Here is a 72089-nt window from a genome sequence, read left to right on the forward strand (position 1 = left end):
GAGACCGAGACGTCTGACTTCTCTCAGATGGAGCGCCTCTCCGCTCCTGGAAAGTCTCCCTGTTTCCTTGTCTTTCCCCCGCACGCCCTTGATCCTGATCTCGAACAGGTTGAGCATTTCTGTGTGGGGGTGAAGGATATCTTATGGGTGACGGAGGGAACTGTATAGGTGACGGTGGCTGCCACCCTTGTCGCGGCCTAGAGGGTCCAGAATTTGCCCGAGATGGGTCAGTTGCATTCGGTGCGCTCCCAGGTACTTGAGTCCGAGCCTCTGTAGGGGTTCAGTTATTCTCAGCTCCTGTAGGCACTTCCACAGGCGGGTTAGGCGGGACCCGAGCTCGAGTATTCCTCTGGGGCCTAGGAGGAGCGGATGGCTCTGCTGGTGCCGGAGGTTGAGTCGGCCTCCTTGTGGTAGCATCCTTTTGTGGACGCTCGCGGGGCCTCCGGGGAGGAACATGTACGTCCCTTGGAGGAGGGACTTGGCTTTCACGCGGAGGCGGGGGCTGAGCCACCTGCGTCTCTACGGCTATCCTTGTCAACTCCTCATTCCGTTTGTTGGCTTCTGCCAACAGCTGCTTCAGTTGTCGGTTTTCAAGTTCTACAATAGGAACGTACCGCTCAGGATTGTAGTACATATCCTCATCTCTTGGTGGAGGAGGTGGTCCCCGGGAATCAGAGGACCCACTTCTCTCTTCAACATCCGGGCTCTCCATTGGTTGTTTTCCAGGATGTCTTGGGTAATTTTCCTCAGGGGTGTTCTGATTGTTTGTGGCCATGATTTTCTCAGGGATGAATGCTTAAGGCTCTCAATGAAAGCACCAAACTGTTGATGCCGTTTTTCATCAAACAGTGAAAGAAGAGCACATAAACAATAACTGATAATGGCCAATTGAAATAAGACAATATAAACACACGATTTTTACGTGGTTCAGCAGTTAAATCTGCCTAGTCCACGAGTCTCTGTTATTAAACTCAAGATTATCTCTGAAAATTCTTTAAGCATGAATTCTTTAGAGTTTTCCCTCAAGGTTCAGAATTTCGGTCCTTTACAATGGTGCATGGCCTCTCTATTTATAGAGAAGATCGAAGAATACTATACCACATATTTTGGGTAGTTACTCTTTTTGTGTAAATCAAATAAATGGCTTTAAATTCCTATAATCAGATATAAAAGGAAACGTCCCCTGAAGACCAGGGGGCGTGTAACTGACCAAATAATATCCCACGATTCTAGGGGATTTACAATAATAAATGAGGATTACATTTCGTATAGACATCACTTATATATATTCAAGGTGGTTATCACGTATCTCTAAGGCTTTAGCTTCCCAGGTTTCCCGTCATCTATCGAGCTAGAAACATCTCCCGAGACCACATGGCTTTCGAGATCGTATGTGCGTCGAGCTCGGGACCCCTGATCCGATGTCACCCCTGAAGATGAGAGCGTCCCCGGAGCTATCTTTTGAGATCATGAATACTTCGAGGTCACCATACTCGAGGTCGTCTATGTCCTGCAGGCTCGATATTTAATCCTGGAGCATATTTCCAACCTTAAGAGTCCACTTGTTTGCGAATCCAAATTTAGAGGTCATATTTAACATAGCTCGAAATCTGGGTGTAACATGACTAACAACTTAATTTTAAATCTTTTAATATATTAAAATATTAGAATTAAGATATAAGATATTTAAGATATTTTCTTTTAAATTCTTGATATTTTTATTAAATCTTTATTTAAAAATATAAATATCTTTTTATTCTTTAGTTTTTAATATTTAAATTATTTGAAATTTGAATATTGTTAGTTAGATATTTTTTTTATGGATATTTGAATTTGTTTAACTATTTTGAGATATTTTAGGATTGTTATAACTATTAATATTTTATTTTTTTAATGGTTAAAATCTTAGATAATAGTTGTAACAACACAAGATATTTTTGGAAAATAGTTAAGATATTGATTTTAAAATTTAAAATTGGTTAAATTTTGAAAAATATCATTTTTTTTTCAGTCAATTAATAAAATATATTTTTTAATAAATGTGATTTAAATTATCTCTGGTTAATTGTTGATAAATCCTATTTAAATTAAATTAATATATTTTTTTCAAATTAACCTAAAACCAAGTTGATTGTTGATAAATGAAATTTAAATTAACTAATGTTAATTGTTGATAAGTTTCATTTAAATTGACTTATTTTTGTAAAAAATTAATTAATTTGAATTTTGATAAATTCTAGATAATTAATTGTGCTATTTTTGCAAATGAAATAAATTGTGGTATTTTTGCATAAATTCATAGAATTGCTCATATAGTAACATGATTAGGCCTATCCAATTATAACATGTCTGTTTGCACTATATGTGGTATTTTTGCAATTGGGCTAAGATGCATATAGTGACCCATGTGTTTGTTAGATATATGGTATTTTGTCAAATAAAATATTCATAAAATAATAGGTTTTATTTGGGCCCATTAGAAAATGTAAAGTTTAAATTCATCTCTTGTGGATGATTCCACTTGTGAAGGCCCATTTGCTTTGCATGACTATAGTGGACCTAATTAATTAATAACAATTAATAAAACGAATGTTTAAATTATTGTCTTTTGGACCATGTATGGAAGATAGGGGGCTTTGTAGTGGGAACGACATAATGGACCCAACCCTACTCCATACAAGCCCAATTGTTAAGGCCCATTTACCTGAGTTGGACTTAATTGTATATGTTCATTATATTAGTTAAACCTAAATATTCATTAGCAACAAATTAATTCTAAATTAATTGAATTTGTTTCAATGTGAAATTTTAGAATTAATAGGAAATTATAGGACTTTGGTTTTAAAAATTTAATCTTTCAATTTTTTGGAGAACTATAGTCATTAATTTTCTAAAAATAAATAATAAAAATACTATTTTAATTTTATAATGAGCTTATTTTAAGATTTTTATTCGATCTCCACCGTTGGTTTAACATAGTCAATAGCTTAATGGGGCCTTGAGGCGCTTTGATTCGTCCCCCTACGGAAGGTGTTCATTAGTTATTTTGACAATGTTAGATTTCGAAAGATAGATAATTATAGGTCAAATTCTACTAGACTCACCCCTACGGTGACTACTAGAAGTAAATCTATGATTATTGAAACCGTGGGTCTAACTCATAAAATAATAGATTTTGTTTTCTTATTTTGATCGAATAGTAGGTTGTTAATAGTGGTGTCCATTATTAAATGAGTTTACAACTCTATTTAACTAGTGGTATTTTTGACTCTCGCCAACCGGGACATGGATATCATAGATTAGTTAAAAACCTAAAGAAATAGAGATATAATTGTTTTTGGTATTTTTTCTCATATCTTACATATTTTTGGTATATGTTGTGCTATTTCTTGAAATATGTGTGAATAGAAGTTTTATTGAGCAAATGTGATTGATTTCCTATTTTATTGATAATTTGTAGTTTTAAGTTAAGTAGTGTCTGTGTCTACTCCCATCCTTTCTCAACTTTCGATGGAGAAACTCACTCGAGAAAACTTCCTTAATTGGAAGCAGAATATCAACATAGAGTTGATTGGTGACAACTCCGAGTTCCTCATAATTGAGGAATCCCCAGAAGAAGCACTGTGTCCACATGTTTGTGATGGCACCGTAAATGCTTGGATAGCACCGTCTCTGCACATACGTGAAGATACCGTAAATGCTCAAATGGCATCGTGTCTGCACGTTCGTGATTAAATCAACTATGGTCTGACACAGCTCATGAATGAGCTTCAGACTTTCGAGTCTATCATGGGTGGACCTAGTAAAGGAGAAGAAAATAAAACTGCTGTTGTTGCTCCTGATCCAGCTAAGGCTGAAGCTAACCAAGCTTCGTCTTCGAAAGCTGGAAACAAGATGAAAGGTGGACAAATAAACAACCCCAAGCTTGCAAAGGCTGCAAAGACGAGTGCACAACCATATGAGCAGACGCCTAAGGGGAAGAACAAGAAAGGTAAAGATAAGTGTTTTCACTGCAAAGAGGGCATTGGAAACAGGATTGCCCCAAGTTTCTAGCAGCAAAAAATAAAGGTAATGATTATAGTTCATTTATCTTAGAAACATGTGTTTTAGAGAACGATACATCCATTTGGATTATTGATTCTGGATCTACCAACCATGTTTGCAACTCTTTACAGCTTCTTGAATCATGGGAGGAAGTGGATGAAGGCGGCTTAAAGCTTAGAGTTGGGAACGGAGCGTTCGTTGCGATCCAAGCTAGAGGAAGAGCTCGTCTAAAGTTCGGAAATAAATTTTTAATTTTAAATGATGTATTTTTTATTCCAGATTTTAGTAGAAATTTAATTTCAGTTTCCATGTTGCAATCAGAACAATTTGTTATGACTTTCACAAGTTTGAATATTTCTATTTATTTCAATGGATCACAATTGTGTATTGCATGTTTGGAAAACAGGCTTTATATTCTGCAACCTAACAAACCCCACGCTCTTAACAATGATTTATTCAAAGTAGCTAAATCTAGGACCAATAAACGTCAAAAGACCGATAAGGACAATATGACGTATTTATGGCACTTGAGACTAGGTCACATTGGATATGGTAGGATTCAAAGACCTACAAAGGACGGACCTTTGAGGGAACTCACCTTAGGTGAATTACCTGTCTGTGAATCTTGTCTAGAAGGCAAACTGACCAAGCATCCATTCTCTGCAAAGGGTGATAGGGCCAAAGAACCACTTGGTCTTGTGTCAGATGTTTGTGGACCTTTGAATGTACAAGCCAGGGGTGGTTTTGAGTATTTCATCACTTTCATTGACGATTACTCTAGATACTCATGTCTTTACCTAATGCATAGGAAATTAGAAACATTTTCAAAGTTTCAGGAATTCCTAGCAATGGCTTAGAACCAATTAGTTAAAACGTTAAAGATCTTGTGATCTGATAGGCGTGGAGAATATTTGGATATGCAGTTCCAAGATCATTTAACTAAAATTGGGATTTTATCACAACTTACTGCCCCAGGTACTTTGCAACAAAATGGTGTAGCAGAAGGCCAGAACAGAACTTTATTAGAAATGGTTAGCTGCATGCTTAGTTACTCAACTATACCAACTTCGTTCTGGGGACATGCAATTGAAACCACAAATGACATTCTCAATGTCGTGCAATCTAAATCAATCCCCAAAACACCTTTAGAATGCTGGAATGGTCATGAACCTAGTTTACGCCATTATAGAATCTAGGGGTATCCTGCTCACGTCCTGAGGAAAAAGGAGGAAAAGCTAGAACCGCGAACTGAAGTTTGCATGTTTATTGGCTATCCTAAAGGTACTCAGGGTGGACTTTTCTACAGTCATTCAGAAAAGAAAGTGTTTACTTCTACAAATGCTACTTTTCTAGGAAATGACTATGTTCAGAACTTTAAACCTCGCAGCAAAGTAGTTTTAGAGGAGATGGTTAAAGAATTGATTCCAACCAATGTTCCATCGTCATCAACGCGAGTTGATGATGAAATTCCCACTCTTCATGTCCAACCGACGCAAGTCGAAATAAATGAAGAAAGTACCACTGTTCCTGAACAAATAGTCACCGAGCCTCGTTGTAGTGGGAGGGTTTCTAGGAACCCATTTCGCTATGGTTTGGATGGTGAAACCAATATGGTTGTTGGTGACACTAGTGATGATGATCTGTTGTCTTTCAAATAGGCAATGGCTAGCCCTGAAAAGGAACTATGGCTCGAACCCATGAAACAGGAAATGGAGTCCATTTACTCAAATTTCGCCTGGGATCTTGTGGAAGCACCTAGTGACTTTAGGGCCATTAGGTGCAAGTGAATCTACAAGAAGAAACGAGGTGTTGATGGAAATATCAAGACTTATAAAGCTCAATTAGTGGCAAAGGGTTATACCCAAAGAGAAGGCGTGGACTATGAGGAAACTTTCAGTCTGGTAGCCATGCTCAAATCCATTCGCATCCTCTTATACATAGCAGCCGCTCTCGACTATGAGATTTGACAAATGGATGTCAAGACAACTTTTCTTAATGGAAAGCTTAATGAAGTCATTTATATGGATCAACCAGAAGGATTTAAAGTAGCTGGACAAGAAGGAAAAGTTTGCAAGTTGAATAGGTCCATTCATGGACTTAAGTAAGCTTCTCGTTCCTGGAATCTTAGGTTTGATGAAATAATCAAAACCTATGGCTTTGAAAAAAATATTGATGAGCCCTGTGTTTACCAACTGAAGGCAAATCAAATAGTGGTATTCCTGGTTCTTTATGTAGATTATATCTTATTCATTGGAAACAATGTTAAGAAATTATCAGATGTGAAGAATTGGCTGAGCACTCAGTTCCAGATGAAGGATTTGGGTGAAGCAAGTTATGTTCTAGGTATCCAGATCATCTGGGATAGAAAGAACAGACTCTTAGCTCTATCTCAAGCAGCTTACATAGATAAAGTGCTTGAACATTTCTCAATGACAAATTCCAAGAAAGGGCGTCTACCGTCCTGCCATGGAATTCATCTCTCAAAGAAGCAGTCTCCCCAGACTCCTGAAGAGGAAGATGCAATGAGAAAAGTTCCTTACGCATCTACAGTTTGAAGTCTGATGTATGCCATGTTTTGTACTAGACCAGATATGTGCTATGCAGTGGGAGTAGTGAGCAGGTATCAGTCAAACCCAGGACCGGAACATTGGATAGCAGTTAAGCATATCCTGAAGTATTTAAGGCAGACTAGGGATTATATGTTAGTCTACAAGGGTGGTGTTATGAACCCTATAGGCTACACCGATTCTGATTTTCAGATTGATGTCGATGACAGGAAGTCTTCTGGAATGGTGTTTACTCTTGGGGAACGAGCTATGATTTGGGGAAGTGTAAAGCAATCTGCAATCTCAGATTCCACCATACATGCTGAGTACATAGCCGCGTTAGAAGTAGCTAAGGAAATAATCTGGCTAAAGAAGTTCTATTCGGATCTTGGTGTTATTCCAGAAATGGATAAACTGCTTGTGTTTTTTTGTGACAATATAGGAGTGATAGCCAACTCAAAATAACCTCAAAGTCACAAGAGAAGTAAGCATATAGAAAGGAAGTATCACATTATTCAAGAATATGTGGCGAGGGGAGATGTGAAGTTTATGAAGATTGCAACGGAAGACAATCTTGCGGATCCATTTACAAAGACACTACCAGAAGTTACATTTGATAAGCATATCAAGGAAATAAGATTAGTAGAATTAAGGCATTAGTTTCAATTAGTGCAAGTGGGAGTTTGTTGGGGTTTTATGCCCTAATTAAAACCCAAATTCTTTGTAATCTCATTTTATTATCAATAAAAGAATAGAATTCATTTTTTTGACTTGGTCAATCACTTTGCTCACATGTTTTATTTTCATGATTATTTGTTTAATATAAACTTCTATTAAATCCCGAGCATATAGCTAATCTTATTTATAGTGACGTAATCACAGTGGAATATAAATATGATTATATGTTCAAAATAAGTTAGTTCTAAGATTAGTCAGTGCACAAGATTTACATTGACTTGCCAATCTACGATATGATCTACTTACACATTACAGTGTTATGTTTTTTTCCAGAACATTAGCAAAGTAGATAAAGATCGAATGTATTTGTTACATCAGAGTGGACCGATATTGACAGTTGATAAGATAAGTAAACATACTGTTATTATCTATTCTAGTCATATCATATAGTTGACCATAGGTCAATTCAATCTCAATTCTAAGTGGTTAGTATTTTAACTGATTGTATTATTTGAGTTCTTTGACTTGTTCGTTACCAGCTTACCCTACGGACTAGCCCATACGTACATCTTGGGAACTCGGTAGTATAATTGAGTGGGAGTGTTAATCATAGATATGAACATCTATAGCTTCTCATGAAGAAGTGAAATGATGGTTTCCTTTTAGTTTGGTTCAATGTGTTAAATGATAGAGATCTCATTTCAATAAATAAATTAGTTTACTGAAATATCATTTACAAGGAACTAAGTGTTTTAAGGATAAAATACAATGAGGGGTAAAACATTATTTTAGTCATATCTCATTGTAGACCATCTATAGAGGATTGAGGGACAATAATGGTTGTAACATTGGATAATTAATAGTGTATCTATATTTGTTATAGAACGTTCTATGAATTCAAGAGTGCAATTCCGAGTCTATAGTGGAGTCACGAGGAATTAATAAGTTAGTAAATTTATTTGTTAGATTTATGATAACTTATTGGAGCTTGATTTCATAGGCTCATGGTCCCCATTGTACCTTGGATAAAATCATCTAGATAGTCTCAATTAATTGATTTAATCATCAATTAGAATTATCAAAGTTGACCAGGTCAATTTTGGATAGTTTCACAGAGTTATGTAATTTTGAGAAGAAAAGAGAAATTATGGCAGATTTATTAATAAAGATAAATTGGTATCTAAAATAATAAATAAGCTTAAATCAAGGTTCAAATTATAAATAATTAATTTGATAAAGGATTTTAATAATTATTTGATTAATTGAATCAATAGAAAGTAATACATGCCTTGATTTTAAGTCCAATGGGCTTATAATCAAATGAGAAATTTCACGGGCCTAAAGCCCATGATAATTTTGATCTAGGTCTTTAAAATGGCTATTATATTATTGATTTTTTAATTAATTTAAATGGCCTAATTGAGTCTAGAAAGGGAGTGCTTAGAGAGAAGTCAAAACACAAGTCACAAGTCACATGTCAGATTTTCTGATAGTTTTAGATTCTCTCTAAACGCAATTCTTTTTTCTAAGCCTCTTGATTAATTTCTCTTCTTCTCTCTGTATCTATCTCATGTGTTGAGAATTTCTCACACTAGTCAATGTGATTCTAGGTTACATTGGAAGAATGTGAAGAAATTAGAAGAACGGTTCAGTTTCTTGATAATACTTTGCGACAGAAAGGATTCAAGAGTTATAGAAACTGAAGGAATGACTCTTTAATTCCGCTGCGTATACTGTAAGTATTCTATTAATTATTTATCTTTGAATTTAATTTTAGAAACATGTTTTAGGATATCTCGTATTAATTTGTTTAATATTAGATATACATGAAAATAAATAAAGATCATGTATAAGTTTTCCCAACACAAACCCTAATAACGGAAAAATCTCGGATTAGGTAAAATGAGGAATACCATGGCATGAAAATATTTGGCAACTGGGACTGTATAGTTGAGCCAATAAATTTAAGAAAAAATGATTGACAATTTTTTTTCCAATCGACCGGGCTTAAGAATGAAAGTTTATTGCTCGAGCCTCTAAGGACATTTTGGTCAATTTGATAAAATTACCAAAATTATGTGATATGTGACAATTTTTTTCGGTTACATTTAACTTAATTAATTAATCTTGGAGATATTTAAAAACTATAGGGTAAAAATTTAGGAAATTTTAGAGAGTGAAATTACCAAAAAGGCCCTTAAGTACCTTAAAGTGAGGTAAAAATAGGCAAGGGCATAAAAGTCTTTTCCAAGGAAGGAGAGAGGGTGTGATGGGCGACTAGGCTATGCCCTATTGTACTCAAGTGTCTAGGAACCTACCCTAGGGAAGATCAAGAGACTACCCAAATGATTAGTGCTCTTCCCCATTATTTTCCTTAATCTTTTTTTTTTCACAACAGAAAAACTATTCACTTTCTCTCAACCCATTTCCTCTCAAACAAGCTTCTCTCTTCCCCTCAACCCTCCCAAAACCAAGAGCTTTCCCAAGTCTCCATGGCTGCATTTCATTCCTCTCCTCAAGCTTGGACACTCACTCTCCATTGAAGGAAAGTGAAGCTCAAGGAAGACTAGTGTACAAGTAAGTCTAAAACCTTGTCACCTTGTTTCCCTTCTTCTTCAAATATGAAACCCTAAGGGGTGGATATGCATGCATGAGATCTAATGGCCATACATGGCATGTCTCTTGTATTATAGGGTTCAAGAGAGGTGGTTCTAGGAAAATCTCAAAGTTTGAAGCTTTTTGGTGATCTAGTGAAAACAAAGGTAAGGATTCTAGAGTTTTTATGTTTTTCCACTCATCTAAAATCTTCTACCCTAAACCTCTCTTAAAATTCTTCATGTGAAACTATTGGGGCTCGGTTTTAGTGTATAGAACTCAAGGAGGAAGTTTGAAAAGCTAAGGGAACCTCAACTCCAAGCTAGAACCATCGATGGTAGAATTTTTGGTTGGTTTTTGAGTATTTTTGGTTTATATTAGTAGATCTAGTTGTATAGACTAATTTATTGGTATTTTGAGTTTATTTTATGCTAGAGGGTTGGATTGGTTGATTTGATAATTTTCATGCATGCATGTGGCTAGGGTTATGCTAGATGTGCTTATTGACGTTAGGTTGTGTAAAAATGCATGCTGCCAAAATTTTGTGGTCAGGCTTCAATTGTCTCATCGTAATCTACTGCCTCTGTTTGTGAAAAAATTTTGCTTAGTTACATAGTTCTTTGTGGTTACTTTATGATAGGATTTGGAAAATCATAAAAAGGTATTTTTAAACCCAAGTTATGATCGTTTTGGCATTTCGATATAAATCTTGAAAATTTCTGAGCAGCATGCACTTCCCAGATTGTTTCAAATTTTGAACCAGTTTTACTGATAAAAAAGCTATGAAATTGGGCAGGGTTTTAGTTTAAACATTTATAAGGGCCACTGTAAAATTTTAGTGGAAAATATGTTAAGGTGTAAGAAATGTGATTTTTCAAAGTTTTCCCTAGAATATGGAAACAAAACTTCTTGGCAGCAAGCACTGCTCAGATTGCTTTAAACATTTTTATGAGTTTTTTTATTCCAAATTTTTTGAAGGAAGCTAATCTAGACATGTATAAAGATATCTGTAATATTTTAGGAAGAACTAGGCTACGGTGTAAGAGAAATGAATTTTTAAAGTTACCTTAAAATCTGGGAAAAACTTATGGGCAGCAGACACTGCCCAGATTGCTTTACAAGATTGAATGAGTTTTGCTATCCCAAAAATTATGAAATTTTGAGGGGAATTATTTCAGATGTGTATAAGGACTTTTGTAAATTTTTAGAGAAAAATGTATCATGGTTTATGAGAAATAATTTTTCTAAGTTTTCCCTAAAAATGCAAGGTAGTAATTTCGAACCTTAACAAAAAATGATTTTTGGGAGGTTAGTTCTCTTAACCTAAAACAAGTTTTGACACTAGGCTTTCACCTAGTTCCCGTCCTTATGACACAGAACACGTAATCGATAGTTTAAGGGTTTTTTTTTCTTTTCAAAACTCAACTTAGGGCAAAAGTTTAAAAAGGAGATTTTATCCCTTAAATTAAATAGTGGAAGTAAAATTTTGAAAATGAGAAGAAATAATCCTTTGTAAAGATAACTAAGGATTTGGAGACTTAACCAATTCCAAATCAGCTTGAGTTAATTAAAAAGTTGATTTTTACCATTTTTAAGTTTAGGGTCCAATTGCTCTTCTTTTAAAAAATAACATAAAAAGAGATCCTAGGTTATGGATAAAAATGGTAAGAATGGGAGTTGGTTTTCTGTAGAATCTTTAAGAGAATGGGATAACATTGCCATATATTATTTGTAAAGGGTCAAAAGGTGGTATTTTGGTAAATGATAGAAAATGGTAAACTTTCGTAAGAGAACAAGTTGGTATTTTTCTAAGATAGGAGTTGAGTAGAACTCCTTTTTCCAAAAACTAAATACGAGTTATCCGATAAGAGAGTTCTCTAGTTAATGAATATTAAGATGCAGGACACGGAGAGCGTGTTGCAGTGAGGCTGATTTTCTCATGTTATTGTAAAGAGAGAAACAAAATCCGGCCTTATACACTGTAAGGTGTATAAGAGGCTATAGAATAGAGTCTCTAAGAGAACTTTATTGCATGTAGCTATCATAGAATATTAGTTATAAGAGTATTCCATAGTTTAATCCGAGTACACTGTAGTAATTACAGTAACTTCGAAAGGGAAAACGAATAGTGGTGTTAAAGATCCAGCTGGGAGCTAGGGTCTCCAAGTAAGTTAGTCTTTCTCTTTCTTGGCTACAACATGAATATACTAGTGTGTGCTTGTAGTAGTAGATTACACTTGTTTTTTTTTGGGTCATTAAGACCAAGGTATGCTTAATACCTACTCTTGTAATTCTTTGGCATTCTACGACTAAATGGTAAGAAGGTTCGGGTTGAAGCCAGAACCTTAGCATAATATAGTCTGGGTTGGAGCCTGGACAATTGTAATATAGTCCGTGTTGGAGCCAGGAAAATGGTAATATAGTTCGGGTTGGAGCCAGGACAATAGTAATATAGTCATGGTAAAAGTATATAGTCTGGGTTGTTTCCAGGACAATGGTAATATAGTCCGGGTTGGAGCCATGACATAAATGCTAGAACTGGGTTGTGGCCCGAATCGTTTACTGATAATTGAATTGCTTAGTCATGATGTGTGTTAAATATATTTGAATATTATGAGAATCTTCTGAGTGCAAGATATTATGATATAAGTGATATATTGTATGTTCTAGGAATTTTCTCAGTGTAGGTTATCGTGCTATGTGTAAACTTAGTTGTTAGAAACAACCAGAGTATTTATTTCAGATATGGTTATATATCTTGAATGTTTTGGATTTTCTGAATGCATGTGGTTTTTATATGTATGAGCATTGGTTTTTCGGCACAACCAATGTGCTTAATTTTCCTGATAGGACTATTATTGAGAATTGTAATATAGAGTTGGCATTTATCCAATACCCTAATGATTGGTAGCGGTAACTACCTTAGACCAAGGCTATTATTACTAAGTGTTTTTTCTTACCTAGTTGTTTCATGTTGTAGGTAAGTGCAAAAGCAAAGTGGAGTAGTGAGCACCGGAGTCTGCTTGTGGATATGTACATGTGGCCTGACCTGGGGAGGTTTTTTGATGGATCACCATTTTGAAAAGAAAAAGCTGGAAGCCGTTATTTCTTTTGGGATAATTCTTTTGTTATAACTCTGTGGAAGAGTGGTTGTATTTCTGTTTACTAAACTAAAAGTGTGCACACACGATCTTTTAATATGTTTTTTTTATATGGATTTTGGGTACAATGAGTTAAAAGTAGAAAGTTTTAAATTTCCGCATGATTTGGTCTTGTATGTTTGGAGGGTCGTTACAAGTTGTATCAGAGCCTCAAGTTGAGCCAATTCTGTAGACAAACCCACATGTACATTCTGCAAGAGAGATCGACACTCACTGTAAGTTCTATCTTTTCATATTTGTTTTCTTTGCTTTCTTTTATTTACCTCAATTCTATAAATTTTAGTTTATGGATTATATTTCTGAGATAGGTGACCCTATGATAGAGAACCTACCCATGATCCTTGCACCTAGGATAGATTACTATAGACTCTTGAACAACGAGAATCCTCGACACTTCGAGTACGATCAATGGCATCGGCGTGTCATTTGGCAATGGGCGCATTATGTGACAGAAGTCTTTGATATGGCCAACACACCTAAGCAACAAATAGTGTAATATGCCAGCACTTGTCTGAGAGGCTCGACACAAATATGGTTTCGTCATAGGCTCTGGCAGCTAGTTCGCAATGCGTGGGATGACTTCCATATGCAGATCGAGCTAGCGTTTGGGCCATGGATTGGCCTATCTCCATGATTGATAGCATACCTCGAGGCAAGGTGGTAGAGCCAGAGGATACCGAGCAGCCAGAAAAAGATTCTGACATAGAGCTGGATATTCTGATGGATATGATAGATTAGGTTTTCCTGTGAAAGTCCTCTTGATACTTTTGTAAAGACTTTGAAAACCTACTAAGTTGTTGAACTTTTGAATAGTTGTAGCAGGCGTATGTAGAAAGCCCACACATAGTTAGGGTTCTCTTTTGTATATATAGTTATGCTAACTAAAACTTTATGGCATGATTTGTCGTGTTCATTTTGTATTGCTAGGTTATATCCCTAAATTTTATGATTACCAAACGTTCATCTAAATTGTTATGGTTCTTCTTTCTTGTGTATGAGAAAAACTTGTATGCTCATTTAATGCTAGGTTAGTATATTTCCCTACTATACATTGTTGTATATAAATTCGAGATGGTGCCTAGCACCGAAGCTAGGGGAGGTCAAGCTATTAACCCACCAGACCTAGCCGAGAGAGCAGCCATTAACCATGAGGCAGGTCGTGGCCGAAGGAGAGGCCAAGGACAAGGGGTACAATTGGAGCCCAATATAGAAACTTAGATAGAGGATTTGAGAAGGACTGTGCATGAACAAAATGCGGCAAACACTCAGATGTTCGAGGCATTGCTGCAGAGATTCTCGGAAGTGCCACACAACCCCACACCCCTAGCACCCTGGGAAGATGTTCCCAAACAACAGGAATTTCCGGCGCAAGAAGACCCACCGGTGGGAGCAAATCCGCCCGTGGTTGCACCTAAAACTGAACTGCCGATACCGATCTCGGAACGGTTTAGCAGTAATAACCCACCTGTGTTAAAAGGGACTTCAGACCCCCTGATCGTAGAATAATTGGTCAGTGTGCTGGAGAGAATCTTTGACTTTGTGGCGGCTACTGAAGGAGAAAAATTAATATGTGCGGTGTATATGTTTAGGAAGGATGCCCGCATCTGGTGGGATATTGCTAGGAAGGGGCGTGATGTTGCATAGATTGAATGGGCGAAATTCCTGACCCTGTTCAATGCTAAGTATAACAACCAGACAGTGATAGATTGGAAGGTGGTTGAGTTTGCCAACCTAGTCCAATGGTCATGTAGCGTACAAGAGTACGTGCGCAAATTTGACCAACTCTCAAGATTTGCTTCGAATTTAGTACACACTGAAGCCAACCGAGTACAAAAACTCATGAAGGGGTTGAAAAGAGAGATAACTCAGTTCGTGGATACCGGGAAGACCAGCCCGGATACTTATGATGAAGCTATGGAGTGAGCAATTCTCCAAGAGTCATGGTTGGTACAAGAGAAGAAAGAGCCCTACAGGGCTGAAGAATAGCACATGTCTCCATTGACCGGGGAAGGTACTCTAGTAACCAGAGCGACCCTTCTGGAAGGTTTGCATACAGAGTCAATAGAAGTGCGGGGAAGACCAATACTCTAGGAAACTCTCAGTTTTCCAATGGTGGAAATAATAAATGAAGAATGGAGCCACCAAGCCAAAGTTTGAACTTCGACAAGCAGCCAAGGAGAGAAACACAACTATTGGCCATAATGCAACAAATGAAATCGGCGCCACCCAAGCGAGTGCAACAATAACAACTGCTTCACCTTTGGAAAGTCAGGTCATTTCTCCAGGAATTGCCTAACTCATAGTTAGAAGGGAGGAAACGACCAACCAAAGACAGTAGGAACTTCACCTTAAGTCTATGAACTCACCCAGGGTGATAAAGGAGCTGAGACTTTTGACATGGTGTCCGGTCAGCTTCCTGTGGCTAATAACTCAGCATATGCATTGATGGACACTGGTGCATACCATTATTCTATTGCTGCATCTTATGTTGATAAGATAGATAGGAAGTCTAAGCCTATGGAAAATGTATGTGGTGTATCCTTACCTTCGAGGGAGGATATGATGGTACGGTCTTGGGTTAGAGCCATACTAGTCTGGGTAGAAGGTCAGAAGTTGACCGTGGATTTGCTAGTTTTGGATTTACACGAGTACTATGTTATTTTAAGTATTGTTTGGCTAACCAAATACAGGGCAGTGTGAATTGCAAACGAAGAAAGGTGACTTTTAACCCACCCGGGAAAGAACCATTCGTGTTCAAAGGCACAGCCCGCGAGAAGAATTTTGCTATCATCTCCACCTTGAAGGCTACGAAATTACTGGATGATAGATGTATCAACTACCTGGCAAACATAATAGACAAGGATAGGGAGTCTAAGCTACAACCAACTGAGGTAGCAGTGGTGTGCAAATTTTTGGAAGTGTTTCCTAAGGATCTTCCAAGGATACCCCTAGACCGAGAAGTCGAGTTCAAGATTGAGTTGATTCCAGACACTGCACCTATTTCAAAGGAACCATACCGGATGGCACCGGTAGAGCTTAAAGAACTACAAGCACAATTACAAGACTACCTAGATAAAGGATTTATACGACCAAGTAATTCTCCTTGGGGAGTCCCGGTACTATTCGTGAAAAAGAAAGACGATGAGAATTTGAATAGACTACCACGAACTCAATAAAGTGATGATCAAGAACCAATACCCGTTGCCCAAAATTGATGATCTATTTGATCAACTGCAGGGAGCATCGGTATTCTCGAAGATTGACTTGAGATTCGGATACCACCAGTTGAAGGTCAAGGAATCGGATATTCCCAAGACCGCATTCCGAACTCGGTATGGCCACTATGAGTTTGTGGTGATGTCTTTTTGACTCACCAATGCACCCGCAGTATTCATGGATCTTATGCATAGGGTACTGGGTGAGTATATAGACAAATTCATGATTGTGTTTATAGACGATATACTCGTATAATCACGAAACCAGGGGGAACACGCCAAGCACCTGGAGTTGATCTTACAACGATTACGCAAGAAAAATTTGTACGCCAAATTCTCCAAGTGAAAATTTTGGTTGACTCAAGTGAGTTTCCTAGGGCACGTGGTGTTAAGAGACAGAATTCCAGTCGATCCAACCAAGATCGAAACAGTGAAACAATGGAAGGCCCCGAAGAACGCACAAGAAGTTCACAGTTTCTTAGGCCTGACAGGGTATTATAGGCGCTTTGTGGAGGGTTTCTCTATGCCTATGACCGCACTGACCCAGAAGAACATCAAGTTTTAGTGGACAGACAAGTGCGAACAGAGTTTTCAAGAGTTAAAAAACATATTAACAACTGCTCCATTGCTCTCTATCCCAAAAGGCATAGAGGGTTATGCCATTTACAGTGATGCATTAGGTCAGGGGCTCGGAGCTGTATTAATGCAACACGGGAAAGTGATCACATATGCCTCTCGACAATTGAAAAATTACGAGAAAAACTATCCAACTCACAACTTGGAGTTAGCAGTGGTAGTGTTTGCATTAAAGATCTGGAGACATTATCTTTATGGGATCCAATACGACATATACACGAATCACAAGAGTCTAAAATATTTCTTCAATAGAAAGAGTTAAACATGAGACAACGGAGGTGGTTATAATTATTCAACAATTACGATTGTGATATATTGTACCACCCAGGCAAGGTTAATAAAGTAGTTGATGCGTTGAGTCGATAGCCAATGGATTATGTAATTTCGGTGAATGAAATACCCCAAGAACTACAAACCGATATATCCAAATTGAATTTGGAGATAGTAATGGGAAGATTGGAAAAGTTATCTGTGCAACCCACGATCATGGAAGTGATCCAAGGGGGACAGCTCGTAGATCCGTGGATCCAACGACTAGTGCATGAGACTATGAAAGAGATGCAACCAGGGTTTCACATCTCAGAGGATGTTATGCGTGCCTGATGATGATGAGGAGATCATGAAACAAATCTTTTATAAGGTTCATAAGACTCCTTATGCTATGCACCCGGGAACCACAAAGATGTATCAGGATCTCAAAAGATATTTTTGGTGGGTAGGAATGAAGAGAGATGTAGCAGAGTACGTGGCACACTGTTTGGCATGTCAACAAATCGAGGCTGAGCATCAGCGACCCACAGTGGAAATGGGAAATAGTCACCATGGACTTTGTGTTATATTATTTCATATAATATAATATTAGATTAAATAATGTGACAAAATGTGATTTGTCACACCTTGTAACATATTATTGAGAGTCACAAAATTGGACACATGTGTGTGCCCAAATGTGACATATTTTGGAGTTACAAAATCAGTTACAAATTTGTAACTCCCAAATATTACCCAATAATGTGTATATTATATGTTATACATTTGAGATTGGATTTCATAAAGCCATAATGAAATATGGCTATTGGAGACATGTTTTTAACTCCCAATATGTGTTTGGAGGTTACAAAATCATGTGGGAAAGGATTTGGGACGTTTTGGAACGATTTGGAAAAATGATATTTTTTGGCTGAAAAAAGGCTGTGGCCGCGGCCACTGTCTTTCCCTGGCCGCGGCCTGGGGGATAGAGAGCAGTGGCCACGACCATTGATGTCCCTGGCCGCGGCCACAGGTGCATTTCAGGCAAATTTTTCAGTTTTTTCCAAATGTGTTGAACGGTTCTAAAAACCCAAATAACTCCAAAATCTCAATTTTAATTCCATATTAATCCAATTAAACATTGGTAACAACCATGGGGGTTGATGGAATTTGAAATCCAAAGGGTATCTCAAACTCTATAAATAGGAGCCTAATGCTCACTTGTATGACACACCATTTTTCATCCACAAAGCACTTGGCTGAAAAATACACCAAAAGGCTTGATTATTCCAGAGAGCTATTTCCTTGAGAGATCCCTTAGTGCTTAGAGAATAAGGGGAAATAAGCTTTTGGACAAAGGTTTTGAACCTTGTTCAAGTTGGTGATCCCCACTACTCTACACTTTGGTTGAGTGCGAGTTTGTGTTTTCCATTGATCTTTTCATTCAGTTGTTCTTCTTGTATTATTATTGCATTGACTTTGTAATCCTTTTCTTCTATTTCTATTTACATATTTATTGGGATCTTTTGTTTTAGAGTTTTAGTTCTAATAATTCTCTTCTTTCTCTCTTTTCTACATTTACTTGTATTGTTGGTCATTGAGTTGTAAATCTATTTATCTATCATCTTGTCCATTGTATTTTAGCATAGAGTTGTAATATTATCTTACCATTTCCATTGAAATAAAATATATTCTCTAACACTTTGTTAGCGGGTTACCACACACTTCGAAGGGCCACGATGCAATCTGGGTTATCATGGATAGATTAACAAAATTCGCTCATTTCTTACCCATTAAGACAACAGATGGTGCAGATAAGTTGGTAGACTTGTACATTGATGTGATAGTGCGATTACATGGGGTTCCCATCTCTATAGTGTCCAATCGTGATGGACGATTTGCCTCAGCATTCTGGAAGAGAATGAAAAAGGGATTTGGAATCAAACTCAAGTTTAGTACTACTTTCCACCCACAGACGGATGGTCAGAGCGAACGAACAATTCATACATTGGAAGATATGTTGAGAGCTTTCATGCTAGATTTTCAAGGTTTGTTGTAACGCCCTAGTTAACCAAGATCGTTACACTGTGTATTTCAAATATTTCTCAACTCGCTAAACGAGTCATTAGGTCATAAACGTGCATCTAAGTGTGATTACTGGTCCACGGTTAAAATTTTTGGTTAAAAGGAATGGATGTTTCATTAAAACATTAAACTGTGCATAGGATCCCATAATAACATTTACAAAGTTGTTTACAATTCAAAAATGGTCATTAAAATTCAAAAGTTACAACCCGCCGACCTAAGCGACAAAAATAGGGTTTAACCCTAGTTCCTCTAAGAAACCTTGGTCGTGGTGGTCAAGCATATGCATATGTACACGTTGCCACCTAAGCTCTCCAACTCATAGCTGGTCAAACTTTTCTTTCCCTTTACCTGCACCACATAGCACCCCTGAGCCAAGGCCCAACAAGGAAACTTAAACAAGCTCATAAGCAGTAAATAACACATTTCCATATCATAATAAACATGTCAGCAATAATAACACTACCCATGCATGCATGCCATTCATATAAATGTCTACAACATCATATGAGACCAAATGCCCTAATTAATTGATTAAAAGAATCATATCGAGGCCCGTTGCCCAAGTACATGACTAATAAATCATATTGGGGCTCAGTGCCCTAGGATCTGGACTAATAAGTCACCTGGGGCCCATTGCCCTATCCTCTGAATAACCAGCCTTGGAGCTGGCCCAATGTACCTGGCACTTTAGTTTTCTACGACCATTGGGTCAGACAAGCGTATAATGCGCTCCTAATTAGGTCTAATCATATCGACCAGTGCTCAGCACACTATTGCCGCCCTTGACTCATAAGTTAATGCTTTACGACCAGCGCTCAGTGCTATTGCCATCCTTGACTAATAAGTCAATGCTTTTCTCAAATATATAATGCTAACAGACATTCATCATATAACAAACATCCATATATAGAGTACTCAACATGCTTCATCAATAATCACTGACATAATCATAATCATGCACAATGCCCAATCAAGACTATATTATGCAATTGGGCCAAGCCCTAATCATATACATCACATAATGGGTGCAGTTTTCTTACTGTAGGTCAAAGTGTAATTTAAAATAAAAACGACCCTCGAGCACGATCCTGGTTCCGAGCCCTTAGCGATAACCTAGTCATAACCAAGTATAGAATTCCATCAATAATGAGTAAATAAAGGCTTTCGGATTGAGTCCTAGCATTCGAGATGTCGAATTCTACTAAATTGGGTAGTAGGATCGATCCTGAGCCCTTAGGTTTAAGTTCCCATCACTAAAAGCCCATTTTGGCCATTTTTCCCATTTTGAGTTGTGGCCCCAAGCACTTGAGCTGCGGCCCGCTCAAGTCAAGGGCTAAATCCCTTCTCTGCCTGCACCTTGCGCCACGGTGCGCCTACCAGGCGCTGCGGCCTTAATTGCTCAACAACATAGTTCATCTTCTTCGTCAAGCTTGGTCCGCGACGTCCAATAACAGGGCCATGGCCCAACCTGAAACCTAGCAATTAAACTCTGTTTTTCTCATTTCAAAACCTTCCATAAACCTATCCAAACATATCTAAATCCCATAAACAAAGTTCCTAATCATCTCAATGACCCAAAACCATCAAAACTCAAGCTTCAAACCATTTAAAAACTCATCAAAACATAGGATCCAAATTCAAAACTTAAGAAACTTTAGGAAATGGAAACTCAGAAATTCAAAGCTTAAATTACCTCTGATTATGTCGTTTCTCGCTAAATCATCCAGCTAACAAGCTTCTAATGTTCCCTAGAATCGATACAACTCTAACCTTGCTTGAATCCAAGTCCTTAAACTCGAGTTTTCTTCGAAAATGAAACGAACAGTAAAAAGGGATAACGAGAGTAAAAAGAGAAAAAGTATTTGAATGTATATCTGTTTCTGTCAGGTTACTTAGAGTTTAAGTAACCTTAAGTAAGACCCAGGCTTAGGTCCCAAAAACATCCCCGAGGGTAAAATAGTCAAAATTTCTAGAATTTCCTCCTGATCTAACTAACTCCCAATATATCCTCAAATATTCATTCCCATTACCCAATATCCTGGTAATGTACTAAATACCAATAATACCCCTTGACTCACCCTGAGTCAAGTATTAATCCTGTTGTGACTTTCCCACTAGCTTGCTCCCTAGGATCGCCTCGTGCCGAGTAACCCAAATATATCCACATAATAATGTGGTCCCACACATATATCACATATATGCCAAATATACCCATAGTAGGCCAAATTACAAAAATTTCCCTTCTAATAAAAGATAGGCCTACATGCTTATTTAATACAGCTAAACATGCATATCAAGTCATATTATAATATAACTCACATAATCACATAATTACACACATATATAACACATAAACATGTAATTCCCATAATTTTCCATCCTGCCCCCCTAATCAAGGCCTTAAGCCTTATTAGGTAATTTGGGACATTACATTCGTGGAGTGTAAAACTTCCATTAATTGAGTTCGCCTACAACAATAGCTATTGTGACTCAATAAAATTGCTCCGTATGAGGCACTATACGGAAGAAAGTGTCGATCTCCAATCCACTGGCATGAGACTGGTGAGAGGAGATTCTTGGGATCAGAAAGGTGGACCAGACTACGTAGGACATTAGGTCGATTCGTCACAGGTTACAGACCTCTAAATATCGCTAATGCAAGTATGCCGATCATCAACGGAGACCTTTAGAATTTGAAGTTGGGGACAAGGTACTATTAAAGATAGCTCCACTAAGAGGAGTTATGAGGTTCGAGAAAAATGGCAAGTTGAGCTCTAGGTACATAAGGTCGTTCGAGGTTTTGGAACGCATTGGGAATGTGGCTTACTAACTAGCCCTTCCACCCACGTTCTCTAGAGTTCACGATGTATTCCATGTGTCAACCTTAAGGAAGTATGTGAACGACCCCACTCATGTGCTAAGTTACGATGAACTTAGCATAGATCCTCAGGTGAGTTATGAGGAAAAACCAGTCGCAATTTTTGGATCGGAAAGACAAGGTGTTAAGGAACAAAATAATAGCTTTGGTAGAGGTGCAGTGGTGTAACCATGACATTGAAGAGGTGACCTGAGAGACAGAAGCCGAGAAGCGGGAGCAGTATCCCCATCTGTTTTGAGTTTCGGGGATGAAATTTTATAAATTGTAGGTATTGTAACATCCTGTGTTTTGAACACCCGTTAGTAGCCGGTTGGAGCAGGTGAATAATTATATGAAATATTATTTCGATAAATAATATTATGTGAAATTATATTATTTCGTGAATTTGATAGCCATTGTGCTGGTTTGGTAAATGTTTTAGGACTAAGCAAAGAAAACTGGTCTTGGACCGAGAGGCAAACCCTTATAACGGAAAAAATCTCGGATTAGGTAAAATGAGGAATACTATGGCATAAAAATATTTGGAAATTGAGACTGTATAGTTGAGTTAATAAATTTAAGAAAATTTGATTGAAGATTTAATTCTAATCGACCGGGCTTAAGAATGAAAATTTCTTGCTCGAGACTCTAAGGACATTTTGGTCAATTTGATAAAATTACCAAAATTATGTGATATCTGACAAATTTTAATTTTTTTTGGTCACATTTAACTTAATTAATTAAGCTTGGAGATATTTAAAAATTATAGGGTAAAATTTTAGGGAATTTTAGAGAGTGAAATTACCAAAATGGACCTTAAGTACCTTAAAGTGAGGTAAATATAGGCAAGGGCATAAAAGTCTTTTCTAATGGAGGAGAGAGGGTGTGATGGGAGGCTAGGATATGCCCTAGTGTACTCAAGTGTCTAGGAACCTACCTTATGGAAGATCAAGGGACTACCCTAATGATTAGTGCTCTTCCACATTATTTTCCTTAATTTTTTTTCACAAAAGAAAAACTATTCACTTTCTCTCAACGCATTTCCTCTCAAACAAGCTTCTCTCTTCCCCTTAACCCTCCCAAAACTGAGAGATTCCCCAAGCCTCCACGGCTGCATTTCCTTCCTCTCCTCAAGCTTAGACACTCAGCCTCCATTGATGGAAAGAGAAGCTCAAGGAAGACTAGTGTACAAGTAAGTCTGAAACCTGGGAATTGTCACTTTGTTTCCCTTCTTCTTCAAATATGAAACCCTAAGGGGTGGATATGCATGCATGAGATCTAATGTCCATGCATGGAATAGATCTTGTATTCTAGGGTTCAAGAGAGGTGGTTCTAGGAGAATGTCAAAGTTTGAAGCTTTTTGGTGTTCTAGTGAAAACAAAGGTAAGGGTTCTAGAGTTTTTATGTTTTTCCACTAATATAAAATCTTCTACCCTAAAACTCTCTTAAAAATATGCATGTGGAACTATGAGGGCTTCGTTTGAGTGTATAGAGCACAAGGAGGAAGTTTGAAAAGCTAAGGGAACTTCATCTCCAAGCTAGAACCATCAAAGGTAGAATTTTTGTTGGTTCTTGAGTATTTTTTGTTTACATTAGTAGATCTGATTGAATAGTCAATTTTATTGGTGTTTTGAGTTTATTTTATGCTTGAGGGTTAGATTGGTTGATTTGATGATTTGCATGCATGCATGTGGCTAGGGTTATGCTAGAAGTGCTTATTGATGTTAGGTTGTGTAAAAATGCATGCTGCCAAAATTTCGTGGTCAGGCTTCCAACGGATCAGATCGTACTCTACTTCCACTTTATGTGAAAAATATTTTTATAGTTGCATATTTCTTTGTGAGTACTTGATGATAGGCTTTGGAAAATCGTAAAAAGGTATTTTTAAACCCAAGTTATGGATGTTTTGGCATTTTGATATAAATTTGGAAAATTTCTGGGCAGCATGCACTGCCGAGATTGTTTTGACTTTTGAACCTGTTTTACTAATAAAAAAGTTATGAAATTGGGTAGTCTGTTATTTTAAACATTTATAAGGGTCATTATAAAAATTTAGAGGAAAATGTGTTAAGGTGTAAGAGATGTGATATTTCAAAATTTGCCCTAGAATCTGGAAACAAAACTTCTTGGCAGCAAGCACTGCCCATATTGCTTTAAACATTTTTATGAGTTTTATTATTCCAAAATTTTTTAAATTTTGAATGAACATAATATAGACATGTATAAAGATCTCTGTAAACTTTTAGAAAGAACTAGGCTATGGTGTAAGAGAAATAAATTTTCAATTTTACCTTAAAATCTGGAAAAAACTTCTGGGCAGCAGGCACTGCCCAGATTGCTTTACAAAATTGAATGGTTTTTTCCATCCCAAAATTATGAAATATTGATGGGAATTATTTAAGATGTGTATAAGGACTTCTATAATTTTTTATAGAAAAATGTGTCACGATTTAAGAGAAATAATTTTTCTAAATTTGCCCTAAAAACTAAAAGGTAGTAATTTCGAACCTTAACGAAAAATAATTTTTAGGAGGTTACTTCTCTTAACCTAAAACAAGTTTTGACGCCAGGCTTTCACCTAGTTCCCATCCTTATGACATAGAACACGTAAACGATAGTTTAAGGTTTTTTTTTTTTCCTAAAACTCAACTTAAGGAAAAAGTTTAAAATGGAGATTTTACCCCTTAAATTAAATAGTGGAAGTTAGGTTTTGGAAATGAGAAGAAATAATCCTTTGTAAAGATAACTAAGGATTTGGAGACTTAACCAATTCCAAATCAGCTTGAGTTAATTTAAAAGTTTATTTTTACAAATTTTAAGTTAAGGGTCCAATTGCTCTTCTATTAAAATATAACGTAGAAAGAGATCCTAGGTTATGGATAAAAATGGTAAGAATGAGAGTTGGGTTTTTGTATAATCTTTACGAGAACAGGATAACATTGTCATATATTATTTGTAAAGGGTCAAATAGCAATATTTTGGTAAATGATAGAAAACGGTAAACTTTCATGAGAGGACGAAAAGTTTGTATTTTTCTAAGATAAGAGTTGAGTAGAACTCCTTTTTCCAAAAACCAAAATACGAGTTATCCAATAAGAGAGTTCTCTAGTTAATGAATATTAAGATGCACAACACGGAGAGCGTATTGCAGTGAGGCCAATTTTCACATGTTACTGTAAAGACTGAAATGAAATCCGACCTTATACACTTTAAGGTGTATAAGAGGCTATAGTATAGAGTCTCTAAGAGAACTTTATTGCATGTAGCTATCATAGAATATTAGCTATAAGAGTATGCCATAGTTTAATCTGAGTACATTATATTAATTACAGTAATTGCAAAAGGGAAAAAGAATAGCAGTGTTAAAGATCCAGCTGGGAGCTAGGGACTCCAAGTAAGTTAGTCTTTCTCTTTCTTGGCTACAACATGAATATACTAGTGTGTGCTTGTAGTAGTAGATTACACTAGTTTTGTTTGGGTCATTAAGACCAGGGTATGCTTAATGCCTACTCTTGCAATGCTATGGCATTATGCGGCTAAATGGTAAGTAGGTTCGGGTTGAAGCCAAAACCTTAGCATAATATAGTTCTGGTTAGAGCCATGACAATTGTAATATAATATGGGTTGGAGCCAGGACAATGGTAATATAGTCAGGATTGGAGCCAGGACAATAGTAATATAGTCTGGGTTGGAGCCAGGACATGGTAAAAGTATATAGTCCAGGTTGGAGCTAGGACAATGGTAATATAGTCTAGGTTGGAGCCAGGACAATGGTAATATAGTCCAAGTTAGAGTCAGGACATAAATGCTGGAACTGGGGTGTGGCCCGGATCCTTTGCATATAATTTAATTTCTTAGTCATGATGTATGTTAAATATATTTGAATATTCTGAGAATCTTCTGAGTGTAGGATATTTCAATATAAGTGATATATTGTATGTTCTGAGAATTTTTTGAGTGCAGGTTATCGTGCTATGTGTGAACTTAGTTGTTAGAAACAACCAGAGTATTAATTTTGGATATGGTTATATATCTTGAATGTCTGGGATTTTCTGAATGCATGTGGTTTTGATATGTATGAACATTGGTTGTTGGGAACAACCAATGTGCTTAGTTTTTCGGTTAGGACTATTATTGAGAATTGTATGATAGGGTTGGAATTTATCCAATACCCTAATGATCAGTAGCAGTAACTACCTTAGGGAAACTCGTTACTGTGTTTAGTATATTTGTGTGCAAGGCTATTCTTACTAAGCGTTTTCACTTACCTAGTTGTTTCATGTTGTAGGTAAGTGCAAAAGCAAAGTGGAGCAGTGAGCGCTGGAGTTTGCTTGTGGATATGTACATGTGACCTGGCCTTGGGAGCCTTTTTGATGGATCACCTTTTTGAAATGAAAAAGCTGGAAGTTGTTATTTCTTTTGGGATTATTGTTTTGTTACAACTCTGTGGAAGAGTGGTTGTATTTCTGTTTACTAAACTAAAAGTGTACACACACAATCTTTCAAAAGTTGTTTTATATGGATTTTCGGTACAATGAGTTAAAAGTAAAAATTTTTAAATTTCCGCATGATTTGGTCTTGTATGTTTGGAGGGTCATTACATAAACTCATGGCAAAATATATCGTAACCAAATCATATTCATACTCATATATCAGAATCATAAGAATTTATATTCACTGTCATAATCATAATCATAATCATACATTATGCGATCATGGCACCCATATTGTCCATGTCACAACATGAGGTAACCAGCAAAAAGCATAAACTGGTAAGACCTCTTCTATGAGGTAAACAGGATCTCAGGTCCTCAATTAACCTCGGTGTGTCCGCCCTATGGGCTACGTCATATCCTTAGTAACCCTTTTGTTATGTCGCGTTCAACATGCTAACAACCTACTGCTTTTCATACAGCATACAAGTAGACATACACAACTCATATCATAACATAATAATTCGTACTTTTCATGACACTTTAGCTCACCATAGCTCATGCTTTAGATAACACCATAATCTTGCAATCATATCACTGCATACTTTTCATAACACACAATTCATATAAATTCTAACTAACTTCCTTACCTCAAGTCCAAATAAAAGTAAAGTGCAGGGTACTTCAAAATGAGCCTAAAATCATAATCAAACATTCCTCTTAATATCAAGTAAGATTACACATGCCCAACATACATCTCATGCACACGTGGCACAAGTTGCACCACAACTCTATTCATAAAACAACGTCACATAAAATCATTAAAGAATAATGCCAATTCTATTAAATAATTATGTATAGTTACAAAATAGAATTCATATATTTGATTAATAGGCATACACTTGAACTTAAAAATAAAGTTGTATGTAACCTGCATTCGTGGGAATGTTCTTAAAATTAGCGTTGAAGTTGATAAATATTTCTACTTGCTCATTTTATTGCCACCTTCTTAAAAATTTAGCAAGAATTAGTTTACCAATTTGTTAACATTTTCATATTACCTCCTTAGGTTATAGGGTTTTATTTTAGATTTTATTTCACAAATTATTTATTTAATTAGCACCTAAGTCACATTTGTTTAAAATAATAAAATCCTAATCATTATAAAGACAAAATATGACAAATTTTCTATTTCTCACCAAATAATTAATTAATTCAAAGAAAATATGCTCACTCTCTTTATCACAATTACTAAAGTGATGAAATAAATAAATAATTTAACCTTTAACAATTTAAGTTCTCAAAGTCACCACATTTTACATCCAAATCATAAAATTTTAAAATAAGTTGGAACACCCAAACCATCAACCCATTTACTTAAATTAATTCTTAGTCCCATTTTAATATAGTTTTACTGAATTAATTATTTACAAATAATAATAATAAATGGAAAATCTGCATTAAAAAGAATGAGGAATTACATTTTTAAAAGTATGGAAAAATGTATTTTTCATATATAAAGTCTAATGCCTAAATTAATCAAACATATATTTTATATCTTTTATTTTAAAAGAGGCTTTTCCCATGAACCTAAAAAATTTCAGCAAACATTATGTTACATTAATTCTAAGGGGCATTAGTTTTCAAAATATATTCTTACCATCTTTTTATTTAAAAGCAATTGATTATAATACTAAATAAAATTCAGCAAGCAATAATATTCATAACTCACATTTTTTCTTTTATTAAGCTATTTTAACATATTAATCTAGTATGCTTGACCAAAGACTCACATCATGTACATGTTTTTTAAATAAAATTTCAGCACATGTTATATTTAACTTCTTTATCCTTTAAAACATGCATTCTCACATAAAATCATAGGGTTTCTCAAACAAGTGCAAGAAAACATGTACAAAATTTATTCATTTTCTTATTTTAACATATAGCATGACTCATGACATAATTTAATCTCCTTTAAACCATTTTTTACAATTTAACATTCTAAAACAATAAAAATTCAGCAAGCCTAAAAATCATTTAATATTCCAAAAATGTTCTTAATTAAATAAAACTAAGGAACCCTAAAATTAACATGCCATAGCCAAACCCTATATGCTCACACAACAACTCAAACTTCTTTTTAACATAAAATAGACCAAAACTTAAGCCCTAGCATGCTCCTATTAACATCTTTGCTTACTTCTTACATAAATCATTAAATTCAAAATGATCATAGCAACATAAACATAAAATCCCCACATAAATCTCTTCAAACTCATAATCTCCCCAATATTCACATGGATCTTATTAACAAAACAATATACTCTTCATGTGAAACAAAATAATCACCACCATTCAAATATGCCTTTCAAGACATCCAAAAATTCAACCCAGAACAAAAACATAACAACATCATCAAAATAACCAAACATTAAGATCTCCATAGAGATTACAATCACCAAGACAATAAGAGATTGGGGAAAAATTCTATTACCTTCCTTGATTGTATTCAAGAACATAAGAGCACAAGAATCTTGGGCACCCTAGGGGTTTTCGAAACAACATAGAAAAGAAGAAAAGAGAAAACTCTTAGAATTAAGAAGAAGAGAAGTTATCACTAAGGATTCAAAACACCAATACATGAATGCATACCTAGGGGTTTCGAAGCCCTATTATTCTTCTCCTTCTCCTTCTTTCTTTCTCTCTCTTTCTCGTGCCCTCTCCCTTGTTTTCTCTCTTTAAACTCGACAGCCACCTTCAAGAATGAGCCTCCAAAGCTCATTGTTTCCCTACTTAACCTAACCCAATGAAAAACCTAGAATCAATTACAGACCACTCCCTTGTTATTCCCTAATTTCTCTCTCCCAAATCAAGGCAATAAAAACCTTCAACCCATCAAGGAAAATAAATAAAATAATTAGGAAAATAAATTTCATTTCCCCCTTTGTAGCTGCCGCCCACTCTCTCTCACTTTCCTTCTCATTTTCTCACATTTTAATTTACTCACAAAATCAAAGACAACCAAGCAAAATAACCTCATAATTACATAGTGATTTTCCTTACCCAAAATAGCTTAAAGACATCTAATTTAATTGATTTAAATTTCAAAACTAAATGGGAAAATATATCTCACCCTTTTCCTCTCTTCTACACGCCTATTCACACTATGTCATCTTCCAATTTATTCCCCAATTATTTCTTTTCTTTTTCTAAATTAACTAAATAAAAATAAACAATTAATCAATAGAAAATATACCCCATGCATGGAAACTAATGCATGCTCACCATGCACATGCACACACACAAGTGCTCTAGTCTATCACTACTAAGCACGCACCTCCTTGCACACAATCAAATCTTAAGAGCTTCACATTTAACAATTAATTAAATAAATAAATTAATAAATAAAATCACACATTTCATAACAAAAAATTGCAAATAAAATTTACACTTAACAAATATAAATTCAAATAAAGCACATAATTTAAAAATAAATTTTTTTTGGTGCGCTACAGAAATGGAGAAGACGATTGACACAACTAGGTTAAGGGTTAGGGGAGAAAGATATATATATGTATATATAAATATATATTTATATATTTATACTAGGGTTATTGATAGTTAAGGTTTGATTATTGGGCTATAGGTGTTTACTTTGGGTTTGACCCAAAAATGTGCAGTCATTACCTGAACCCGGTGATCTAGGGTTATTTATATATATTGAACTATAAATTTACACCCAAAATTTATAGCCTACATAAACAAATTTTTTATTGATATATATTTAAACTAATTAAAATTAAATAACCTAGGTAGACAAAATTTGGAAGATATTGTTATCATCATATAATATTGATAATTAGGTTATTTTAGATAACAAATTGGATATATATATTAATAATAATATTAATATCATAAAAATTATAATATCATAATATATAAATTGTATCTCTTATATATAAAAAGTGCGTAGATAACGAATTTTTTTTGGTTTTAACGGTTTGTTTTGTTAACTTTAACGGAATATTCTAAATATTTAACGGAATATACATTTAAAACTAATAAAAATAGATATTTATTAATATAAATTCAAATACTATAAATATCATTATTATTATAATATTTAATATAAGACTACATATATAATAATTATATTAATATAAATTCAAATTTAAATTCAAATGTTATAAAATATCCTTATTATAATAATATATAATACAAGACTAGATATTTAATAATTATATTAATATAAATTTAAATATTGTAAAATATTATTATGATAATAATATATAATTCTAATTTTTTTACTAATTATATTAATTCAAATATTATAAAATATTATTATTATTATATTTAATATTAGACTAGATATTTAATACTTATATTAATATAAATTTAGATATTATAAAATATCATTATAATAATATTATATAATACATAATCTTATTTTTTATTAAAAAATGATCATTTATGTTTAAAAAGGTTATCATGTTATATATATATTTTAAAAATTCATAAACATTTTGGTAAGAAAGTCAATGTATTGCAGAAAACCCAAGGATACAAAGGATGAATAACTCCTTAGAGCAAAGTTACATTTTCAAACAACCTATGAAACCAAACTAAATCAACAGTTTTTACCCCAACTAAACCTGAATAAAAAATCCTATTATAAACAATCTTTTTAGTCAAGTATATTGTATTCTGAACAGACCAAACTAAACCCTCCCAATAAGCTAAATTTCTAACTTTCCAAATATGATAAACAAGGCTAGCTAGTAAAGACCAATACACTAATTTCTTGAACCTACTTAACTTGCTTCTTTTGATCCACTTGAAAACGCCTTCTACTGAACAGTGAAGAGTCTTAAGTGACAACCATTTCAGAATGGGATGAACACAATGGGCACTAAACCACCATTCAAAGAACATATGATTATGAGATTCTTCCTTCAAACCACAAATGGAATAGAAAAGATCGATACCCAAACCAAACTTTTGGAGCCGATCTTTGGTTTTCAATCTCCATAACAAATACAACCACATGAAAAATCTATGCTTAGGAACAATACCCCTGTGCCAAATTGCATCATAGCAGAATCTGGTTTGCTGATTATGATTTGGAACTTTATAAAGAGCAGCAATAGAGAAGGAGGGCTGTTCGAAACTGTTCTTGGACAAGAGGCTTTTTATGTGATCTTTCACTCTCACCACCCGACGCTAGTACCAGCTACTATCATTTGTAGCCCAGTACTCCCACCACTCAAGACCCCTGAGGTAAACAACATGGACCCATTTCACCCAAAGACTCTCTTTATTCATGGAAATATGCCAGACATGCTTCCCCATAGCAGATAAGTTCCATAAGAATATATCCTTCACACCCAAACCACCATCAATCCTCCTCTTACACACTGTACCCCAGGCTACAGAACCAGGACCGAAGAACTCAGCAGACCCATTCCACAGAAAATTTCGACAGATTTGAACAATTTTGTCGAGTAGAGCCTTTGGGAGGATCATAACTTGAGCCTAGTAAATCTGAATAGACAACAGCACAACATTCACAAGAGTCAATATACCTGCAAGAGACAAGTGCCGAGAACTCCAAATTCGAATTCTATGCAACATCTTCTCAGCCAAATCAGAGCATTCAGCCATACTGAGGCTGTTAGAGCAGATTGGAATTCCAAGGTAACGAAAGGGGAGCTGACTTTTACTGAACCCCGAAGCAAGGTGAATACGCTTCACATCCTCTTCTGGCATACCATGACAATAAAAGGCCGATTTGTTCACATTCGCTTGCAAACCAGAAGACACTGAAAATCGCTTAAAGCCTTGAAGTAGGCGCAAGATTGAGATGAGATCACCTCTACAGAACATAATGATATCGCCCGCGAAACACAAATGAGTAAGTTTAAGCTCTGTACATCTGTGGTGGAAATGAAAATCATGCTTACAAGCAACTTTAGCTAATATGCAAGATAAATATTCCATACAGATGACAAAAAGAAGAAGAGACAGAGGGTCTCCCTGTCTTAACCCGCGCTTGGCCTAAAAAAAACCATGGATGGAGCCACCTAATAACAAAGAGTAACAAGGAGTGCGCACACACGTCATAATCAGACTAACAAATTTAACAGAGAAATTCAGGGGCAGTAACATTTCCTCTAAAAAATCCCAGTCAACCGTATCATACGCTTTCCGCAAATTCACTTTAAACATGCAACTAGGATGCTTAGTCTTCTTGCCATAATGACGAACTAAATCCTGAAAAATCATGATATTATGAGCAATTAACCTCCCATGTATGAAACCTCCCTGATTCTGAGCTATTAATTCAAGCAAAATACACCTTAGACGCTTACCAATCAACTTAGCAGCTTCCTTATACAAAACATTACAACAAGAGATAGGCCGAAAGTCACTAACAGATGCAGGACATTGAGTTTTAGGAATAAGAGTGATAGTAGTGCTGTTGATCTCCTTGAGCATATGACCCGAGTGAAGGAAAGAGAGAACTGCCCTACTAACTTCCTCCCCAACAACTTCCCAATTAGTCTTATAGAAACCACTCCCATAACCATCCGGGCCCGGAGCTTTATGATTCAGAATGGAAAATATAACTCTTTTAACACCTTCATAGGTAAAGTCAAGAAGAAGTTTATGCTTTTGCTCTGAAGAAACTAAAGGACCCATATTAACTATAGTTTGAGACACCTTTCTCCTGCTATCCAAATGAGAACCCAACAACTCCTGATAAAAAGATAGAAAAGCTTATGAGACTCCTTCTTTAGAATCTACCAACTGAGCATGCATATCCTGCACGGCATAAACAGAATTGATTGATCTCCTTTGCTTTAAGCTTTGATGAAACAAACTAGTATTATCATCACCCTCATTGAGCCAACTGATTTTAGCGTTTTGCTTCAAAAAGGCCAAATAATTATCCTGACACTTTCTATAACTAGCCCGGGCAGCAACCTGTTCATTAATTAGTCTTATGTTCAAAGGGTCCAATTGAAGAGCTCCTTGAATATCAAGCATATGAAGCTTGGCACGTAACACGTAAAATTCATAAACAATGTTTTTGTTTAATTTTTCTGTTTATGTCTTTCTTTTATATATAATATTGTTTATTTATTTTAAATTTATATGATAATGATACAAATTTAATAAAAATAATTAATAAATTCTATAAATAAAATTAAGCAAACGTACAATGCATGCTGTTTGTATCTAGTATATATATATAACATAATCTGATTTAAAATAACATAAATTAGATATTAGATATAGGGATTTTTTTAAAAGGAAAAATTAGAAATCATAAATATGTTAGAAATTAGATTTAAATCATATTTTTAATTTTAATTAATAAAAAATTAAAATAGGTTAAAAATCAGATTTAAATCAGATTTTTTTTTGTGTTGATAAATTAAATATAGTAATGTTAGTTTAATTAGATTTTGATTGTTAGTATTGTAGGTTTAGTTTAGTTTTCGTGTTTTTTAAATTAGAAATTAAAATTAATTTTTATCATTATAGAAATTAATAAGTTTTTTTGTTGTTGTTAAAGTTAGAATAAAAAAATCAGATTTTCTGCCATGTTATATATTTTGTTTGATTAGTGAGTATGTTTGTATACTATTATCTGAATATTTAGGGGTATTTTTTTTCAATATTATATGCAACTTTAAAATTTTGAGACAGGTTAAAATATATTGTTATGCTTTAAAATTAAATAAACTTGAATTCAATAATCTAGTGATGATGAAATTATGATTTTGAAATATTTGTAGACATAGTAAAATTAAATAAACTTGAATTCAATAATCTAGTGATGATGAAATTATTAAGTGAAATACAATTTAAAGTAAGTTTAATTTTCCAAGAAACTGTATGAGAATTATATAGTTTCTAAAAATCCTAAGACAATAAAATTAAAAAAATATAAAAAAAAAACTGAACAAAAATCTTCTGGAGCTCTGAAAGTATTTCAAACAACGATTTTCAGGCCTAAATTTCAAAGCTTTAGTTTTATATGTTGTGCGTCATGTGGTTTAACCCGAGTCAAAAGTAATGACATTTTGAAGTTGACTTTTGCGCGACCGTGATGAGTCTGTTTTTAACATAGTTTTTAACATGTGTTTAGGGTAAGTTTGAGTCATTTTGGTGGAATGTTATGCGGTATTATGCTTGTTTTGCTATGTTTGTAGGAAATAGAATAAGGAAACGTGAAGTTGGGGAAATGAATGAAAAATCAACACAACTTGGGAAATTTATGCTAAAAGTTGACAAGAAGACAGTTGAGGATTCATTTCCAGAGAGAATTGTTCATTTTGGAGCTTGGGAATAAGTTTTTGGGTCAATATGAAGGGCTGTGGCGCTTACATGAAGAGTTGCAGCGCAAGAGAAAAACAGAGAGAGCCATTTTCTGGAATTTCCAAGGGCCGCGGCGCATGGAAGAAGGGTCGCGATGCTCACTGAAGTCAAAGAGCGTGTTTGCGCAAATTCAGAGAGGCGCACCACGGCGCTTAAATGCCAGGGCTGAGGCGCGTGTATTTTTTCGTGGCTATGAGATGGGCGAAATCGTCATTTACTTGGAAAAAAACATTTTAGGGTTTTTATTTAAATACGTTTTTAAGAGTTAATTAGGGAGATTTCATTAATTTTTGATGTGGAGAAATTATTAGAGGCTTGGGAGAACATTGAAGATCTGAGAGTTTGATTTCTTGATCTCTTCTTTAATTCTTTATTCTTGAGTTTAAGTTTATATTTAATTTGATTGATTCCATTATGTTTTGTTTGGAACTAATCTTGTTATTAGGGTGTTAGTGGATTCTTCTTGAAGCTTTTCATTTCTTAATGCAATTTTTCTAAATTTCTTTCTCCTACTGTGAATTATTTATCTTATACTTAATGCTTGTGAATGATTGATCACCATTTACATGTTTATATGATTTTAACCTATGCTCTGAAAAGAGAAGGCTAACTATGCTATAGGTTGATAATCACAATTTTATATTAGACGACAGTACTTTTATGAATTGTGTAGTTTTGGGATTACGTGTTTAAAGCCTGCAATATATTGATTTACCACAAAGATGTAGGAAATAATATGTTGTAGAGAATTATACATCCTAGGAAGACTATAATATATAGTTGTAATCTGCTATCACAATAGAATTAAGAAATATTGAGAATTGGTTAGAAATCATAAGTGGATGGTTGATGAAACTAAAGCCCTAACTTTTAAATCCTTTGAATTAAATCAAATTTTTATCTCTGAATTTCTCTAGTGCTTAATAGTTTCCTTAATTTTAAGTAATGATTATTTTACTCATAATTCTGAAATTATTATTTAAATCAATTAGAATTAGAAGTTAATTATTGGCAATTAATATCAGTCTTCGTGGGATCGACACTTTACTTATCATATATTACTTGATTTGACCATGTATACTTGCGTGTTAATTAAAAAGGAGATCAAGTTTTTGGCGCCATTGCTGGGGACTGTTTTTATTAATATCAATAAAGTTAATTTTTGTTCTAATTTGATTTGTTTATTTTTTTTAACATTTATTCGGATCAAGGTTTATTGTGTTCTAGGAATTTTTGGTATATGCGAAGCAATAGAAAAAAGGAGATTATACCAACAGATCGGGAAATTGAAAGAACGTGCAGAAAGAACTGGAAAATAAAAAGGAAATTGGAATTTACCATGGCTGACAATTTGGGAAACGGTGCTAATAATGGTCAAGGGGCTGCAGAAATTCCAGGGGAGCAAGGACCAAGAACTTTGAGAGATTATGTACTTTCTACTGTTACAGGAGTGCATTCATGCATTAGACCTCCAACAATTGCTGCCAACAATTTTGAGATTAAGCCTGCAATCCTTCAAATGGTTCAGTCAACTATTCATTTTGGAGGTATGCCAACGAAGGACCCCAATTTACACATAGCTAATTTTCTGGAGTTATGTGCAACGTTCAAGATGAATGGGGTGAGTGATGATGCTATAAGACTGAGGTTATTCCCATTTTCACTAAGGGATAGGGCAAAAAGTTGGCTGATATCTTTACAAGCGAATTCTATCACTACATGGGAGGAGTTAGCTTAGAAATTCCTTGCAAAGTTTTTTTCCTCCAGCAAAGGCTGCAAAGTTAAGGGGCGAGATTAATAACTTTTATCAATTGGATGGAGAGTCATTGTATGATTCTTGGGAGCGCTTTAAGGAGTTATTAAGGAAGTGTCCACACCATGGAATAGAAAAGTGGATGCTGATGCATAATTTTTATAATGGGTTGAATGGAACGACTAGAACAATTATAGATGCTGTAGTGGGAGGTGCCTTTATGAGTAAAAGTGCTAATGATGCATATGAGCTATTAGAGGGGATGGCAATGAATAATTATCAATAGCCAACTGAAAGGGGACAACCAAAGAAGGTGGCTGGAATGATGGAATTGGATGCTATATCCATGCTTACAGCTCAAGTAGCGGCCTTGACAAAGCAATTACAAAAGACTACACTCCCATCTTAAGCTATGCAAGTTCAAAACCTTTGTGAAGTGTGTGGTACAAACCATCCACCCAACCAATGCCCTCCTATAGATATGGATAACATGCCCATGGAAGAAGTACAAGCTATAGGAAATTACCAAAGACAACCTAATAACCCCAATTCCATGACCTATACCCCAGCTTGGAAGAATCATCCTAATTTTTCATGGTCTAACAACCAAAACATTCTACAACCTTATCCTCCACCTCAGCCACCATATCAACCTGCCCAAAATAGGCCACCATATCCACAACAATATGCACACCAAAATCCTCCACCTGGCTATTATCAACCACAAAATAGACCACCTCACCAAATGCAAATGAAACCAGCTGAAACCCAACCTGATGTACTTAACCAATTCATGACTGAAACTAGGGCATCCATAAGAAGTTTGGAGACTCAAATAGAGCAATTGGATACTTTAATGACTAATAGAGCTCAAGGAAATTGTCCTAGCACTACAGAAGTTAATCCTAAAGAACAGTGCCAAGCTATTACTTTGAGGAGTGGAATGAGGTATGAAGGGCTAAATAAGAATCAGTCAAAAGAAGAAGAAAATAAGTTGAATGATGAAAGGGTTACTGAATACCTTAAGAAAGAAGAGGAGACCCCACCTGTGAATATTGAGCATCATGTTAGAATTCCATATCCACAAAGACTTCGTAAGCATAATTTAGATAAACAGTTTGCAAAGTTTTTAGAGGTGTTCAAGAAGCTACATATAAATATACCGTTCGCAGAAGCATTAGAACAGATGCCCAGCTATGTAAAGTTTATGAAGGAGATTCTCTCTAATAAGAGAAAGATGGGTGACTACAAAATAGTGGCATTAACGGAAGAATGTAGTGCAATTTTGCAAAGGAAGCTTCCTAAAAAGTTACGAGATCCTTGGAGTTTTACTATTCCATGCACGATTGGGGAGTTTGAATGTAAGCATGCACTTTGTGATTTGGGGGCGAGTATTAATTTAATGCCTTTGTCAGTATTCCGTAGACTTGGTTTGGGGGAAGCTAGGCCAACCACAGTAACATTGCAGCTGGCTGATAGATCTGTGAAGCATCCACATGGTATTATAGAAGATGTATTGGTAAAGGTGGATAAGTTTATATTTCCAGCTGATTTTATAGTTCTTGATATGGAGGAGGATGAGAATGTTCCTATTATTTTGGGGAGAGCATTTTTAGCAACTGGGCAAGCATTGATAAATGTGCAAAAAGGAGAGTTAAAGCTAAGAGTTCAAGGGGAAGAAGTAGTATTTAATGTGTTTAAGGCTATGACTTATCCTAAAGCAAGTGATAGTTGTTTCTCAGTTGATGTGGTCGAAGAAGTAGTAGGAAGAAAAAAATTAAGTGAGGATCCTCTTGAATTAAGTCTTATAGTTGATGATGTAGATTGTGAGGAAAATGAAGAAGTGATGAGTTATTTGAAGTGGATAAAATCATCTGAGCCATGGAAGCATAAGAAGTTTGAAGAATTGGGTGAAGGACCAGAAAGACCATTACCATCGATTCTGAAGCCACCTGTTTTAGAATTGAAAGTTTTACCAGACCATCTCCGTTATGCTTATCTTAGGGAAAAAGAGACTCTTCCAGTTATAGTTTCATCATTTCTTTCAGAAGTAGAGGAGGAGAAGCTGTTGAGGGTGCTAAGAGCTCATAAAACTGCTATAGGATGGACTCTGGATGATATAAGATGAATTAGCCCATTGACAGTTATGCATAGAATTCTTATGGAAGATGAGGCGAGACCGACTATTGATGCTCAATGAAGACTTAATCTGACAATGAAAGAAGTGGTGAGGAAAGAGATTTTGAAATGGTTAAATGCTGGAGTGATTTACCCTATCTCTGATAGTGCTTGGGTGAGTCCAGTGCAAGTAGTACCTAAAAAGGGGGGTATGACTGTGGTGAAGAATGAAAGTAATGAACTGATTCCAACTAGGACTGTGACGGGTTGGGGGATATGTATAGATTATCGAAAGTTGAATAAGGCAACTAGGAAAGATCATTTTCCTTTGCCTTTTATTAATTAGATGTTGGATAGGTTGGCGGGGCATAACTACTATTGCTTTTTAGATGGGTACTCGGGCTATCACCAGATCGTAATTGCACCAGAGGATCAAGAGAAGATAACGTTTACATATCCTTATGGGAATTTTGCTTTTAGAAGGATGCCATTCGGGTTATGTAATGTACTAGCCACGTTTCAACGGTGTATGATGGCAATATTTTCTGACATGGTTGAGAAGGGGATTGAAATTTTTATGGATGATTTTTCAGTTTATGGGTCCTCTTTTGACACGTGTTTGACTAATTTGGAGCTGGTGTTGAGGAGGTGTGACGAGTCGCATTTGGTGCTTAATTGGGAAAAGTGCCACTTTATGGTAAATGAAGGAATTTTATTGGGGCACAAGATTTTTAAGAAAGGCATTGAAGTTAATAGGGCAAAAATTCCAACGATAGAGAATTTGCCACCACCAGTTTCAATAAAAGGAGTACGGACTTTCTTAGGTCATGCGGGATTTTATAGGAGGTTTATCAAAGATTTTTCCAAAGTTTCAAAGCCACTGTCCACTTTCTTAATGAATGGGGTTACGTTTGATTTTGATGAGAAGTGTCAACAAGCTTTTAAGATACTTAAGGAGAAATTGATCTCGGCACCTATAGTTGTTGCACCTCAATGGGATTTGCCATTTGAACTAATGTGTGACGCCAGTGATTTTGCGATTGGGGCAGTGTTGGGACAAAGAGTTGACAAGGTATTCAGAATGATTTATTATGCAAGTCGTACCTTGAATGATGCTCAAATAAATTACGCAACTACAGAAAAGGAACTATTGGCCATAGTGTTTGCTTTTGATAAATTTAGGCATACTTGATTGGGAATAAGGTGGTTGTTTACATGGATCATTCAGCGATAAAGTATCTTACGACTAAGAAAGACTCCAACCCTCGTATTATTCGGTGGATTTTTTTATTACAAGAATTTGATGTGGAAATTAAGGATAAGAAAGGTACTGAGAATTTGGTGGCTAATCATTGTCTCAATTGGAGGTTGATGAGATTCTCTTGATAAAGAAGTTCAGATTATTGATGCTTTTCCTGATGAGCAGCTATTCGAAGTAAGTGTTTGCAAGGATGTTCCATGGTTTGCAGACTATGTTAATTATTTGGCTGCTAAGGTTATACCTCCTGAGATGACAAGACAACAACTAAAGAAATTTTATTCGGAGGTGAAACATTATTCTTGGGAGGAGCCTATTCTATATAAACATTGCCCTGATTAAGTTATTAGGAGATGTGTGCCCGAAGAGGAGATGCTATCAATCTTAACTCACTGTCATAGTTTGCATTGCGGCGGTCATTTTGGCAGAACAAGAACAACAACGAAGGTTTTCCAAAGTGGGTTTTACTGGCCTACATTTTTTAAAGATGCTAATGATTTTGTCAAAAGTTGTGATCGTTGTCAACAGACTGGGAATATATCAAGAAGAGATCAAATGCCGATGACTGGTATTTTGGAAGTTGAGCTATTTGATGTATGGGGGATAGACTTTATGGGACTTTTCCCATCATCGTATAATAATAAATATATTTTGCTTGCGGTAGAGTCTGTTTCTAAATGGGTAGAAGCTGCAGCAACGCCTACTTGTGATGGGAAGGAAGTATTTAAATTTCTTCATAAAAATATCTTTACTCGATTCGGCACCCCCAGAGCAATTACTAGTGATCGGGGGAGTCATTTTTGCAATAAGTGGTTCACTGCTCTGTGTGCTCGCTATGGTGTTCATCATCAAAAGGCGTTATTCTATCATCCAATTGCAAATGGCCAAGCTGAAGTGTCGAATAGGGAAATAAAAGGTATTTTGGAAAAGACAGTAAATACTTCAAGGAAGGATTGGTTGAAGAAGCTCGATGATTCACTGTGGGCGTATCGCACTGCATTCAAAACTCCGATTGGTATGTCACCTTATCGATTGGTGTTTGGTAAGGCTTGTCATTTACTGGTGGAATTGGAGCATAGAGCTAATTGGGCTGTGAAAAAGTTAAATATTGATCTCTTTATGGCGGGACAGAATAGGCTTATGGAGTTAAACGAGCTTGAAGAATTCTGAAATGAAGCTTATGAGAATGCGAGAATCTATAAGGAGAAGTCGAAGGCCTTTCACGATAAACGAATATTGAGGAAGGATTTTCAACTAAGAGATAAAGTCCTGCTATTTAATTCCAAACTAAAACTTTTTCCTGGTAAATTGAAGTCGCGATGGTCAGGACCGTACACGGTAGTTGTATCACTTCCGTATGGAGCAGTGCAAGTTCATAGTGAAAAGACGGGACATTTTAAGGTAAATGGTCAGAGATTGAAGCATTACTTGGAGGGTCCGGTGGAAAAATGCAAGGTCGTGGTCAGGTTGGAATCAATTTGATCTAAAGATAAAGCAGCGTCCGGCTAAATGACGTTAACGATAGCGCAGTTGAGAGGCATCTCATTATTTCTAATTTTCACTTGATTTAAGTTTTAAAGTGTATGAACAATTTTAGTTTTTATTTTTTTAGTTGTGGTTGGACATATTATTTTCTTTTAGTTTTTATTTTTAAGTATTTTTTAATGTAATAGAACCGTGGAAATCGTGAAAACTATTGAAAAAATAAAAATGATGAAAATGTTGAAGCCTGAAGAGAGGGCTGCGGCCCTTGACAAAACCAGAGAGGGTGGCTTGGCATGCAGCAAGTGTCGTGGCGCATGTGGGAAGGGCCGCAACGCCTCATTGGGTTCTCATAAATTTTGTTTTTTGATACGCTTGTGGGGTCCGAGGCCTTAAGAGGGTTTCCCCTCTTCCATTTTTGTCACTTCTCTCCATTTTGAAAAATTCCCAGATTTTTTTCACTTTTCTCTCTAGCTTTTCTCTCTTTTAACCCAGAAATTTTCTCTCCAATTCCCTATTACATCTTGAATCCACATATATATATTATCTTTTAAACGTTTTTTTTTCTTTCCCATTCCCTATTCAGTTATAGAAATCCTTAATTCCCAAAATCTTCAAACCCTTATTTTTCAAATTCTATCCATTGGAGTTCAAATGGTGATTTAATGATTACTTGGTGCAATTGAAGGGTTCAAGAGGAGTATATCACAGTCAAGTAAGTGTTTCTCCAAATATTTGAAATTTTTTTGGATGATTTCATTATATTAAAGACATTGTGAATGGATTATTGTTTTGAGATTATTGTGGGATTGTGAAGCATTGTAGTGAGTTTTTTTTTTGAATTGTTTGAAAAGACATTGGGAAGTATGGGGAATATTTAAAATACAGGGGAGGTGCTGTCAAATTTTTATTGGAATATTATGGGGCCTAAAAGAAATCCTTCTAGGGCATCATCCTCTAGGAGCACAAATAGGCCATCTTCTTCTAAGGAACTTGAACAACCACCAAAATATGATGCTACGAAATTTGTAAGTAAGGCAGCTTTTGATCGGTACAAAAGGATACGTAAGAGGAAGGTGATAAGTGAGAGAGGTTTTGAGTATACTGAAACACCCTGTGAAATTTCTACTTATGAAGATATTCGTGGAGAAATTCAATGAAGGGGTTGGGCTATGTTTGCTTCGGAGGATGTAAGTCATGCAAATTTTTCGGTGGTTTTAGAATTTTATGCCAATTATGTTGAGATGAGAAATACGGAAGTATTTGTGAGAGGTGTCCAAGTTCCTGTCGGTATAGATACTATTGCTGTGTTGTACAACATGCCAACGTATGAACAAGAGGATGACGAGTATCATCAATGGGCTTATGGGATGATATTAATTGGATAGAGGTGGCTGAAACTTTGAGTATACTAGGAGCTCGTTTTACTATAGTTGGTGGTGTTCCAAAATATCTTTGGCATTATCAATTGAATCATGTGGCTCGGGCTTGGGTGCATTTTGTGAGTGCACGGCTAATGCCGACTACTCACATGTCAGATATCAATAAGGAGAGGTTGTTATTGGTGTATGCCATTATGACTGGGATGGCTATTGATGTAGGCCGCATTATTAGGAAAAGTATGAAAGATATTAGTATGTTGACCACTACGGCAGGATTAGGACATGGCTCATTAATCACTGATTTATGCCGTACATATGGAGTTTTTATGTTTGGAAGCGACGTAGTTCGGAAGCCTATGTCGGCAATTTCTAAAAATAGAGTGCTTATTTATGAACCACCTTCCTTAGAAGCACCACCACCTCGACCGCGTGCCACTGATAACAGACAACGAATAAATGATGTCAAAGATGAGGATAATGAAGTAGACTTAGAGGGTACTCTTCCTGAGGAGCCTACGCATGAGGTACCAGTTGTACATTCGCCTGTTCAACCTGAAGCTGGTACTTTTGATCCATATATGCACATGATGCAGAATCAATTCCACTATTTGGTTCAACAGAACAATTATCAGATTGCTTAAAATCAGCATATGCAGCAGTATTTGGCGCAGCAAAGTGAGTATCAAATCGCTCACGTGGACCAGCTTAATGCGTTGGTAAATCGATGGTCTCTCCGAAACAATGAAGACGTAGCTCCATTCCCACTACCATCTCAATTTTTTCCTTATCAATCACCGGCGCCTCCACCATTTTGAAGGTTTATGGTAAGTCTCTTTTTCTTTACTTTTATTTTATTTTTTTTAGAAAAAACAAACAAACATTGGGGACAATGTTTAGATTAAGTTTGGCGGAAGAGATTTATTGCTGTTTGTTGTGTCTGTGTTATCTTGTTTTGTGTTGATTAGGTCTAAGTTGTGTTAGTGTTGTTTTGTTTAAGTTTTTTAGGGTGTAAGTTGAATCAAGTTGACAATGATTAGCCATTGATAATATGATTGAATGATGAGCTGTGTAAATTGAATGGGAATAAAACTGTAAAAAAAAATCTGTGTGCTTGGTTGAATATTTTGTTCTATTTTTCTTAAATACTTAAATAATTGAGAGCTTAATCATGATATGATAAATTTTATGTGATTGAATAAAATTTATGCTTGTTAAATTTAAAATAGGAAGGGAAGATTGAAATTGGTTTATCCTAGAACTTGTTTGCTTGCTTTTTGAGGCGAAATCCTAGATCATGCATACTTAGAAAAATGATTTAGGCAAATTTTTTTGGACTGTTTGAGCCTTTCAAGCCAACCTTGATGTATTAAATCCTTAGTTACCCATTTTTGAGCCTAAATTGATTTTTTTTATTGATTAACATTTTCTTTAACCTTATAACCTGAGAACCTAATTATTATTTTTCTTTCCCTTGAATGTACCATGAGTATAGGAATGATAATTTGGAGTAATTGTGGTTGATTTGTAATGGGAGGTTATGTATGACAAGCTGTGTCAACAATGAAGAAAATATATTTTGAGAGAAAGAAGAAAAAAAAAAGAAAAAAAAATATAATGTTGAGAAATCATTACACTCCAAATTGTATTATCAAGGAATAAGTTTGGGGGAGTGTAATGTTATACATGGAAAAAAAAATTTGATTATGCAATTTCTCTCGAAATGATAAGATATTGGGAACTTTGGGATTGGGCTTGTGATTTGTATTAAAGGTTGAATTGGTTGGTTAGTATTCATGGTACATTTTGAGCTTAAATGAATTTCTCATCCACCTTTGCCTAAGCCATTCAATTATAAGCTTGAAAAGACCTATTGATTTTTGAGCATGTTTTGTCTACATTAGTGGAGATTAGCAAGTGTAGCAAGCTTATGGGATATTATTTGGTTGTTGGATTGAAATTGAAATTTAGCAAGCATAAATGAATTCAATTACAGGTTATTTGTTAATCATGATTTTGAGAGCTGTTATTTTTGTTGTTTAATTGAATTGAATAAATGTTTCAACTGAAATTTTGGATTAAAAGTTGAGTTCCTTGAAGATTATATAAGTGAGTTGTTGGTCATAGCTTGAGGCTTAGTATTGTTGTTGGCTTGATTCATGTGTGTGGTGTGTTCTGTTTTTGTCATTAGTTGAGTTGTTTGTTTTGATTTCCTCGAGGATGAGTAAAAGTCAAGTTTGGGGGAATTTGATGAGTAAGTTTTTAGCATAGTTTTTAACATGTGTTTAGGGTAAGTTTGAGTCATTTTGGTGGAATGTTATGCAGTATTATGCTTGTTTTGGTATGTTTGCAGGAAATAGAATAAGGAAACGTGGAGTTGGGGAAATGAATGAAAAATCAGCATAACTTGGGAAATTTATGCTAAAAGTTGACAAGAAGACAGTTGAGGATTCATTTGCAGATAGAATTGTTCATTTTGGAGCTTGGGAATAAGTTTTTGGGTTAATATGAAGGGCTGCGACGCTTACATGGAGAGCTGCAGCGCAAGGGAAAAACAAAGAGAGCCATTTTTTGGAATTTCCAAGGGCCGCGGCACATGGGAGAAGGGCCATGGCGCTCGCTGAAGTCAAAGAGCGTGTTTGCGCAAATTCAGAGAGGCGCACCGTAGCGCTTAAATGCCAGGGTCGCGACGTGTGTATTTTTTCGTGGCTATCAGATGGGCGAAATCGTCATTTACTTGGAAAAAAACATTTTAGGGTTTCTATTTAAATACCTTTTTAAGAGTTAATTAGGGAGATTTCATTAATTTTTTATGTGGAGAAATTATTAGAGACTTGGGAGAACATTAAAGATCTGAGAGTTTGATTTCTTGATCTCTTCTTTATTTCTCTATTCTTGAGTTTATGTTTATATTTAACTTGATTGATTCCATTATGTTTTGTTTGGAACTAATCTTGTTATTGGGGTGTTAGTGGATTCTTCTTGAAGTTTTTCATTTCTTAATGCAATTTTTCTGAATTTCTTTCTCCTATTGTGAATTATTTATCTTATGCTTAATGCTTGTGAATGATTGATCACCATTTACATGTTTATATGATTTTAACCTATGCTCTGTAAAGAGAAGGCTAATTATGCTATAGGTAGATAATCACAATTTTATATTAGACGACAATATTTTTATGAATTGTGTAGTTTAGGGATTGCGTGATTAAAGCCTGCAATATATTGATTTACCACAGAGATGTAGGAAATAATATGTTGTAGAGAATTATAGATCCTAGCAAGACTATAATATATAGTTGTAATCTACTATCACAATAGATTTAAGAAATATTGAGAATTGGTTAGAAATCATAAGTGGATGGTTGATGAAACTAAAGCCCCAACTTTTACATCCATTGAATTAAATCAAATTTTTATCTCTGAATTTCTCTATTGCTTAATAGTTTCCTTAATTTTTAGTAATAATTATTTTACTCATAATTTTGAAATTATTATTTAAATCAATTAGAATTAGAAGTTAATTATTGGTAATTAATATCAGTCTTCATGGGATCGACATTTTACTTATCGTATATTAATTTATTTGTCCACGTATACTTGCGCGTTAATTAAAAAGGAGATCAGACCGCCTATCAAAACACTTGAACAACGATTGATTTATGAATTTTAACATATTATTTATTAATTAAATTTTCATTAAATTATGATTTTTTTAATTTTCAAAACATCAATGGCGACACGTGTCACTACAAAAGGGGTATAAAATTAATAAAATAATTATTTTTTTAAAAAAAAATTGAAAGAAATTGTGGCGACAATTTATGGCAATTGTCATCGCAATTTAGGCTTAAACACGACAATTTTAAACATAAATTGGAGTGGCATTATATACAATTGCGGCGATATTGTCGCCACAATAGACAAACTTTTTTTCGAGGACTATATTTGTCACCGCAAAAGAACACAATTACGATGAGTGTATATATATATATATATAGTATACATAGTTATCAATTTAGTTGCCTAAAACTTTATCATATTGATAACATAAACTATTATTAGTTCTTATTACATGGACTGAAATAATTATGTATATAGTACCTGTTGGGAATTTATGGCTTATACTTTCTTTATTAACAATGATTAAAGGAAGTAATTCAATATTACAAATCCTAGAAACTAATCAAAAATCATATTGAAAGTATGAATGCAAATATTGATAATTAAATAACCATATTCAAAGAATGAATGGAAATCTTGATGATTAAAGATTAAGTGATTAAATGATTATAACATGAATTTAGAAACATTTAATAATCAATACTAACAATATAAACACAATTAAAAGTTAGGGTTTAGAGAAATACAACCGTTGAATGAGCAATTGAATCTTTAAACTTTGGGAACATCTAAAGGCTTATACACAAGGAGTATAGCTGTCCAAAATCTCTATTCCAACTTTCCCAATGTTGCTTGGAGCTTCACCAAGATAGAATGAGATTTGAGATTAAACAAGCCTTTGAAACTCATACAAGTCAAGAAATTCTTGATGAGTTTTTTAAAGAAAATCTATGATCTTTGAGAGCTAGAGAGGGAAAGAGTTTAGAGAGAGTTGTAAAGTGTGATCAAGACTTTGAAACTCTAATTACCCTTACTTATAATGTAGGCACCGTCATTAAGTCTAACCAATATGATTAGAGTTTTGAACACATCATTTAGAGCTAACACCACGTAACCGTTCGGACACATTGATGCATCGCCTGTAGTGTCTCATTATGTAGTTTACACTTTAGGCAATGCATCACTTACAAGGTGGCGATGCAACACCATATAAGCAGGTCTAGCTTCTCAAAAGAGACATTAAACACCTCCAAATTCTCCCAAACTTTTTGGGCATGCTTAGATACCTTATTGTATCGCTTTAGACCCATAAAATTCAATTATAGATATCTACTACATAATATCATATTTTTACTTCAACTTAAGTGAAAATTGATTTAGTGTTTTGCACAACATTGTGTAAATAATTTAACCATTATATTTAATCAAACTCAACACTATCCTGTATAGTTAATGGCCCGATGATCAAAGGAGAAAGAAACAAGTGAAAATCACTCAGATTTAGGCATTACTCTAAGCGTGTATACATAAATGATAGTTTTTCCCTAAAAAAGAAGAAGAAATAATAGAAGGCTAGATAATATTCATATTAGGCCACGAAATCGAGCTTTAACGTTGCAAAACTTATAATAAGGTTTAGTACATTGGTTAGTGTGCCGGGATGGCATAATTAGAATCATTGTGAATAATGTGATAATAATTGAATATGTATGTGAATATGTGAATTATATGAGTTACATTATGATACGACTATTTATGCATGTTTATGTGTATTAAATGTGTTTAAAGATCCGCTTTTGTTAAAAAGGGTATTTCCGTAATTTTGGCCTCGTTGAGGGTATATTTGTAATTTTATGTGCTATGTGTTTGAGACCACATTATTATGTGGATATATTTGTGATATTCAGCATAAGTCGATCCTTTCGAACGTTTTAGTGGAAAAGTCACGACAGAGATAAATACCCAACTTGGGGTGAGCCAAGGCGTAGTTTGGTAATTTTGCATATTTTAGGGATTTATTGGTAAAAGGAATTAATTGGGAGAAATATTTGGGTTTAGTGGATTTAATTGGGAATTAGTGGTGAAATACGAGGTTAGTGGGGATTTAAGCTAAATGACCAAAATTCCATTCTCTTAGTTTTGAGGTTAAGTCAAAGCTAGGGGCAAAATAGTCTTTTGACTATTAGAATAGGAAAATTGGGATTTCTCTTAGTTATCTCATAGACACGTTTTCATTCTCTCTCACTATCCCTCTTATTTGATCTTCAAGTGTTCTACAAAGGAAAATAGTTTTAGTTAGTGAAATTGTTTTCCAAGGATTGAGAAGGGAATTAGAATTCTTGGAGGGGTAATAGCAGCTGTCCAAGGTCACAATCAACCTAGAGTTTTGAAATTCAAAGAAAGAGGTAGGATTTCTCATTCTTTTCTTCTTTGATGTTCTTGAATGGGAGATTGTGGATTTTGTTTAATTTTTGAATCTATGAGCTCTAAGGTGTTTGATTAGGTATATTGATGCTAGAAATTTGTTTATAAGTATTGGGTAGATTTAGTTGTAGCTGGAATTAGGATTTGAATGTTGAATTTCAAAGTTGGAACAAATTTTGGTTCTAGAAGCCTAAGTGTGAATTTTGGGTTTGATTGTGTAATTGGGTATATTTTGATTGTTTTGATGGTGTTTAGTACTTGGGTAAGATATTTGAGGTCGAAATTATGGGTTTAACTAGCTGGCAAATTTATTTTGGGCGATTTAGGGTTTGAGAAATTGTAGGGGAGAAACCTAGAAAGTCTGGGTTTGCGCTACGGTGCAGCAGGGCCAAGGGGTCAGCGCTCCTGCGTTGAACCAGGGGTTTGGGGCGTTTCTGTCACCTCTAGCCGCAACAACGCCAGGGTGTCGGCACCGCTACACCCATACAGTTTCATGATGTATTTTTTTTCTAAAGTTTGGGGAAAAGGCTTTGGGGCTCGAAAGACAATTCCATCACTCAGATTAATGGAATTGGAAGTATTGAGAGGCAGGGAGTAGTCCTGAAACCCATTTTTGGACTTAGGTCTTAATGAGGATATTGTTTATGTTGTTGTGACTAGGGTTACCGCAAGGCTCGAGAAAGGGGTCGCACTCGGGGTCGTACCATTATTTTCATAGGTCTCGAGGTAAGAAAACTGGCACATGCACCAAGTGGCGGGCATTGGCCTTGATTATTCAACACGTTTATGATTGTGCCTTGAATTTGTTTAAAGTTAATTGTTTATTCTGTATATGCATCTCTTACTATAGTTGTTTGTAACGATCGATTATCGTTTATGATTGATCGGCTAGGGGCCGTTATCAGCAATATACATGCGTAATGTAGGCCTTTGTTGCTTTGCCATTATAAGGGTTCGATATGCATCTATTCGGCATGAGTCGTTATACTTGTTGAAAATAAGCGTGAATCTGATTGTGATTTATCTGAATATCTGTTTAACTTATTGAGTTTTCTTACTAGGCCTTGGCTCACGGGTGTAGGTAAGGACAAAGAAAACTGGACCAGCCATGAGTTGGAGAGCTCTAGGGGTGGCGTGTACATACTTAGCCTGCTCGGCCATCATGGTCGAGATACTTTTGGAGAACTTAGAGTGTTAGCTCAATTTTGCATCTTAGGTTGGCTATTTTTGTAAATTTTGTTACCACTATATTTTTGTTTAAGACCTTTAGGATCCCTTATAGACATTTAAACCTTTATAAAGAAAAGTTTAACTCCATTGACAAACGTTTTTAATACAAAGACCAATGTTTAAGTTCAATTACACTTTTGAGTCCAAATGACTCACTTAACGAGTTAAGCACTACTTGTAACACACAGTGTAATGGTCCTAGATTAGTAGGGCGTTACAACTTGGTATCGTAGCTGCCAAGGTTTAATGGTTCCTGAAGATAGGCTGAGTGTGTACGCTCGCTGCTAAAGATAAGCTCGACTTACAGTTTGGTAACTAATGTGTTAAATATGTGTTTAACTACTTAAATAGAATATATATACCTTGTATGCATGCTAGTATAGGAAGCATGGAATATACTGATAGGGTCTGGCCCTTGACTTCTATGTAAATATTAAAAGACATGTTTATTAGCAATGTTGTTCTATGTGGAAGCTATTGAAATACTTATTAGGATTGTTGTTGCGTGTGTATGCTTATTTGTTCGATTTTGGATCATGGTATGGTTTTTGGGGTACTGTTATAATTGCCTGACAAGTCGAGTCGTTGATTACAGATATACTTGGGTAGTTATGCGTCCAAGGTGATAAGATTGACTAAACGACATTGGGATCGAGGCTAGAAATGATAAATAGGGTCAGGGCCCTCCACCTTCCCCTCATAAGTAGCAGCAAATGTTTGTTGATATGCAAGCAAGACTTTTGAGGTAGGAAGAAGAGATTAGACAGATGAGACAGTAGGTTTCACCAGGGAACGTTGCTACGCCTATGACACCGGTTGAGGTACAAGTTCTAAGGCAGCCAAAAATTGGAAACATGCGGAACCACTGTATGAGTGGTTCAGGAAACAACACCCACCTACTTTTGAGGAAGGCCAGATCCACTGAAATCTGAGTAGTGGATGAGCATGATTACCTCCATCATTGACTTTATAAGGGCAGTAGGAAATGACAGTGTGGCATGTGCCACATATATGTTACGTGATGACGCCCGCATCTGGTGGGAGGTTGTATCTCAGACTCGGAACTTCACTGTATTGAGTTGGGATGAGTTTCGAGATTTGTTCAGTGAGAAGTACTATAATGACATACATCGAATTGTGAAGGTGGATGAGTTCACCAGGTTGGTTTAGGGCAACATGACTATGACTGAGTATGCCCTAAAGTTTGACAGGTTATCATACTTTCATCTGACTTGGTTTCAACTGACGTTGCCAGGAGAGAGAGATTTGTTCGGGGATTAAACCCCATGATAGCACGGGATGTTAGGATTACCTCAGTGCCTAAAATTACCACATATGATTAGGTAGTTGAGAAGTCCCTTACTGCTGAGGATACAAAGAATAAGATTTGGCACAAGAGCGCCGCCAAATATTATGCCCAGAGGGTGGTACATTCATTTACTGGATCTGGTAGGGGCGGAGGCCCTAGTGACCAGAAAAGGAGGACCCCATATACTTTTACTACTCCTAGTTCTAATAGAAGGTGTTGACGATGAGAACTCGTCAATGAAGTTAAGTTAGAAAAATTAAAGTATAGTGCTTATAAATGAAGAACTTCAAAAATCTAAATAGAAACTTAGAAAATAGTTGTAGAAGAAAAATGGAGGAAAGAACTTGTATTTCTCTTTTGTGTCCAGCTATAGTGTTTTTTCCAACCCCCTTCCATGTGGAAGTGGGGTTCCTTTTATAGTGGGCTCTAATGGCTCCTGATACATTGTGGTCCAGGGGACCAAATGGTACACAAATACATTGTCAGGAGAGTGGTCTCAGGGGTAGTGGTGTTGGTTCTAGTACATGGTCAGATTTTGTGGAGATGTCTCCACTACTTTTTTAGTACGAGTGTCAGAGGAGTGGCACCAGGCGTAGTGGTGCTGGTGGTGTCGACTCTGACATCTGGTTAGAAACATACAAACCATGTCCCCTCTCCTATTACTCCCACTACTTGTCTGACAAGAGTATTCGGATCAGACATACGAGGTCTTAAAGGTCGTACCCTGTATGAGCTCCATACTAGTACAGTCTTTTTGAATTATACTTGGTCTTTTACCTCTAAATGATGGAGCCTCTGTAGGTCCTCATAGGAGACACCATCTTGAGGTGCGGGGCGCGAGATACCTGATGCATGTATGGGTCACGGCGCGAGATGGGGCACTTGGGCCCTTGGCGCAAGATGGGCCCCTTGTCGCGAGATGCCCAAAGAACCTCAAGGCCACCCATGAGATGTGGGTGATAGGCGCGCGAGATGCCACTCCTAGCAAGGCGCCTGTTGGCGCGTGAGACGTTCGTGGGCGTCCGAGGCCATTCCTCGTGAGGCCCTGGTGGCACAGCTGTGACGAGGCGAGGCGAGGCCATCCCTCGCGAGGCCCTGGTGGCGCAGCCGAGGTGAGGTGAGGCCATCCCTCGCGAGGCCCTGGTGGCACGGCTGTGGCGAGGCGAGGCAAGGCCATCCCTCGCGAGGCCCTGGTGGTACAGCCGAGGCGAGGCAAATCGAGGCCATCCCTCACAAGGCCCTGGTGGCACGGTCGAGGCGAGGCAAAGCAAGGCCATCCCTCACAAGGCCCTGGTGGCACGGCCGAGGCGAGGCCATCCCTCGTGAGGCCCTAGTGGCACGACCGAGGTGAGGCGAAATGAGGCCATCCCTCATGAGGCTCTGGTGGCACAACTGAGGCGAGGTGAATCAAGGCCATCCCTCGCGAGGCCCTGGTGGCACGGCCGAGGCTAGGCGAGGCCATCCCTCGTGAGGCCCTGGTGGCACGACCGAGGCTAGGCGAGGCCATCCCTCCGAGGCCTTGGTGGCACGATCGTGGCCAGGTGAGGGTGTCCCTCGCGAGGCCCTAGCGGCACGGCTGTGACGAGGCGAAGCGAGGGTATAACAGCTTCGCGGAGATGTGGGGATGTGACCTCGTGTAAGTGCCTGAGGGCCTCGCGTGGCACACCTCCTAGGATCGTGAGGTGCGAGACGGGGGTTCCTGGGTCGCACACTTGCTGGGGCTTTGTTTGTCAAGATTTCCCAATACACACTTAGGGACATGGGACCTAAGCACGTACTTTGAGTCTTTTACCATCATGGAATTTTGAGCATCTACACTTGCCCCCTAGTCTAGGAGAGGGCCTTTAGGCGCTCTGGTAGACTTTTTGATATGGTGTCTTGAAACCACCAGTGATATTAGTGGTGATCCTTGTGATTTCTTAAGATTGATTATGAGCCTATCGTCTTGCTTCGTGGATCCCAATCTAGATGCCAAGCTCCCTTCTTGGCCATTGATCAGTCTTTAGGTTCGATGGTCAAGATAAGCCTATGGCTCCTATAAAGAAGCCTTCACATCTAGCCCATTATTTACACTCCATCTCCTTAGCTTAGTGGTTTTTAGATCCTTGCTCCTTTCAAGAGGTAAGGGGTTCAATCCCCCACAACCTCACTTTTGTTATCTCCCCCCCCCCCCCCCCCTATTTTTTTTTACTTGAGTTCATTTCTTGTATGTCCATATCCATGCAGGCATTTGAGGACTAAAACAAGATTTTCCTTTGTTTTTGCAGACGCGTACTTTCGACCACTTGCCTCTCTTTGACAGTGACGGTGCTTTTGGCCCTCGATCTCCTTTTGACCACGACAGCGCCCAATTTTACTTGCTTGAGGTATACTTTCTTTCTCCCTCATGTGTATTGGGTCCAAATTAGCACCACTCGGGATGGGGCACTTTGGTCTGAGCTCGTCGCGAGTTGACCCAGTTGCATGCCCTCATTCACACCCCGTAGTTGGTTGTTTAGAGCGCTTGTGCCTAGAGGTTTTGAGCCCATTCCTTTGTGTTTTGTAGCAATCCTCTCATTTATACGTGAACCCTTTTTGCTTTTGGGATGAGGTATCATGGCATGTGAAGGTCCATTTGACGCTCCTCCGGGGGATGAGTTTGTTGACTTGTCTTCAGACTCGGAGTCCCCCGAGGACAACCCTCACCAAAACTACGACACCTTAAGGCAGGCCCATATTCGTCAACTTGAGCACATGGCTGAACTTAGGCATAAAGTATTGGTGGTAGAGAGCGAAATAGACTCTGTTTTGAGGGGAGATGGAGTACCTTTCCCCTTCGATCTTAACGACCATGTAGCGAACCGTAGGGTGACCCTTTTAGATTTGCAGATGGAGTTGGAGTTTATGGAGGGAAATCTCCCGCCTGAGCCTCCTACCCCGTTTTCCCCTAATGACTGTCATGGGGCCATCCCGTCTTCTCTTCAACCCTTATTCTCGATCTACCCTTGCTTAACGCTTCCACACTCGCTGCCTCGGTGGAAGACCCTTCCTAGAAAGAAAAAATGGAGGGTAAAATGCCATGTTTCCACCTCACCTTTTTCTTTTGGTTTTGCAGATATGTCGAAGAGAGCGCGACGATAGGTGACTGCTGAGGATCAAGACACTGGCCCCCTGTTGGCATCCACTCTAGTGTCCCATATGTCTGAAAACAAATTGTTGGAGATAATGGGGAACTACCGTGTTGGCCCAGAATACAAATTATACGTTCCTTCGAACAAGTGCCGAGCCGATCGTCCAAATCTGGGTTACATGGCCATGAGCAAGCATGTCTTGAAAGCGGGTGGCACAATTCCATTACACCCGTTTTTCGTCACAGTTCTCAACTATATTGACCTTGCTCCACTCTAGTTGGCGCCCAATAGCTGGCTGACCTTGAGTTGCCTTTTTATTGCATATATGGAGTGCTTCAAGCGTGCTCCCACGACCCAAGAGGCGCACTTCATGTACAACCTCATGCCCTCTCCTAAATCCAAATGATTTTATTTCCTACAAATAGCCAATACTTGAGTCTCCTTGATAGAGGGTTCTGTATTCAACCCAGGGTCTTGGAAGCAGGACTTCTTCTTTGTGAAGGGTCCTCTCTCTGTTCCTGAGCACTTTCGCTCAACTCATAGTAAGTACTTCAAGTTTTTTTTTGGAACTTACTGTTTTGGAACTTATGTTTATGTCGGCAACTGTGTTGATTGTGTAGAGAATTTCGTCGTGCCTAAAGTTTTCGGGTCAGAGGCGGATGCAGTGGATAAATTTCTTGAGGCCGATCCTACCAAAAAAATGGTTGTACATCTCTTCACCGTGACCGAACTCAACTTTCACAAGTTGTCCCTGATTTCGGAGCCCGAGTTGTTGTGGACTATTTCTGGAACAAAGAAGAAAAAGGGCGTTTTGGCTGATCCTCACTCGAATGGGGGTGAGGCTGAGCGTGTGCCAGAGGGGGTCTCCCCAGGACATAAGCAACCCCATCGACCATCTTTGTCTCTCAGGGAGTGCCCTCCCTTAGCCCCTACAGACCATGACATGGCCTCCCATTCCCAAGATCAACAGACCATGCCGAGGGGTTTCTTCTGTCCCTATTCTGAGGACTTCGATGCTTTCCCTCAGGCTTCCCTTGATCCTGGTCCATTGGGGGCTCATTTTACCGATCATCCTGTGCCCTCTCCTCCTTCGGCGACCAGGTCATCTGTCCCCACCCAGCCAAGTGCCCTTGGCTTGGAAGGGGTGCCCTGGGTGGGCCAAATGGTGGCCTCTTATGGGAGATGGTATGTCCAGGTCACCACGGATCTTCCTGGGGCAGATTGGAGTGGTCTTGGGAATTTTGTCATGTTGGAGCTCGGGGAGAATCTTGCGCGTTCCGCCGCTTGGGTGAGTTCATGCATCTTACGTCAGCCTTATCCCTTTTCTCTCTCTTTCTTTTTTGCTTATCATTGTTATTGTTATTTTTCTTGTGTAGACCTATACAGTGGCTCAACAATTTGTCGACTTGGCTCAAGACCTCTCCATGTCAAATGCTGAGAGGGACCGTCTTACGGTCCAGGTCCAGGGGCTTAAGAGGGAACTTTCTGAGACCAAGCTTAAGCTAGAGAAGGCCCTGGCGAAGGCATCTTCCTCATCAAAAAAGAAGAAGAGGGCGATTTCAAAGGCCACGATGCTGCAAGAAAAGGTCACTTGCTTCGAGACCGAACTTGAGGGTGCAAAGGCTACCATCGCAGCGTTGCAGGGGAGGGTCGCTTCCTTAGAGGCGGGCAAGGTGGATATTGAGTATAGATCCATAGAGCGCGGCCTCTACGGAGTATGGAGGCAGAATCCTAACTTCAATTTCTCCTCCTTTGGTGAGCACGCCGTTGCCTGGGCGGCTGAGTGGAACGCCTATGGCAGGAGGCCTTGAGATTATCATTATGCAATTTTTGCCATTTAGTCCAATGTGGTTGTATGCTCATTTGAGCCCTTGTAATTTCTCCGACCCTGTTATATTATCAAAACTCTTTATTTTTATTTTTTTATATATACATATGTGATCATTAATCTTTATTCCTCTGTGTTCGAGGTCCTTTTGAACCCGCACAATGGGGTTCGATAGGTTCTCTTTTTTATTTATCAGGCTTGAGGTCCTTTGGAGCCCATGCGAAGGGGTTCAATAGGTCCCTCTTTGGTGCCTCTTGATTGTTCCTATAAGGATATATTGACCCCTTGGGTTCTAGTTATCCTTTTATATATTTTTGTGCGCGCTTATTATTTCTTGCGAGAAGTATCCTTCTCATCATTATTCATAGTACTATTTTTGCAAGGGTCTCTTTTAGGACCCTTTTTGGCTACACGGCTTTGTGGCCGCTCTAGGCTTATCGGAGGGTGCTTCCCTTGAGGCACTTCCTCTTGTGGAAGCATTTACTCTTATTTAGATGCTTTTCTTGTAGGACCTTTTGGCCTCCTTGATGTTCATAAGGGTAGCTAATCCTTGTGAACTCAAGCGATACCTTACAAGGTCTTCTTCTTGATTTATAAGGGTTTTTTTTTTATATATATATAAGGGTCTCGTTTAGAATCCTGAGATAAGGGGTCCTTTTAGGGTCCTCCTGATAAGGGGGTCCTTTTAGGATCCTCCTGATAGGGGGTCCTTTTAGGATCCCTCTGATATAAGGGGTCCTTTCAGGATCCTCTTCTTTGCTATATAGGTCTCGCTTAGGATCTTGAGATAAGGGGTCCTTTTAGGGTCCTCCTGATAAGGGGGGCCTTTTAGGATCCTCCTGATAGGGGGTCCTTTTAGGGTCCCTCTGATATAAGGGGTCCTTTTAGGATCCTTTTGATATCAGGGGTCCTTTTAGGATTCTTTTAATATAAGGGGTCTTTTAGGATCCTTCTGATATAAGGGTCCTTTTAGGATCCTCTTCTTTGCTATATATTTTGCCTCCTGTCCTACCCTCCCAAGTGCTTGGTGGAATTTATTCCAGCAGGTACCTTGGTGGATGGTATAGAGAAGAATAATAACATGTGAAGTTTCAAACAGTTTCATTCATAGCAGGCAGGTTACAACGACATATATTAAAGGGTTACATCTAATTGGGAGGTTACCCGGGTAGCCTCTTTGATTCCTACCTACTAAGTTAACATAACAAGGAACAAACTAAACATAGGTCTTCTTTGCATCGGTTGCAGAAGTCTCACTGGTAGTATTTCTTGAGGTGTTCCACATTCCATGCTCGAGGTATGACGGTGTTATCCATGTGGGCCAGTTTATAGGGATTTGGTGGTATGCATTGAGCGACTTGGTAGGGTCCTTCCTAGTTTACCCCTAGTACCCCCGCCCCCGGGTCTCGCGTGTTGGGGAGTACTTTTCTTAGTACCAAGTCTCCTACCTTGAACATTCTGTCTCTCACACCCTTGAGTTGTAGTACCTCGCTGCTCGTTGCTGATAAGTGGATAGCCTCAGTTGTGCCCTTTCTCTCTTGGCTTCCAACAGGTCCAAATTCCCAACCAATGCTGCGATATTAGCTTGGTCATCATATGCTTGTGTGCGGATGGAGTTAATCTTCATTTCTATTGGAAGGACAGCCTCGCAGCCATAGGCCAAGGCGAAAGGTATCTCCCCAGTGGTGGAATGAGGGGTGGTCCTGTAGGCCCAGAGTACATTGGGGAGTTCCTCGACCCAGGCCCCTTTCAACTTTTCCAACTTTTTTTTTCAAGTTCCTTTTTAGGATCTTATTGATGGCCTCTACTTGTCCATTGGCTTGTGGGTGTACTACTGCGGAGAAACTCCTCTTGATTCCTTTTTCCTTGCGGTTTTCCTCAAATATTCCTCCTTCAAACTGCGTTCCATTGTCCGAGATAATCTTGTAGGGTACTCCAAATCTGCAGACGATATACTTGTTGACAAAGGTGGAGATTTGCTTAGCCGTTACGTTGACTAAAGGCTCTGCTTCCACCCACTTAGTGAAATAATCGACTACTACCACCGCGTATTCAGCTCCTCCTCTTCCTGTTGGCAACGCTCCAATCAAGTCAATTCCCCACACAGCGAAGGGCCACAAACTGTTCATGTTCACCAGCTCATTTGGTGACTGTCAGGGGTAATTTGCATGTCTCTGGCACTTGTCACACCTTCTCACGAAGTCGCTCATGTCCTTCTCCATGGTAGGCCAATAATACCCCTGGCGGATGGCCTTTTTTGTCGTGGACTGCCCCCCAACATGATTTCCACATTCCCCTTCATGTATCTTTTGTAAAAAATTTAAAGCCTCTCCCTTATCTACGCACTGCAGGAGCGGGGTAGAGAAGCCTCTCTTATATAAGGCTCCATCTACTAGGGTGTACTGAGTGGCTTTGTAAGTCAGTTTACGGGCATCTTTTTTGTCCAAAGGCAAGGTCCAGTTAGTTAAGTACCTCACGATGGGTGCAAACCATGACTCCTCAGTGCTATTGACTATGTTGATCCTTTCTTCTGCTATGCTTGTCTTGGGGAGGTATTCGACTGGGATGAACTCAAGCGTGTCTTCGTCTCGTGTGGAGGCGAGTTTTGCGAGTGCATTGGCGTTTGTGTTCTGCTCACTTGGGATCTGTTCTATGGTGTATTTTTCGAACTGATCCAAATACCCCTTCACCTTGGCGAGATATGCAGCCATTTTCAGACCTCTAGCTTGGTATTCACCCTTCACCTGAAACACTACCAGTTGTGGGTCACTAAAGACATGCAAATGGGTTACCTTTAACTCAATAGCTAGCCACAGGCCGGCCAACAGCGCCTCATGTTCTGCCTCATTGTTGGAAGCTTCGAATCCAAATCTCAAGGCACAATACATCTTGTGCTCCTCAGGTCCCGTCATTACTATGCCAGCGCCGACTCCTCCTTCATTAGATGCCCCATCTACATGGAGGCTCAATTCTTCAGGGTGTTTTTCCTCTTCATGCGCCTGTTCATTCTCTTCTATTTCTCCCTCTTCATGGGGTCGGTGTGCTAACTCAACTATGAAGTCTGCAAGTACCTGCCCGTTGATTGAGGTCCTTGGGGTGTAGGTGATGTCGAATTGACTCGATTCAATTGACCATTTTAACAACCTTCCTGAAGTATCTGACTTGTGCAAGACTTGACGCAGAGGGGTGTTTGTGAGCACCTCGATAGCATGGGCATGAAAATAAGGCCTCAACTTTCGAGAAGCCACTATCAAGGCATATGCTAACTTCTCTATTTCTGGGTACCTGGCTTTTGCGTCTATTAAACGTTTTCTCACATAGTACACGGGCTGCTGGTGCTTCTTTTCTCTTTTGACCAAGGCGGAGCCTATAGCATGCTCTGATACAGCTAGATACAAATACAACTTCTCCCCTTTTCTGGCTTGGCCAAAAATGGTGGTTTTCCAAGGTGTTCCTTTAGCTTGGTGAAGGCATCCTGGGATTCATCATCCCAAGCGAACTTTTTTTTCCCTTTTAGGATGTTGAAGAAAGGGAGGCATTTGTCAGTAGACCTGGAGATGAACCTATTGAGGGCTGCTACTCTTCCTTTTAAGCACTGCACCTCCTTCTTGCTTCGTGGTGGGCTCATTTCCAGCAATGCCTTGATTTTTTCAGGGTTAGCCTCGATACCTCAGGAATTCACCATGAAACCCAGGAACTTTCCTGACGAAACTCCAAAGGTGCACTTGAGTGGGTTTAGCTTCATTCTAAACTTTCGAAGGGTGTCGAGCATTTCCATGAGATCGTTGGTGAGCTCTCCCGCCTTCTTTGTCTTTACCAGCATATCTTCCACGTATACTTCCATATTCATTCCTATTTGATTTGCAAATATTTTGTTCACTAGCCTTTGATAAGTAGCGCCTGCGTTTTTTAAACCAAAAGGCATCACTTTGTAGCAATACAACCCCTTGTCTGTTATGAACGAAGTGTGCTCTTTATCAGCCGAGTTCATGGGTATTTGGTTGTACCTGGAATATGCATCCATGAAGCTAAGTAGCTCGTGCCCCGTTGTGGCGTCTACTAACTGGTCTATCCTAGGAAGCGGGAAGTTGTCCTTAGGGCAGGCCTTATTGAGGTTAGTAAAGTCCACACAAGTCCTCCACTTTCCGTTGGGCTTTGGGACTAGCACTGGTTTTGATACCCATAGTGGGTAAAATGCCACTCGGATAAACCCATTTGCCTTCAACTTGTCAACCCCCTCTTTTAGGGCCGCGTATCTCTCTGGGTCCAGCGCTCTCCTTTTCTGCATCACAGGCCTTGCTTTTGGGTCGATGTTCAGGTGGTGGCACATGACCGCTGGGTCTATCCTTGCCATGTCCTCGTTACTCCAGGTGAATACGTCGAGGTTGGCTTTCAAGAATTCTACTAGCTTCTCCTTCACGTCACCCATAAGGTTTTTTCCTACCTTCAACTTTCTCAACGGCTCGTTCATGACCGTGACTTCCTCCAACTCCTCTACTGGTTCAGCTCTGGGTTCTTCTGCGACTCGTGGGTCTAACTCGTGTGGGTTCGCACCTTCATGCACAACCATTTCCATAGGCATCGATGGCTTTGTGGCCGTGCGGAGGGATGTGTTATATCATTCCCTCGCTTCTTTCTGCTCTCCTTTCATGCATGCTATTCCCCCAGGAGTTGGGAATTTCGTAGCTAAGTGGTACACAGAAGTTATCGCCTTCAATTATCTTAGGGAAGGTCTCCCTAATACCGCATTGAAGGCTGAGGTGCAATCTACCACAACAAAGTTTGCCATTATGGTGGTTTGTCTGGGCTGTTCTCCCATAGTGAGGGCTAACTCGATCGCCCCTAGGGGCTGTATTGAATCTCCCGTAAATCCATAAAAGAAGGTACTGCAAGGCTTTAGGTGCCGGATGTTTAGTCCCATCTTCTCCAAAGCTGGGTGATATAAGATGTCCACAGAGCTTTCGTTATCCACCAAGACCCGATGCACCCTCATGTTTGCAAGCTGGACAGTCAACACTAGGGGGACATTATGGGGGAAATGTACACCTCGGGCATCTTCCTCAGTGAAGGTTATTGAGTCATTTTCACCGTTAAAACTCTTCGGGGGGTGTTGCTCCAAACTTAAGACGCATGGTGGTGGAATTCATCTGGCTTCCCTGGCATATTTATCTCGCCCCTTCCTTGATTCGCCCCTGAATCCTGGCCCTCCAAAGATGGTCCTGACCTCTCCTTGTACTTCTGGGGCCATCTCTCATGCCCGCGGTGAGGATGCTCATTCTTCCAGCCTTTGGCTCTCCTTGCGGACATATCTGCCTAAATGTCCTCTGCGTATAAGCTCCTCGATTTCTACCTTTAAATGGTTGCATTCCGCAGTGGTGTGGTCGATATCTTTGTGATACTGGCAATATTTGCTGGGGTCTCTTTTGGACCGGTCTTTTTTCATTGGCGGGGGCCTTCTGAAAGGGACTTGGTTTTCATTCGTGACGAAAATATGTTCTCTAGCGTGGGTGAGGTTAGTATAAAAGGTGTAGGGGCCCTGTCTGCGCTCATCAGTGCGCCGATGCTTCCGAGGTCGATCATCTCTCGTTCCTTCATATGCCCTTTTCTTCTTTGCACCACTTTGGCTTTCTCAGATTGAGGGTTTTAGTGGCGACTGTCTTTTTCTGGCCTTGAAGCTTTCATGACCATCCTCCACGCCAATATATTTTTGCGCTTGCTCGTAGAAGTCGTCCAAATCTGTGACCTCCCTCTTGAGCATGTTATCCCATAACTTGCTTCCCGGGCGTACTCCGGCTGTGATGGCCATTTTTAGCTCTCTACGGGTCAAACTCCCTACTTTGGCTGCCTCCATATTGAACCTGTGAATGTAGCTCTTTAGACTCTCATTTTCTCCTTGCTTCACGTTAGCGAGGCTGGTGCTCAGAATCGTGTAGTCCCGCACGACGTGATGCTTCTGGAGAAATTCATCGAAAAATTGTTGCCAAGATTTGATGGACCCTGGTCTAAGTCTTTTGAACAATTTGTACGCAGGTCCTTTCAATGTGACAGTGAAGCAATGGCATCTAGCCCCGCTACTAATCCCCCTTAACTTCATCAGGTCGTTAAATGCATCCAGATGGTATTTAGGATATGTGCTTCCTTCATATGGGGTCATATGGGGCTCCTTGAACTTGGCTGGGAGCCGGATGGCATGGATCTCCTTGATGAAGGGCGACTCATGGTCAAACTCTCCTCAATGGCTTGTCCTCCAGAGGCGGTGATGATTTTGCTTCGTAGGCTTCTCATTTCTGTGTCTAGGTCTTGTCTCCTCTTGTTCAAGGAGTCCCTCAGCGTGGATGGGTTAGGGTCTCCCTTTCCTTTGCCTTCCCGGGGTTCCATAAGAGGCGTGGTCCTTTTACCTGCCCTCTTTTTGTTGAGTTCCTCTCATAAATCTCAGGGTGTTCTCCTTGAGGTGACTTCGACATCGTTACGAGGGCCAGCGTTGGTTTTCGGCTCTGGCCTCTGGGGCTGCTTCGGTGGTCTGGGACATTCATGCTGCTTCATCCGGGTGGTGTTACTAGTGGAGAGTCGAGTCCTTCCATTGTCTACTGGGATGGTGGTTGCTGCCCCCTCTTGACCTCCCTCTTTTCTCTTAGGGAGTGTTACGTTTGATCTCCCTTGCAACAGGCCATTTAACACCTCTTGCATGTTTTCCAAGGTGGTTTCTAGCCTTTGGTTCTTACGGTGCAGTTCACATATCTCATCTTCGTAGAATCGAGATCTAGAACTCGAGCTCACGGAGTGGACCCGAGGGTGCTTGTCAGGTCTGTGCGCCAATGTGCCTGGATCCTACCGACCGGAGTTTGGCACCTGCGGCGGCCTTGGAGGCAGGAACTCACCGGCATGCCTTGCTGGGGCAGCCGTTGGCCTTGGATGATCCTCCTTAGGTGGGACTGCCGGGGACGAGGCTTACTTTTCATCTCCGTGAACCTCAGGCTCCTTTGGGGCCTCCACATTTGTGGGTGGAATCGGATCCTTCATAAGGGCTTTTAGCTGATCTTCGTTAAGATGGACCTCCACCTCTCATGGCTCTCTCAATAGTTTCAAACATCGTGGCATCTCTTTCTTATCGGAATCGACTAAAGAACAGTGGCTTGACACTTATTCTTCCCACACACGGCACCAAGCTGTTGACGGTGAGAACTCGTTAACAAAGTTAAGTTAGAAAAATTAAAGTATAGTGCTTATAAATGAAGAACTTCAAAAATATAAACAGAAACTTAGAAAATAGTTGCAGAAGAAAAATGGAGGAAAGAACTTGTATTTCTCTTTTGCTACCAGCTATAGTTTTTTTTCCAACCCCTTCCATGTGGAAGTAGGGTTCCTTTTATAGTGGGCTCTAATGGCTCCTGATACATTGTGGTCCAGGGGACCAAATGGTACACAAATACATTGTCAGGAGAGTGGTCTCAGGGGTAGTGGTGTTGGTTCCAGTACATGGTCAGATTCCGTGGGGATGTCTCCACTACTTATTTAGTACGAGTGTTAGAGGAGTGGCACCAGGCGTAGTGGTGGTGGTGGTGTTGACTCTGACATCTGGTTAGAAACATACATGCCATGTCCCCTCTCCTATTACTCCCACTACTTGTCTGGCATGGGTATTCGGATCAGACATACGAGGTCTTAAAGGTCGTACCCCGTATGAGTTCTGTACTTGTACGATCTTTTTGAATTATACTTGGTCTTTTACCTCTAAATGCTGGAGCCTCCATAGGTCCTCATAGGAGACACCATCTTGAGGTGTGGGGCGTGAGATACCTGATGCATGTATGGGTCGCGGTGCGAGACGGGGCTTTTGGGCCCTTGGTGCAAGACGGGCCTCTTGTCGCAAGATGCCCAAAACACCTCAAGGCCACCCATGAGATGTGGGTTATAGGCGCGCGAAATGCCACTCCTAGCGAGGCGCCTGTTGGCGCGCAAGACATTCATGAGCGACTGAGGCCATCCCTCGCGAGGCCCTGGTGGCACGGCTATGGCGAGGCGAGGTGAGGGGAGGCCATCCCTCGTGAGGTCCTGTTGGTGCGGTCGAGGCGAGGCGAGGCGAGGCGAGGGGAGGCCATCCCTCTCGAGGCCCTGGTGGCACGTCTGAGGTGAGGCGAAGCGATGCCATCCCTCGCGAGGCCCTGGTGGCACGGCTGAGGCGAGGCAAGGCCATCCCTCGTGAGGCCTTGGTGGCATGACCGAGGCGAGGTGAAGCAATGCCACCCCTCGTGAGGCCCTGGTGGCACGGCCGAGGCGAGGCGAAGCGAGGCCATCACTCACGAGGCCCTGGTGGCACGGCCGAGGCAAGGCGAGGCCATCCCTCGTGAGGCCCTGGTGGCACGGCCGAAGCGAGGCGAAGCAAGGCAATCCCTCGCGAGGCCCTGGTGGCACGGTTGAGGCGAGGCCATCCCTCACGAGGCCCTGGTTGCACAGCCGAGGCGAGGAAAAGCGAGGCCATCCCTCGCGAGGCCTTGGTGGCACGACCGAGGCTAGGCAAGGCCATCCATCACGAGGCCCTGGTGGCATGGCCGTGGCCAGGCGAGGCCGTCCCTCGCGAGGCCCTGGCGGCACGGTTGTGGTGAGGTGAGGCAAGGGCATAACAGCCTCGCGGAGACGTGGGGGGACGACCTCGTGTAGGGGCATCGCGTGGCACACCTCCTAGGCTCGCGAGGCGCAAGACGGGGGGTCCTGGGTGGCACACTTGCTAGGGCTTCGTTTGTCAAGATTTCCCAATACACACCTAGGGACATGGGACCTAAGCACGTACTTTGAGTCTTTTACCAGCGTGGAATTTTGAGCATCTATAGAAGGGTTTGGGGTGCTTAGGGTGTTCGCCAAGATGACAATGAGGTTAGGATAAGTTATCTTGAGTGCGCCAGGTGTAGGAGGTACCATTTGATATAATGTCATTCTAAGGCATGCTTCCTTTGCGGGGTATGGGGAAATTCCCGAAAAGGCTGCCGACAAGTGAAGAAAGAGGAACAGAAGAAGGGCGAAAGTTTGACTCCAGCCCGAGTGTTCATGCTAACCCAGTCAGAGGCCGCGGTGAGTCCCTCAGTAGTGGTTGGTCAGTTTCTAGCACTGGCTCTACTTATATTGTATTGATTGATTTTGGTGCTATGCATTCATTTGTATCTAGTAGAGTGATTGATAGACTATGTAGACCTTGTGATCTATGTGATGTGGGGTTTGGAACCTTGTTGCCTACTAGGGAGTTGGTAGTTTCTAGAAGATAGATTAGATCTCTACTAGTAGAAGGGGATAGTAAGGAGTTGTCAGTGGACCTGATCAAGTTAGCTATGGAGGACTTTGATATGATTTTGGGCATGGATTGGTTAGCCAAGTATAGGGAAACCATAGACAGTAAGAGGAGGACGATGATATTTGAGCCGAAAGGAGGGGACCCAATTATGTTTGTGGGTGTTGTGAATGGGCATCACATTCCTATGATCTCGACACTGAAGGCTAGAGACCTATCACAAGGAGGTTGCATGGGATTCCTAGCTAGCGTGGTGGATACCGCTAAGGGTGTACCTGTTGGACTAAAAGAGACCAGATTTTTTGTGAGCTCCTAGATGTATTCCCAGACGATCTTCTGGGGTTATCGCTGCATCGTGAGATTGAGTTGGCATCGAGAACAATTTAAGTATCTAGAGCACCGTACAAAATGGCATCGGTAGAACTGAAGGAGTTGAAGGTACAACTACATGAGTTACTTGACTTGAGGTTCATTAAACCTAGTTTCTCACCTTGGGGTGCACCAGTGATATTTGTGAAGAAGAAGGGTGAGAAATTGAGGATGTGCATCGACTACAGGGAATTGAACAAGCTGACTATCAAGAACAAGTATCCACTGCCAAGGATCGATGATTTATTTGACCAGCTGTAGGGTAAAATGGTGTTCTCAAAGATTGATCTTCGTTCTGGTTATCACCAGCTGAGGATCAAATAGGAGGATATCTCGAAGACAACCTTTCGCATGAGAGACGGGCATTATGAGCTTTTGGTCATGTCATTTGGATTGACCAATGCCCCAGCAGCATTCATGGATCTGATGAATAGAGTATTCAATGATTATTTGGAAAAGTTTGTGATTGTCTTGATCGATGATGTACTGGTCTACTTTCAGTTAGAGATAGAGCACAAGCAGCACCTCCGGTTCGTACTTTAGAGGTTGAGGGAGAAAAAATTGTATGCTAAGTTCAAGAAGTGTCAGTTTTGGTTTCCTCGTGTAACATTCTTAGGTCATATTGTGAGTAAGGATGAGATTATGGTGGATTCGGTTAAGAAAGAGGTAGTGAGGGATTAACCAAGGCTAAGGAGTGCCTTAGAGATTAGGAGTTTCCTTGGTCTCGCCGGGTACTATCGGTTTTTTGTTGAAGCATTCTCAAGAATCACAACACCATTTACAGAGTTGACATGCAAGAACTTAAAGTTCGTGTAGTTAGACAGATGTGAGAACAGTTTCCAAGAGTTGAAGCGGTGGTTGATCACTGCTCTGGTATTGAGTCTTCCTTTAGATTAGGAGAAGTTTGATGTTTATTGTGATGCATCGAGACAGGGGCTAGGTTGTGTTCTTATGCAGGCTGGGAAGGTGATTGCTTATGCTTCACGACAATTAAAGAAATATGAGCATTGATACCCTACTCATGATTTAGAGTTGGCGGCTGTGGTGTTCTCACTGAAAATGTGGCGACACTATCTGTATGGGGGGAAGTGTGAGATCTACAGTAATCATAAAAGTTTGAAGTAATTTTTAACATAGAAGGATCTGAATATGCAACAGTGACGTTTGTTAGAGCTGATGAAGGATTATGATTGTGATATTCTTTATCATCCAGGGAAAACCAACATGGTAGCAGATGCTCTGAGCCGAATAGGCCCATGATAGCTTTATAGCTTAAAGCAGATATCCAGGGAATCGGCAGAGGATATGTGTAGAGTGGGGATAGAATTTGTGGTGGGACAGTTAGCCAATATTACTTTACAGTCTACATTTCTGGAGAGGATAAAGGAGGGTTAGTTGGACAGTCAAAGAGGACGATTCAAATATTAGAGGATATGCTACGGGCATGTGTACTATATTTTGGGGGATCCTGGAGCAAGTATCTCCCCTTGATTGAGTTTTCATACAATAACAGTTACCAATCGACTATCAGAGTGGCTCCATATGAGATATTTTATGGTAGGAAGTGTAGATCACCCATCCATTAGGATGAAATGGGTGAGAGAAAATACTTGGGCCTTGAGCCAGTTCAAAAGACTAGTGAGGTTATTGAGAAGATTAGAGCTCAAATGCTCACATGACAGAGTAGAAAGAAAAGCTACTCAGATCTGAAGTGCAAAAACGTAGAGTTCCAGGTGGGAGACTGTGTCTTTCTCAAAGTCTCATTGCTGAGAGGGGTGAAAAGGTTTGGGAAGAAAGGAAAGTTTAGCCCTAGGTTTGTTGTGTAGGGAATTACTTATACAAGATCTTATTTATTTTCACGTAAATCATATATTAAAAGAATTAATACAAGAAAACCTAGAACATGTTTCTATAATTTAATTTAAACAGAGATAATGATAAGAACATTTACATTATATGCAACATAATGAATAAGTCATTCCTTCAGTTTCTCTAACCCTTGTATTTTCTGTCGCAGGGTATCACCAAGAAACTCAACCAATCTTCTAAGTTCTTCACAGCCTTCCACATTATCCTTAGAATAACCTAGACTAGAGTGGGAAACTATCAACACATGAGATAGATACAGAGAGAGAAGAAGAGAAGAGAATATAGAGGCTTAGAAAATGACGTTTGTTGTAGAGAGAGTCTAAAATCCAAAAGCATCAAACTTGATATTATGTTCATATGTTTTCAACTCTCACTTAGCATTCCTTTTAAAGGCTCAATTAGGTCACTTATTTAATTAAAAAATCAATAAAATAATTGGTAAATTCAGCCCTTAGGTCGAAATTCTCACGGGCAATGGGCCTGTGAAATTTCTCATTTGATTATAAGCCAGTTGGACTTAAATTTAAGGCCCGTATTACTTTCTATTGATTAATTAATTAAATAATTATTTACATCCTTTATCAAATTAATTATTTATAAATTGAACCAAGATTTAAAATTATTTATTAATTTAGACACCAATTTGTCTTAATTAATAAATTTTCCATAAAATCTCTATTCTTCTCTAAATTGTATAACTCTGTGAAATTATCCAAAATTGACTGGGTCAACTTTGATAATTTTGATTGATGATTAAATCAATTAATTGAGACTATCTAGATGATTTTATCCAAGGTACTGTGGGAACCATGTGCCTATGAAATCAAGCTCCAATAAGTTATCATAAATTTAACAAATAATTTTACTAGCTTATTAATTACTCGTGACTCCACTAAAGACGTGGAATTGCACTCTTGAATTCATAGTACGCTCTATAACAAATATAGATACGTTATTAATCATCCATTGTTACAACCATAATTATCACTCAATCCTCTATAGACAGTCTAAAGTGAGATGGGACTAAAATATTGTTTTACCCCTTATTATATTTTATCGATAAAACACTTAGTTCCTTGTAAATGATATTTCAGTAAACTAATATTAATTACTTAAATGAGATATCTATCACTTAGCACCTCGAACTAAACTAAAAGGAAATCATCGTTTTACTTCTTTATCGGAAGTTATAGATGTTCATATCTATGATTAACACTCTCACTAAATTATACTACCGAGTTCCCAAGATGTAAGTATGGGCTAGTCCGTAGGGTACACTACAAGAAAAAATGATTTTAATAACATCGAAAATGTGTTATCAAAACATACGATAACACTTTCTGATGTGTTAAGACTGACTATGTTATCGTAGGTCAGGGTACTTTACATAACATTTTATCAGTGTTATACAGATGTGTTATTGTACTGTCAACAATAACACAATTTCTGTGTTATTTTAATATATAGATAGGTGGTTAATTATGTTATTTATAGTCGATTATATAACACTTTTTTTGTGTTATACTACACTTTAGTATAACACCTTTTTTTATGTTATACTACACTTTAGTATAACACTTTTTTTGTGTTATACTACACTTTAGTACAACACATTTTTTGTGTTATACTACACTTTAGTATAACACATTTTTTGTGTTATACTACACTTTAGTTATATTAGCTTAGAGAAACATAATCTTTTTTTACTTACACAAAACTAGGAAAACAAATATGAAAGTTGAAGCCAAATAAGGTAACATAAATAGATTTTTATTAATTAATCAAATGTAATTACAATATTTAGTCTGCTAGTCTAGGCTTAAGAAATCATATTACAACATAATTTATGCCCAATTCAGATTCCTTTATCACTAAATACAAAACAAGAAATGTATACAAAAATTAGTGAAATACATTCTTCCATTCTAAAGGCCTCAACTACAAATGTTGTCAAGAATTGCTCCAAAGAAATCATCTCAATATACCTGCACATTGTAAAAAAAAGTCCTTTTATTATTAAGAACATAAGACTTAAGCTAGTTTCCACCTGTAAGCATATAAAGTTTAAATGAACTTTGTAATAACTCAAAAACTTGACGAAACAACAGGGTATAGCAAGATGTACTACCATGCAAAATGACTGAAGCAACAAAACATGCAACTTAAAACAATAAGCTAAGAGATGAACGGAGAGAAAATTCCACTGCCAAACAGAGTACTCTATCAATACCTAAAACTTAATGAAAATGAAAGAAACATTCAGCAGCATAATTCTAAAGCACAACAGAAGACTTTCTTCTTTATACCTTGACAAGGGCTGATGAAAGTCATCTTTTTATTGGTAGTTCGTCTTCTAACATGGTCATATCAGCCTATTAAGAAAGAAAAATCTAAGCATATGAATTTCCCACAAAACAAACTATATAAAATAATACTATAAAAATCCCTACACTGCCAGACTATCATTTACAACTTAATATTAAGATGCTGTAAACTAAAACAGAAAAGAAGTTAATTACAACTCTAAACTAAAACAGAAAAGAATTAGCTATTGCTTTCATATTGGAATGAAAAATGTGATTAACTTACATAGGATCCTGTAGATAGTTACCTCTCTAAAAGTTTCATTGTAGTTGCCTCATCCAACACATCCTTGCATTCACATAGAAAAGCATAGAACTCTTTTATTATTGATCAGTACTTTGAACTATGCATGAGAAATTTCCCAAAAAACAAAGGCCAAGTTTCTGGGATCAAATTCATAAAAATCAAAAGTTTTGAGAACTTTACCTAAATTTGACCTCAGATTTTCTGACTCCCTAATTGCCAGCACTCTTCTCAAGTTTTGGCAAAAATAATTATGTAACTTAAGAACTGAACAAATGAGCAAATGAGAACAAAATCTGTGAATCTCCTCTTGCAATGGTGAAGAACAAATGAGCAACAAGTTGATCATGTACAAACAGATACGAATCAAATTTATTTTTAAGTTATACACCACATACCAAAATCTGTGAATCTCCTCTTGCAAAGGTGAAGAAACTCGGCGTATTTCTGAGCTCCCTCGTTTGTCTTGTCAAGCTGCAAGACCAAAGGTCACCTCGTCATGATCCCTGCAGATTTTCCAATCCAAATTCCATTATATATCCTTACTAAAACAAAATAGTAAATAAGAAGAAAAAAGATACAAGAAAATTAAATGATAAAAATAGTAAATAAGAAAAAAACAACTAGCCTTTGTTTACTTTTGATTATTAAACTAAGCAAGTTAGTTAATTGAGGGTAGATAGAGATGAATAATAATAATAAAAAAGAAGAAGAAAGAGCTACATGAAAAAGCTGAAAAGTAATAGACATAAAATCAGCAATTGATTATGCACTCAGAATGTTACTTACTTAATTACCATTGTAGTTAAATCTTTACACCTATATGTTTCAGTTGATACCAATTCAAAGACAGCTTTTGTTACCAACTCAAATATTGCTTTTGTTACAAAGACAAAATACTTATAAAAACAGAAGACAAGGCATCATCAAGAGAGGACCATAGCAGGCTTTAAACATCATAACCCTAAAACTACACAAATAATATAGATACTATCATCCTATATGCAATCTATGTCTCAATGGCTATAGAATATTTAACTCAACCCTCTCGGATCTCAAAATAAAATCATAAATCATACAATAAATGACCAATAAATTGTAAGCATTAAACACAAACCAGTAGAGATTAAGAATAGAAGAAAAAGAATAAAGTTGCACTTAATAGAAAATTAACAAGATCCAAAGTGACTACATTAAACCCTAGAGAAAAATGTTTAGTTCATGGAAAACAAAGCTAACACAATAAAATAAATGTTATCATCTTTAACATCCAAAACATGAAAAGAAATTAAAGAAGAAAAATGCAGAAAATAAGCTTAGCTGTCAAGAACTCTCTAAAATTCGTAATTAAAAACCTAATTTTTAAACCTAATCTCTAATGTTTTTAAACCTAAATAGTATTTTTTTTCTCTTTAGGGAGCCGCATCGTGACACTGGTTGTTTCATGCCACGATCTGTGTCTTCAAAATTCCCAGGAGGTTTGCTCTCTGCCACTCATCATGTTGTGATCCTAAAGGGCATGCCACGACATTAATTCATGCCAAATTTGAGTAGTTTCT

General features: G+C 38.0%; 2 protein-coding genes, 1 long non-coding RNA gene and 1 other non-coding gene across 4 annotated transcripts; 2 read left to right on the forward strand and 2 right to left on the reverse strand.

The window, feature by feature from the left end:
- The first annotated feature begins 15149 nt into the window (after nucleotides 1-15149).
- LOC133779640 (uncharacterized) lies at nucleotides 15150-16200 on the forward strand. The gene is made up of 3 exons (XM_062219578.1): nucleotides 15150-15296; nucleotides 15395-15589; nucleotides 15715-16200. Exons 1-3 carry the CDS (start codon nucleotides 15150-15152, stop codon nucleotides 16198-16200), a joined length of 828 nt encoding a protein of 275 aa, XP_062075562.1.
- A 20468-nt stretch (nucleotides 16201-36668) lies between these two features.
- On the reverse strand, nucleotides 36669-36775 carry LOC133780730 (small nucleolar RNA R71). Its single transcript, XR_009869548.1, has one exon. It is a non-coding gene; the product is annotated as a small nucleolar RNA R71 (small nucleolar RNA).
- An 811-nt stretch (nucleotides 36776-37586) lies between these two features.
- Nucleotides 37587-38771, forward strand: LOC133779641 (uncharacterized). The gene is made up of 2 exons (XM_062219579.1): nucleotides 37587-38142; nucleotides 38260-38771. Exons 1-2 carry the CDS (start codon nucleotides 37587-37589, stop codon nucleotides 38769-38771), a joined length of 1068 nt encoding a protein of 355 aa, XP_062075563.1.
- A 30901-nt stretch (nucleotides 38772-69672) lies between these two features.
- LOC133833820 (uncharacterized) lies at nucleotides 69673-70742 on the reverse strand. Its single transcript, XR_009893145.1, has 4 exons — nucleotides 70714-70742; nucleotides 70513-70575; nucleotides 70230-70295; nucleotides 69673-69908 (listed from the first exon to the last, which is right to left on the reverse strand). It is a non-coding gene; the product is annotated as an uncharacterized LOC133833820 (long non-coding RNA).
- Between the last annotated feature and the right edge of the window lie 1347 nt (nucleotides 70743-72089).

The sequence above is a fragment of the Humulus lupulus genome, chromosome 5, assembly GCF_963169125.1.
Source record: "Humulus lupulus chromosome 5, drHumLupu1.1, whole genome shotgun sequence".
In the NCBI taxonomy this organism is placed as follows: Eukaryota; Viridiplantae; Streptophyta; class Magnoliopsida; order Rosales; family Cannabaceae; genus Humulus; species Humulus lupulus.

Bases quoted from the DNA above. Each gene is read 5' to 3' on its own strand.
- LOC133779640 (XM_062219578.1), top strand. From the start codon at position 15,150: ATGAAGAATGGAGCCACCAAGCCAAAGTTTGAACTTCGACAAGCAGCC. The intron at 15,297-15,394 runs GTCATTTCTCCA...GAACTCACCCAG, and splicing joins CTTCACCTTTGGAAAGTCAG to GGTGATAAAGGAGCTGAGAC. The intron at 15,590-15,714 runs GTACGGTCTTGG...AACCAAATACAG, and splicing joins CTTCGAGGGAGGATATGATG to GGCAGTGTGAATTGCAAACG.
- LOC133779641 (XM_062219579.1), top strand. From the start codon at position 37,587: ATGAGGTATGAAGGGCTAAATAAGAATCAGTCAAAAGAAGAAGAAAAT. The intron at 38,143-38,259 runs GTATTATAGAAG...GAGCATTTTTAG, and splicing joins ATCTGTGAAGCATCCACATG to CAACTGGGCAAGCATTGATA.